The sequence below is a fragment of the Artemia sp. Qi Xiang Cuo genome, chromosome 19 (genome assembly GCF_049724085.1).
Source record: "Artemia sp. Qi Xiang Cuo chromosome 19, ASM4972408v1, whole genome shotgun sequence".
In the NCBI taxonomy this organism is placed as follows: domain Eukaryota; kingdom Metazoa; phylum Arthropoda; class Branchiopoda; order Anostraca; family Artemiidae; genus Artemia; species Artemia sp. Qi Xiang Cuo.
Window position 1 is genome coordinate 2,749,192 of NC_142812.1, and position 72,089 is coordinate 2,821,280.

Sequence of the window (72,089 nt, forward strand, 5' to 3'; positions counted from 1 at the left end):
TTGGAGGTGATCGTCTCTTACTAGGTTGCTAGCTACCGCTGCAACCCGGATTTTTTTTAACTATAAATACAAACAGGAAAAAGCCTACGGCTTTTTCTTCTTTTAAATAGTAAGAGACGAAACTCAAACAATCAAGTAGCTAACTAAGTCCAATGTATGGAGTGGTTTTTTATTTCAGTGGTCGTCTTTTAATGTAAAAATATAAATACTGTAATCTTAACTATAGTGAAGTTGCGTATGCAATTTAGTATAGGGAAGAGTTCGATCCTTATTATAGCCTATACTATAGTTAAGTGGCCTATATAATTTAGTATAGGCAAGAGGTCGTTCTTTATTATAAAAAATTTTTGTTTTGATCTGACTCCTTTGTTAGGAACTATGGGTTTTTATATTTCTTAAAATTGGACGTGATCGTCTCTTACTAGGTTGCTAGCTACCGCTGCAACCCAGATAAAAATTCGATGATCGAGCCTTTATGTAACCCGGATTTAAAATTATTATCATATCTTATATGTAACTTTTATTTTAAAAGTCTTTGATAGTCTAATGGTAAGTATGTCCTCTTGTTACCTGGAAAAGGGGGTTCGATTCCCCATCGGGGAGAACTTTTAATATGTTGAATTAAAAGCACTATCTTTTCAATTTAAAATTTAAAAAAGAAACTTGTTTATTTACATTCTAGCTAAAATAATGAAGATAATATGAATGAACCGCAGTGTTCAGTTTCTTTGGACTTGAGTTCGTTTTTTAACTATAAATACAAACAGGAAAAAGCCTACGGCTTTTTCTTCTTTTAAATAGTAAGAGACGAAACTCAAACAATCAAGTAGCTAACTAAGTCCAATGTATGGAATGGTTTGTTATTTCAGTGGTCGTCTTTTAATGTAAAAATAAAAATACTGTAATCTTAACTATAGTGAAGTTGCGTATGCAAGTTAGTATAGGGAAGAGTTCGATCTTTATTATAATTATGTTTGAAAGACTGCAGTGTGAAAAGACATCGAAAATGCAGTTATTGGTGGACAAATTTATTCTCTTTTAGAAATAATTTATTTTAGTTACAAAAGGTTTTTTAACCCAATTAATTTCCTTTAAAATGAGCTATTGAACAACCCTCTACGATGTTCCAGTGCCAAGCTATCTCTGGATACAAAAAAAAGAAAAAATAAAAAATATCCCGTTAAGGCAGAATATTGTAATAGCTGCCACTTTTCTTGATTTTCAAGCCAATATATTTCCCTTGCTGTTCAAGCCAAGGGACAGAAAGTTTCCTATACAGGGGTTTCGGACAAGGCGGTTCTAATGGTGTAATTTTGTTTTGATCTGACTCCTTATTTAGGAACTATGGGTTTTTATATTTCTTAACATTGGACGTGATCGTCTCTTAATAGGTTGCTAGCTACCGCTGCAACCCGGATTACTAACCTATATTATAGTTAAGTGGCCAATAAAATATAGCATAGGCAAGAGGTCGTTCTTTATTATAAAAAAATGCAGTTTTTGGTGGAAAAATTTATTCTCTTTTAGAAATAATTTATTTTAGTTACAAAAGGTTTTTAACCCAGTTAATTTCCTTTAAAATGAGCTATTGAACAACCCTAGCTATTGTACTAGCCTATACTATAGTTAAGTGGCCTATAAAATTTAGTATAGGTGAGAGGTCGTTCTTTACTATATTTTTGCAGATAGGAGCTTGAAACTTCTACAGTAGGGTTCTCTAATACGCTGAATCTGATACTGTGATTTTCATTAAAGTTCTATGACTTTTCGAAAATAAGGCAAATTTTCTCAGGCACGTAATTTTTGATGGGTAAGACTAAACTTAATGAAACTTATATATTTGAAATCAGCAAAAAAATCAAATTCTATTGATATATCTATTGGTATCAAAATTACAATTTTTAGAGTTTTGGGTACAATTGAGCCGGGTCGTTCCTTACCACAGTTTATATAATTAGCAGTATGATCTTTCCCTATCTCACCCATTGTAAAAACCCGGACTGAGGTGCAAGTGCTCCAGAGAACCTATAAACATAAACGACATTAGATCTTTTCACGGGTAGACAAGTCAGATCTCTCTTGAACGCGAAACTTGGCTTCAACGTTGGAACACTAATTTTGAAGATTCTAATTTTAATTAACATTGGACGTGATCGTTTCTTACTAGGTTGCTAGCTACCGCTGCAACCCGGATAAAGCTTTTATAATTTATAATTAACCACATCGATCCTTTGTGTAAGAAAAAAACACATTGTGCCCACATCGTTCTTTACTCAGGCAGTGCTAGCGCGCTGCCTTTGATAATAAACTGATTACACACAGGAAAAAGCCTACGGCTTTTTCTTCTTTTAAATAGTAAGAGACGAGTCTCAAATAATCAGGTAGCTAGCTAATTCCAAAGGTATACAATTTTTTGTTATTCCAATGATCGTTTTTTATTGTAACTAGGTTTCAGCCATCTCTACAGCCATGATACTATTGGAAATTACATAATCCCTATTTATTTTTTAGTTATGGGCATGGGCAAGGTGTCGTTCTTTATTGTAAAAGTTGATCAAATGCAGAAAGTTTAACGTAGTCTGAGCAGCTTTTTGTAAGAAGTAAATCGATAACTACCATACAATTTTCATTGGTGGGCATAAGAATGACAGGTCTATTTCCCTCTTCATACAATTTTGAGTAAAGATCTATTATTTCGTCATTTGAAGCTCTGTAGGAGTTCCTAATTTTTCTCTTGTAAAGACTATTCAAATTTTCACCAGTGCAAAACCCCTGTCTAATTTCAGCAAGTGTATTAGCATAACTCTTATCCATCTTTTGTCTCACATTTATGCTTAGTTCCTCATACTCAAATAGATGCCAGAGGTTAGAAGTACCAACTGATCCAATCCTGTTTTTTACTTCTAGTCGTCTGAGAGGCATATAAGGAGGATTACCACTTACTGGTCTTAATTGAAGAAAATCTCCCAAAAATACGCAGTTAGCATTACCCATTGGAAAATCAACTGCCAATATTTCTGATAGTCTTAAAAGAATGTATTTTAAAAGAAGGGAGGAAACCATACTAATTTCATCAATAATAAAAAGTCTTGTCTCCTTAAGTGTCTTTCTCAAAGTAAGAAGTTTTTCAGTGGAGAGAGGTGTGTATTTTGTGGTGTTTTCCTGATCAATAGCTAAACTTAAACAACTATGTTTTGTTAAACCATTTATGCTATGTGCAGCAATACCAGTAGGTGCCAAAACTACAACGGGACAATCTTCATTCTTGAACTTGTTGCAAAGTAGTCTTCTCACGACACTGTTAACCCTAGATTTTCCTGTAACCCAACATCCAGATACAATCAACTTCAAAGATGTTGCACCATTGCGCTTGGTAACTGAGTCTAAAATTTTGTCAACAACTCTCTTTTGATCAATATTGAGCGACTCATAATCATTTTTCAACCTGTCTTCGGTGTCACCATTTAAAATCTGTTTGTTTGCGTCTAACAAATCCTCCATAGCATCTGCTGCTCTGTCAATGATTCCTCTCTGAATTGCACTGGGTCATCTTCAATGTTTTCATAAATATTTTCTTCCTTCTGAATTTCTTTTGCACGTTCTCGGACCCTTTCTACAAATTCTATATCGCTTTTCCTCTTAACAACAAATTTTTCGTGGTAAGCTACCATGTTGGGATAGTTTACACTTTCAACACAGTAGGTTTCGTAGTTGCTATTTCCACTGACTATTAGTTCATTTTCATTTCTCCAAGGTTTAAACAATTTTAAAAGATCTCCATAGTAAGCATTTTTCTTCTCGTCAGTTTCAAATGGGTTTACCTTTCTGTGCTGTATGATATACGGTTTAAAAAGCCTTTTTCTGAGGTAGAAGGACCCGTCAGTTAATATCATATTATCATCAGTACCATTACGCTCCCGTTTATACCAAGACAATAACTGAAAAAGACTGATATTTTCCATATATTCCGGTCTTTTAGGGTAGATATCAATAACCCAGTGGGCAATGCACAAATCACTACTCTGTGGATCATTTTTAGCAAGCTCTTCAAGCTCCTCATACCTTCTCAGTGTCCTCTTCACCTCGCTCTTTTTCGCAAGGTCAATATATCTAAATTGCCTAGTAAATTGCCTAAATTGCCCTGACTTTTCTCAGATCTATTAGTGCAGTCCAAACATTCTTGTTGTAAGTAGGCTGACCATTGACAATGACTACAAAACTATCAGTGTTAAGAAGTTTTTCAGGCTGAATATCTGCATTTGCTTGCACATCAACAGGTAGATACACTATTCTCCCCTTAAGAGCGTCAACAAGTTCTGTTCTAGGTCTCTTCAATACAGTTACTTGCCCTAATCTGACGATCGTAATACAAGGCATTACAAATCGAATCATTGCCATTTCAAAATTATTTCAACACTATATACATTCCGGTGTACAGTCTATATGAAGGTTATTTAATACTGATCGGACTTTCTCCTGACTTTTCAACATTTTCCCAGCACAGTAATCACAGACAAAGAATGAATCTATGACATCCTCTTTCCAACCTGTACATTGAATTAGTTGTTCTCTGTCATCTTTGGGTATGTCCTGTTGTAGGTGTTCTAAAATCGTGGCCATCATTACATCAAAACCTTTCTTATTTGAAAGGGATCTTAGACTCTTCAATTGGTATTTTGTCTTTATCTGCTCACAACTGTCACAATGCATTGTGGGGTATACATCCCTGTTGTTAGCTACCTTATCAAGGCTCTCACCAAATAATTTTATTATTGTATTTTCATCCACAGAAACTCTAATATTGCTATCACCGTAAATGAAGTCTTGACTATTATTACGACAGAGTCTACTTGACACTTCTTCTATGTAATGACTTAGTTCCTTGTACGAGCCCTCGACTTTTAGTAGATTAATATGTTGTATAAGCTTACATTTTGATACTGCTTTATATACGCTATTAATGAAATAGTTCAAGACAGGAAAATGTGAAGCTAGTGCCCTTAGAGAACGCAAATAGCTGTGACATCCCTCATTTGGGCTACAGTATAACGAATGCCCATGCTTTCTTGTGTCCCTGTAATTGATTTCACAATAATCCAAGCCGCCAAGGTAGAAATTAACCAATTTGTCAGTTGAAAATTTTAATGCTATATTATTTTCAAGGATATCAAAAAGAATTTGACATAATTCAATATCCGTCGGATAGACCTTGCAGATATCAGGGTGACATTGCCAAGTAACCTGCTGCCCAATTTTTGGTTTTGAATGTTTACTCAGATTGTTATAGGTGACTTCAGCCATCATAATTCCTTGTCAGATCTAGTTTTATAGTATTTTTCAATAGTTGTCTCGTACTTTTCAGGACAGTTTGTTCTACTACACAGAGAATTTTTTGCCAAATATTCAGTAGAACTAAACGAACTGTTTAAAACACAGTTAGAAATGCTTTTTTCTTGAGTCGGTGTTCCAGGAATTTGTTCTAAATCATTAGTCTTACAAACACATTTACTAATAACCCTAACAGCTTCGTTTTCGCCATAATTGAAAAACATTGCTTTTCCTTCGCTGTTGATAGGTATGCTTGTATATATATTTTTATTGCTGCTACATAAACTGCAATTACTCATTCCAAAATTAATATACGAATTTTCTAAGAAGTACGCCTCCGTATATTCACTGTGTTGTCGAACATTTTCCATTGCATCTATAAACTGTTCCGCAGTTGCCAATCCATACCTCAGAAGCTTTTCGTTAAACTGACAACATTTCTTTTGGATATTACTATGAAGCTTTGCCAAAGAATTTCTAGCCGACTTTTCAACAGCATCCGCTCTTTCAAAGAGAATTTTAATCTGTAATTTTGAATACTTTTCGTTGTCCCGATAAAACATGCGTAAAATGTTTCTCAATTTACAAAGATCAGCCTGCATTTTTGCCATCTTCTTGTATTTCTGAATGTAATTTTTCGCTTTGTAGTTATGCGATCTTCGGTAAAACCTCGCCGAGAATTTAATTTTTTCATTATAGCTTTTGTCACCCCAGTATCTACCCATTATTCTGGTAGCAACTTTTTTCTTATGTTTGTTTCGGTAATCTTCATCATTATCATACCGTCACTTACTCTTTTGTTTGGCTGTATCAATTTTCGCATGTCTATAATCTTCATCATTGTGATAACACATCTTGCTGTTTTGTTTTGCTCTCTCAATTATTACTTCTCGATACGCCTTGTCAGTTGAATACTTTTGCTTTTTTCTTTCCAAGATGTTGTCTCTGTTTTTTTATAGTACTGTTTTTTTAAATTACGTATAATAACTCGCTTAGAAGGCATCTTATTACAAAACAAGAAATAATATTTTCATCTAATTAACACTTCTTATAACTCGTATCAGGTATCCATAACCTAACAAAAAATAAAACTAATTTTTAAATTTTCAGGTATTTTGTTAGTTTGAATGAAAATATTAAAATTATTGCTCAGATATCATAAATATTTTTGCAGTTTACATAATAACTTTAGCGATTCTAAACTTAAAAATAAAATATATATTAAAAAATGTAATTTTTTTGTCTGAAAATACATAGTCAATACCACATTGGGTAGTTAGAACCTAACCAAAAATAAAACTAATTTTAACATTTTAAGGTATTTTTCCAGCTTGTATTGAAATATTCAAACTATTGCTCGGATACCATGGACATTTTTGCAGTTTAGACAAGCTGCAAAGAACGCACAGGACTTACTTAGACTTAGGTCCTCCTACGCCTGGGGGCGCATAAGGCAGCAACAGTGGTTCGCCACGACGACCTGTCCTGAGCCTTCAACCATAGCTCCTCCAACGAGGACCTCGCCAGCTTCGCCTCCTTCATTAGCGACCTGCCAAGGGTCATTTTCGGTCTCCCTGATTTGCGGAGACCGGGGGTGTCCAACACCATGCATCGTGCGGCAGCCTTCCTTCCCCATTCGCACCATATGCCCCCAATACATCCATCGCCGCTTTCTAATAAGATCAAGGATGGGGGTATGATTTGTCATACGATATATTTCATCATTTCGTATTCTTTCTGTCCAATGTATATTTAGGATAGACCTTAGGCAATTATTAGATAATAAAAGAACGCACAGGCTGATCTTTATAAACTGAGAAAAATTTTACGAATGTTTTACCAGGATTACGAAAAATATTCAAAATTAAAGATTAAAATTATCTCTGAAAGAATAGATTTTATTGAAAAGTCAGCTAGAGATGCTTTCGCAAAACTTCATAGTAATATCCAAAAGAAATGTTGCATGTCTAGTGAAAAGCTTCCAAGGTATGGACCGGCAACTGTGGAACAGTTTACAGATGTAATGGGAAATCTTGTACATCACTTTGAATGTATGGAGGCATATATGGTACGCTCCCGTTCATACCAAGACAACAACTGAAAAAGACTGATATTTTCCATATGTTCCGGTCTTTTAGGGTAGATATCAATAACCCAGTGGGCAATGTACAAATCACTACTCTGTGGATCGTTTTTAGCAAGCTCTTCAAGCTCCTCATTACTTCTCAGTGTCCTCTTCACCTCGCTCTTTTTCGCAAGGTCAATATATCTAAATTGCCTAGAAATACTATACAATTTAGTACCAAGAAGCCTATCAGCAGCTTCGACTGCTCCAAATTGACGGGTTTTTATGGACTTCAACAAGTAGGACATAGTTCGTTGACCAAGACATTTGCATGCATTATTTACTTCCTCCCACATTGCTTCTATTTCGACACTCTCTACTTTTGTCATGTAATCGGTAATATCATACGGTAATTTAGAGCCCAAATGGTCAATATATTGAACATCAATGTTTGCTTGATTAGCAATAAGTAGCGCAGGAGAATAGTCATTTATATAACGCTCGTCATCTCTTCGAAGCAGATGATATATTCTTTTTCTTGGCTTTTTACGGTTTGTACCATGTGCCAAGCAGTCAAGGATGTCATATAATTCTGTTCGTTCCTTTGTAGGACGAGGAAAGCCAAACTTACAATGCGTAACCCATCTTCCTCTTTTTCTCTTATACTTTCTTTGACAGTATTTATTACAGCGGTGCACTTGATGGTCTTTGACCAGTTTGTGAAGAGTTGGACTAGTCAATCTATTTGGTATTTCACAAGTTATAATACTATTGATATACTGAATCACTTCAGATGCTGTTGATTTCCCAATAATATGAGCATCTTCAATCCACAACACACAGTGTACATGAGGCGCACCTCGTTTCTGATACTCGATAAGCCAGAAATGATCCTTAATTTTACCAAACAAAGGATTTGTCTTTGAACAAATTAGCTCATTAAATATAGGTGTCCATTTTTTGTCAAAGTGCATGGAAACTGCGATTGGATCTAGACACGTCAACTCTGCTGGGGTCATTTTTGATACACCAGGTAAGTTCTTATGGACAGTCAGTAAATAGTCAATAAATTCAGGAGAGTACCACTCAGCACATGAAACTGTCAGAAACAAAGTCGGTGGACCCAATTGCTCAATCATTGACTTTACTTTATAGGAAAGAGATTGAAAATACTGTTGAGATCCTCTGATTTTTGATTGAACAGAAAACAAAGTCGCTTCCATCTCTCCATCACGGGAATGAAGCCTGTCTATAAATTGACGAGCATTTTGATTTGGTTTCACAGTCCGCAACATATGACCGACGCTATTATACATGTAAGAGAATTCTTGCAATTGGAAGCTGTGAAAAAGAAAATGTTTGTCAAGACGAAACTTAGTATGTCTGCTAAGAAGCCTTGATTTAAAATATTCTGCATTCCAAATCCGAAATGGTCTTGACTTGTCACGCAAGCCATATTTGCCTTTCAGGAAAAGATTTGGAAACACTTTTAGATCAAGTTCTTCCTGAAATAAGTCTTCACTCTCACCTTTTAGTTTCTTGATTTGAAATTGGTCAGTACCAAGATCTTTCATCTGCTTAAAATCTTCAATTAAGTCTTTTGGAACCGCTGAATTGAGAGGCTGGAGAGAAAAATGTTCAACCAATGTAGATTTGATGCTTTCTGTCAGTTTCTGAAGGATTGCAGCTTCCGGTATTTCAGGTAAATTATCAACACCAACCCGTTTTTCAGCCAGACTTGCTTCAGGTATTTTATTTAAATCTTCTAGGGTGTATGCATGTATTGTTTTATAGAGACTGTTGTTCTCTATTAACCACAACAGTGCTTCATGGACTTTTCTCAGATCTATTAGTGCAGTCCAAACATTCTTGTTGTAAGTAAGCTGACCATTAACAATGACTACAAAACTATCAATGTTAAGAAGTTTTTCAGGATGAATATCTGCATTTGCTTGCACATCAACAGGTAGATATACTATTCTCCCCTTAAGAGCGTCAACAAGTTCTGTTCTAGGTCTCTTCAATGCAGTTACTTGCCCTAATCTGACGATCGTAAGACATGGCATTACAAATCGAATCATTGCCATTTCAAAATTATTTAAACACTTTATACATTCCGGTGTACAGTCTATATGAAGGCTATTTAATACTGATCGGACGTTCTCCTGACTTTTCAACATTTTCCCAGCACAGTAATCACAGACAAAGAATGAATCTATGACATCCTCTTTCCAACCTGTACATTGAATTAGTTGTTCTCTGTCATCTTTGGGTATGTCCTGTTTTATTTGTTCTAAAATCGTGGCCATCATTACATCAAAACCTTTCTTATTTGAAAGGGATCTTAGACTCTTCAATTGGTATTTTGTCTTTATCTGCTCACAACTGTCACAATGCATTGTGGGTTATACATCTCTGATGTTAGCTACCTTATCAAGACTCTCACCAAATAATTTTATTATTGTATTTTCATCCACAGAAACTCTAATATTGCTATCACCGTAAATGAAGTCTTGACTATTATTACGACAGAGTCTACTTGACACTTCTTCTATGTAATGACTTAGTTCCTTGTATGAGCCCTCGACTTTTAGTAGATTAATATGTTGTATAATCTTACATTTTGATACTGCCTTATATACGCTATTAATGAAACAGTTCAAGACAGGAAAATGTGGAGCTAGTGCCCTTAGAGAACGCAAATAGCTCTGACATCCCTCATTTGGGCTACAGTATAACGAATGCCCATGCTTTCCTGTGTCCCTGTAATTGATTTCACAATAATCCAAGCCGCCAAGGTTGAAATTAACCAATTTCTCAGTTGAAAATTTTAATGCTATATTATTTTCAAGGATATCAAAAAGAATTTGACATAATTCAATATCCGTCGGATAGAGCTTGCAGATATCAGGGTGACATTGCCAAGTAACCTGCTGCCCAATTTTTGGTTTTGAATGTTTACTCAGATTGTTATAGGTGACTTCAGCCATCATAATTTCCTTGTCAGATCTAGTTTTAGAGCATTTTTCAATAGTTGTGTCGTACTTTTCAGGACAGTTTGTTCTACTACACAGAGAATTTTTTGCCAAATATTCAGTAGAACTAAACGAACTGTTTAAAACACAGTTAGAAATGCTTTTTTCTTGAGTCGGTGTTCCAGGAATTTGTTCTAAATCATTAGTCTTACAAACACATTTACTAATAAACCTAACATGCTCGTTTTCGCCATAATTGAAAAACATTGATTTTCCTTCGCTGTTGATAGGTATGCTTGTATATATATTTTCATTGCTGCTACATAAACTGCAATTACTCCTTCCAAAATTAATATACGAATTTTCTAAGAAGTACGCCTCCGTATATTCACTGTGTTGTCGAACATTTTCCATTGCATGTATAAACTGTTCCGCAGTTGCCAATCCATACCTTGGAAGCTTTTCGTTAAACTGACAACATTTCTTTTGGATATTACTATGAGGCTTTGCCAAAGAATTTCTAGCCAACTTTTCAACAGCATCCGCTCTTTCAAAGAGAATTTCAATCTGTAATTTGAATACTTTTTTTTGTCCCGATAAAACATGCTTAAAATGTTTCTCAATTTACAAAGATCAGCCTGCATTTTTGCCATCTTCTTGTATTTCTGAATGTAATTTTTTCGTTTGTCCTTATGCGATCTTCGGTACAACCTCGCAGAGAATTTAATTTTTTCATTATAGCTTTTGTCACCCCATTATCTACCCATTATTCTGGAATCAACTTTTTTCTTATGTTTGTTTCGGTAATCTTCATCATTATCATACCGTTCCTTACTCTTTTGTTTGGCTGTATCAATTTTCGCATGTCTATAATCTTCATCATTGTGATAACACATCTTGCTGTTTTGTTTTGCTCTCTCAATTATTACTTCTCGATACGCCTTGTCAGTTGAATACCTTTGCTTTTCTCTTTCCAAGATGTTGTCTCTGTTTTTTGTATAGTACTATTTTTTTAAATTACGTATAATAACTCGCTTAGAAGGCATCTTATTACAAAATAAGAAGTAATATTTTCATCTAATTAACACTTCTTATAACTCGTATCAGGTATCCATTACCTAACAAAAAATAAAACTAATTTTAAAATTTTCAGTTATTTTGTTAGTTTGAATGAAAAGATTAAAATTATTGCTCAGATATCATAAATATTTTTGCAGTTTACATAATAACTTTAGCGATTCTAAACTGAAAAATAAAATATATATTAAAAAATGTAATTTTTTGGTCTGAAAATAGATAGTCAATCCCACATTGGGTAGTTAGAACCTAACCAAAAATAAAACTAATTTTGATATTTTAACGTATTTTTCCAGCTTGTATTGAAATATTCAAACTATTGCTCGGATACCATGGATATTTTTGCAGTTTACACAAGCTGCAAAGAACGCACAGGCAGATCTTTGTAAACTGAGAAAAATTTTACGAATGTTTTACCGGGATTACGAAAAATATTCAAAATTAAAGATTAAAATTATCTCTGAAAGAATAGATTTTGTTGTAAAGTCAGCTAGAGATGCTTTCGCAAAACTTCATAGTAATATCCAAAAGAAATGTTGCATGTTTAGTGAAAAGCTTCCAAGGTATGGACCGGCAACTGTGGAACAGTTTGCAGATTTAATGGGAAATCTTATACATCACTGTGAATACATGGAGGCATAATTGTCCTTTACTTAGTTTCAGCTTAAATTCGATGATCGAGCCTTTATGTACTACATCCAACGACTATGACGTCATTGATCAATATTGTATATACAAAATTTAGTTTTTCATGAAAAATAATTAATAAAAAAAAAATTAAGTGCAAAAGGCGCTAGATCTAGAGATTTCCTTTAAAATGAGTCATTGAACAACTCTCTACGATGTTCCAGTGCCAAGCTATCTCTGGAAACAAAAGAAAGAAAAAAATATCCCGTTTGTGCAGAATAACGTGGTTAAAGTCAATTTTCTTGATTTTCAAGCCAATATATTTTGTTTGTTATTCAAGCCAAAGGGTGGTACGTTTCCTTTATAGGGGTTTCGGACAAGGCGGTTCTAATGGTGTACTTTTTGTTTTGATCTGACTATTTTTCTAGGAGTTAGGGGTTTTTATATTTCTTAACATTGGACGTGATCGTCTCTTACTAGGTTGATAGCTACCACTGCAACCCAGATTTTCCCTTCTCGATACCCCTGATCCGTAACATACCTCTGTTTTCCTCTGTCATATTTCATTTTCTTAAATCCTGGATCACAAGACATCTTAGTAGCAATCCTTACGCGTTCTCGAGCTTTATTAAGTTCGGTGGCATTTTTATCTCTTTTAAATAAACTTTTTGGTTATTGATATTTTTGGTTATTCTTTCTTTTTTTTCCTTTCAAGTGAGACCATATTTTTTCAAGGTTTAAAATTATTAAGTCGTTCTTTATTATAATAATTTCGTAAGAAAAATGATTCTATTTAAAAATAATTTGTTTTATAACTACAAAAAGTTATTAACCCCATTAATTTGCTTTAAAATGAGCCATTAAACAACTCTCTACGGTGTTCCAGTGCCAAGCTGTCTGTAGAATTACTAACCTATACTATAATTAAGTGGCGTATAAAATTAAGTATAGGCAAGAGGTCGTTCTTTATTATAATTTTTAGTCAAAAAATTTATTCTGTTTTAGGAAAATTTTATTTTAGTTACAAAAGATTTTTAACCAATTAATTTCCTTTGAAATCACCCATTGAACAACTCTCTACGATACTCCAGTGCCAAGCTATCTGTGGAAAAGAAAGAAGAAATAAACAAAATATGCCGTTTAGGCAGAATGTTGTAGTAGCCACCACTTTTCTTGATTTTCAAGCTAATATATTTCCCTTGCTGTTCAAGCAAAGCGGTAGTGCGCTGCCTATGATTACAAACAGGAAAAAGCCTACGGATTTTTCTTCTTTGAAATAGTAAGAGACGAACCTCAAGCAATCAAGCAGCTAACTAAGTCCAATTTATGCAGCGATATGTTATTCCAATGATCGTCTTTTAATGTAATAATTTGCTTTAAAATGAGCCATTAAACAACTCTCTACGATGTTCCAGTGCCAAGCTATCTGTGGAATTACTAACCTATACTATAATTAAGTGGCGGATAAAATTTAGTATAGGCAAGAGGTCGTTCTTTATTATAATGTACTTTTTGTTTTGATCTGACTCCTCTGTTAGGAACTATGGGTTTTTATATTTCTTAACATTGGACGTGATCGTCTCTTACTAGGTTGCTAGATACCGCTGCAACCCGAATTTTTTAACATAAATTTCATTAATCGGATATTTTAATATATCCTATATGGTCTAGAGGTATGGATAGCTCTCACCCAGTAGGCATGAGTTCAATTTCCGTATGGGAAATTTTTACTTATGATGATATCTTAAGGAACATAATTAAAATTTCTTAATGTAATTAAAATAATTTGTTTTAATTACAAAAGGTTTTTAACCCCATTAATTTCCTTTAAAATGAGCCATTGAACAACTCTCTACGATGTTTCAGTGCCATGCTATCTGTTAAATTACTAACCTATACTATAATTAGGTGGCGCATAAAATTTAGTATAGGCAAGAGGTCGTTCTTAATTATTAACATATATCAGTTACTATGGGCGAGAGATTGGTCTTTACTGTAACCCTGGCGGGGAGAACTTTTAATATGTTGAATTAAAAGCACTATGTTTTCAATTTAAAAATTTAAAAAAGAAACTTGTTTATCTACATTCTAGCTAAAATAATGAAGATAATATGAATAAACCACAGGGTTCAGTTTCTTTGGACCTTAGTTCGTTTTTTAACTATAAATACAAACAGGAAAAAGTCTACGGCTTTTTCTTCTTTTAAATAGTAAGAGACTAAACTCAAACAATCAAGTAGCTAACTAAGTCCAATGTATGGAATGATTTTTTATTTCAGTGATCGTCTTTTAATGTAAATTTGGTTCCAGGAGTTTTGGTTACTATTGAGACAAGTAGCTATAATTACTATTGAGTTCATTACCATGAACTGTTTGATTGCTTCAAAATTCAAATATCTTTGAAAAGACTGCAGCATGAAAATACATCAAAAATGCAATTTTTTGACAAAATTGATACTACTTTAAAAAGTATTTTATTTTTAATTACAAAAGGCACTAGATGATGCAATTTCCTTTAAAATGAGCTATTATACAGCTCTCTATGATTTTCCAGTGCCCAGCTAGCTGAGAAGGAAAATCAAGCGGAAAGAAAAAATATCCCGTTTGTGGAGAATGACGTGGTAAAAGTCAATTTGCTTGATTTTCAAGCCAATATATTTTCTTTGTTATTCAAGCCAAAGGGCGGTAAGTTTCCTTTATAGAGGTTTCGGACAAGGCAGTTCTAATGGTGTACTTTTTGTTTTGATCTGACTCTTTTTTAGGAGTTGGGGGTTTTATATTTCTTTACATTGGAGGTGATCGTCTCTTACTAGGTTGCTAGCTACCGCTGCAACCCGGATGTTAGCCACCAGTCTCTTCAGAGGCGTGGGTTCAAATCTTACCGCTGGTATACGATTATGTTTGAAAGATTGCAGTGTGAAAAGACATCAAAAATACAGTTTTTGGTGGAAAAATTTATTTTCTTTTAGAAATAATTTATTTTAGTTACAAAAGGTTTTTAACCCAATTAATTTCATTTTAAATGAGCTATTGAACAACCCTCTACGATGTTCCAGTGCCAAGCTATCTGTGGATAAGAAAGAAAAAAGAAAAAAAAAATACCCCGTTTAGGCAGAATGTTGTAGTAGCTGCCATTTTCTTGATTTTCAAGCCAAGATATTTCCCCTGCTGTTCAAGCCAAGGTACTGAAAGTTTACTATACAGGGGTTTCAGACAAGGCGGTTCTAATGGTGTACTTTTCGTTTTGATCTGACTCCTTTGTTAGGAACTATGGGTTTTTATATTTCTTAACATTGGACGTGATCGTCTCTTACTAGGTTGCTAGCTATCGCTGCAACCCGGATAACCTTCAGGCAAACAGGATAAAGCCTATGGCTTTTTCTTAATTGGAATAGTAATTTTTCTTAATTCGGTCAAGGCGGTTCTAATGGTGTACTTTTTGTTTTGATTTGACTCCTGTTTTAGGAACTATGGGTTTTTACATTTCTTAACATTGGACTTGATCGTCTCTTACTAGGTTGCTAGCTACTGCTGAAACCCGGATTATAATAACACTGTTTGTCACTATCAATTATTACTTCTCGATACGCCTGGTCGGTTGAATACCTTTGCTTTTTTCTTTTCAAGATGCTATATCCGTTTTTTTGGTAGTACTGTTTTTTTAACTTGCGTGTAGCTTGCTTAATTGAAACCATTATGTAACCATTAGTTCAATGTTTAAGTCACGTATCAAGTATCAAGAACCTAACAAAAAATTAAACTAATTTTTAAATTTTCAGGTATTTTTCTAGTCTACATTAAAAGATTAAAACTATTGTTCAGACATCATAAATATTTTTGCAGTTTATAACTTTAGCGATTCTGAAGTAAAAACGAAAATAAAAAAAAATTATTTTTTTCAATTTTTACGTCACCTCGCTAATTAAGTCATACATGGTTATTAGTACACAATAGGTTTTAGATATTACGTCATATCACTTAATTCGTCATATATGGTTATTTTAGTGGATAATAGGTAAAATATTCGTTCTTTATTATAAAAAATACAAATCATTCAAAAATTGGGTCCTTGAAAGCCTGTCTGGCACAGCGGATAGCCTGCCTTGCTACTCCGAAGGATGCAGGTTAAAATCTTGCCAGAGGCGCAATTCTTACACATTTATCTATTTAAAGTCTAAATAAAACTTCTATTGGTTAGTACTGCATTAGATCTTCTTGACTGACATCGATCCTTTATGTAATTGGTGGAAGAATTTATCCTGTTTTTAAATAATTTATTTTAGTTACTTTAGATTTTTAGCCCAATTAATTTCCTTTAAAATGAGCTATTGAACAACCCTCTACGATGCTCCAGTGCCAAGCTATCTGTGGAATAATGTGGATAAAATCTTAATATTTCAATTACTATGGGCTAGAGTTTGTTCTTTACTATAACTACTTTAAAAAGTATTTTATTTATAAATACAAAAGTGACTAGATGTTGCAATTTCCTTTGAAATGAGCTATTATACAGCTCTCTATGATTTTCAAGTGCCCAGCTAGTTGAGGAGGAAAATCAAGCGGAAAGAAAAAAATATCCCGTTTGTGGAGAATAACGTGGTTAAAGTCAATTTTCTTGATTTTCAAGCCAATATATTTTCTTTGTTATTCAAGCCAAAGAGTGATAAGTTTCCTTAATAGGGGTTTTGGACAAGGTGGTTCTAATGGTGTAATTTTTGTTTTGATCTGACTGTTTTCTCAGGAGTTAGGGGTTTTTATATTTCTTAACATTGGACGTGATCGTCTCTTATTAGGTTGCTAGCTACCGCTGCAACCCGGATTTATAAGTCTTCAATAGTCTAATGATAAGTATGCCCACTTGTTACCTGGGATAAAGGGGGTTCGATTCCCCATCGGGGAGAACTTTTAATATGTTGAATTAAAAGCACTATCTTTTCAATTTAAAATTTAAAAAAGAAACTTGTTTATTTACATTCTAGCTAAAATAATGAAGATAATATGAATGAACCACAGTGTATAGTTTCTTTGGACTTGCGTTCGTCTTTTAACTATAAATACAAACAGGAAAAAGCCTACGGCTTTTTCTTCTTTTAAATAGTAAGAGACGAAACTCAAACAATCTTGTAGCTAACTAAGTCCAATGTATGGAATGGTTTGTTATTTCAGTGATCGTCTTTTAATGTAAAAATATAAATACTGCAATCTTAACTATAGTGAAGTTGCGTATGCAAGTTAGTATAGGGAAGAGTTCGATCTTTATTATATACCCAATTAATTTCTTTTAAAATGAGCCATTTAACAACTCTCTACGATGTTCCAGTGCCAAGCTATCTGTGGAAAAGAAAAAAAATATACGGTTTAGGCAGAATAGTGTAGTAGCTGCCACTTTTCTTGATTTTCAAGCCAATATATTTCCCTCGCCGTTCAAGCCAAATGGCAGTAAGTTTCCTTTCAAGGGGTTTCAGACAAGGTGGATCTAATGGTGTACTTTTGAATTTGATCTGACTCCTTTTTTAGGAACTATAGGTTTTTACATTTCTTAACATTGGACGTGATCGTCTCTTACTAGGTTGCTAGCTACCGCTGCAACCCGGATTCCAATGATCGTCTCTTAATGTAATTATTGTAACACTTTTCTTGATTTTCAAGCCAATATATTTCCCTTGCTGTTCAAGCCAAGGAACAGAAAGTTTCCTATACAGGGGTTTTGGACAAGGCGGTTCTAAAGGTGTAGTTTTGTTTTGATCTGACTCCTTTTTTAGGAGCTATAGGTTTTTATATTTCTTAACATTGGACGTGATTACTAGGTTGCTAGCTACCGCTGCAACCCGGATAGCTGACTCTTACCCAGTTGGCTCGTGTTCGATTCCTGGTATGGGAAATATTATGATTTACATCCGATAAAATGGTGTATCGAGTCACTTTAGGCGAAATTAAAACCATAATGATTTTAAAATTTTCAGGTATTTTTCTGGTTTGAATTAAAGAATTGAAATTATTGCTCAAGCATCACAAATATTTTTGCAGTTTAATGTTAAATAAAATGATTAAATTTAAAATTTTCAGGAATTATTCTATCTTCATTTAACAAATAAATTTTTTGTTAAAACCCACAAAAAGTTACTGCATTTTACATAATAATGGATGATTTTATAAAAAAAAACGAATTTAAAAATACAATGTATGATGAACTAAATCGGTCCTATATGTAATACTATAACATATAGTTCGTTATCACGAACTGTTTGCTTTGATGTATCTATTGGTACCGAAATTTCGTTCTTTCGAGTTTTGGTTACTATTGAGACAATCATAATTTTGTTCTTTAGAGTGTCGGTTACTGTTGAGACAAGTAGCTATTATTACTATAGAGTTCATTACCATGAACTGTTTGATTACTTCAAAATTCAAATATCTTTGAAAAGACTGCAGCATGAAAATACATCAAAAATGCAGTTTTTTTAAAAAATTGATTCTACTTTAAAAAGTATTTTATTTCTAATTACAAAAGGCACTAGATGTTGCAATTTCCTTTAAAATGAGCTATTATACAGCTCTCTATGATTTTCCAGTGCCCAGCTAGCTGAGGAGAAAAATCAAGCGGAAAGAAAAAATATCCCGTTTGTGGAGAATAACGTGGTAAAAGTCAATTTTCTTGATTTTCAAGCCAATATGTTTTCTTTGTTATTCAAGCCAAAGGGCAGTAAGTTTCCTTTATAGAGGATTTGGATAAGGCGGTTCTAATGGTGTACTTTTTGTTCTGATCTGACTCTTTTTTTAGGAGTTGGGGGGTTTTATATTTTTTAATATTGGACGTGATGGTCTCTTACTAGGTTACTAGCTATCGCTGCAACCCGGATAACCTTCAGGCAAACAGGATAAAGCCTATGGCTTTTTCTTAATTGGAATAGTAAGGGACGACCTGGCTACGATCTACAATTATAACGTCATTGATCAATCTTTAAAATAATATTAAGTAAAATATTAATATATCAAAAATTGGATCCTTGAAAGTCTGCCTGGCGCAGTGGATAGCGTGTTAGACTATCAAAGCATTAAGGTGGAATAGACATAAATGTGAAGTTTTACGGCGTTTTTGAGTTTGAAATTACTCCTGAATTCACAGTCTTCAATCTTTTGCATGTGAAATTCTTTCATGGTTGGATAGTTGAAAGAGATACAAGTGAACAAGAAAAATTTATTAAGAGAAACATATTAGAAAAACTACCCAGTAATAAGTGTTCTGACATAACTTCCACTCAACTGACTTATCAAGGCCTTGTTGATCTAACCTCCGAAGTTAAAAATGATGAATTGGCTGTTTTGTTCAGAAATAATGGCTTCAGCACCATCTATAAAACAAATGATCAATTGTTTACGCTTCTAGCTGATCAAGATTTTCTAAAAGATGATTCTAATATATGGCAAACTCTTCAAGATACATATGGCTCTAGATACCGCTGCAACCCTGATTAGTATAGAAAAGAGGTCGTTCTTTATTATACTTTTCATTAAACTGACAACATTTCTTTTGGATATTACTATGAAGCTTTGCCAAAGCTTTTCTAGCCGACTTTTAAACAGCATCCACTCTTTTAAAGAGAATTTTAATCTGTAATTTTGAATACTTTTCGTGATCCCGATAAAACATGCGTGAAATGTTTCTCAATTTACAAAGATCAGCCTGTATTTTTGCCATCTTCTTGTATTTCTGATTGTAATTTTTCCCTTTGTCCTTATGCGTTCTTCGGTACAACCTCGCAGAGAATTTAATTTTTTTATTATAGCTTTTGTCACCCCAGTATCTACCCATTATTCTGGTAGCAACTTTTTCTTATGTTTGTTTCGGTAATCTATATCGTTGTCATACCGTTCCTTACTCTTTTGTTTGGCTGTTTCAATTTTCGCATGTCTATAAACTACATCATTATAATAACGCTGTTTGTCACTATCAATTATTGCTTCTCGATACGCCTGGTTGGTTGAATACCTTTGCTTTTTTCTGTTCATGATGCTATCTTTGTTTTTTTGGTAGTACTGTTTTTTAAATTGCGTGTAGCTTGCTTGATTGAAACCATTATGTAACCATTTGTTGAATGTTTTTATGTCACGTATCAAGTATCAAGAACCTAACAAAAAATTAAACTAATTTTTAAATTTTCAGGTATTTTTCTAGTCTAAATTAAAAGATTAAAACTATTGTTCAGACACTATAAATATTTTTGCAGTTTATAACTGTAGCGATTCTGAACTAAAAACGAAAATAAAATAAAAATTATTTTTTTCAATTTTTACGTCACGTCGCTAATTAAGTCATATATGGTTATTAGTACACAATAGGTTTTAGATATTACGTCATGTCACTTATTACATCATATATGGTTATTAGTAGATAATCGGTAAAATATTCGTTCTTTATTATAATTTCTTCTTTTAAATAGTAAGAGACGAAACTCAAACAATCAAGTAGCTAACTAAGTCCAATGTATGGAATGGTTTGCTATTTCAGTGATCGTCTTTTAATGTAAAAATATAAATACTGTAATCTTAACTATAGTGAAGTTGCGTATGCAAGTTAGTATAGGGAAGAGTTTGATCTTTATTGTATTTGATTGCTTCAAAATTCAAATATCTTTGAAAAGACTGCAGTATGAAAATACATCAAAAATGCAATTTTTTTGACAAAATTGATTCTACTTTAAAAAGTATTTTATTTTTAATTACAAAAAAGACTAGATGTTGCAATTTAATTTAAAATGAGGTATTATACAGCTCTCTATGATTTTCCAGTGCCCAGCTAGTTGAGGAGGAAAATCAAGCGGAAAGAAAAAAATATCCCGTTTGTGGAGAATAACGTGGTTAAAGTCAATTTTCTTGATTTTCAAGCCAATATATTTTCTTTCTTATTCAAGCCAAAGAGTGATAAGTTTCCTTAATAGGGGTTTTGGACAAGGTGGTTCTAATGGTGTAATTTTTGTTTTGATATGACTCTTTTCTCAGGAGTTAGGGGTTTTTATATTTCTTAACATTGGATGTGATCGTCTCTTACTAGGTTGCTAGCTACCGCTGCAACCCGGATAATTTCGTAAGAAAAATGATTATATTTAAAAATAATTTGTTTTATAACTACAAAAGTTTTTAACCCCATTAATTTGCTTTAAAATGAGCCATTAAACAACTCTCTACGATGTTCCAGTGCCAAGCTATCTGTGAAATTACTAACCTATACTATAATTAAATGGCGTATAAAATTTAGTATAGCCAAGAGGTCGTTCTGTATTATAATTTTTAGTCGAAAAATTTATTCTCTTTTAGAAAAAATTTATTTTAGTTACAAAAGATTTTTAACCAATTAGTTTTTTATGAAATGAGCCATTGAACAACTCACTACGATACTCCAGTGCCAAGCTATCTGTGGAAAAGAAAGAAGAAATAAACAAAATATGCCGTTTAGGAAGAATGTTGTAGTAGCCGCCACTTTTCTTGATTTTCAAGCCAATATATTTCCCTTGCTGTTCAAGCCAAGCGCTAGCGCGCTGCCTATGATTACAAACAGGAAAAAGCCTACGGCTTTATCTTCTTTGAAATAGTAAGAGACGAACCTCAAGCAATCAAGCAGCTAACTAAGTCCAATTTATGCCGCGGTATGTTATTCCAATGATCGTCTTTTAATGTAAACTCCTTTTTTAAGAACTATGGGTTTTTATATTTCTTAACATTGGACGTGATAATCTCTTACTAGGTTGCTAGCTACCGCTGCAACCCAGATTAGACGTAATCCTCTCTTGCTGTGTTAAGTGATAAAATCTTAATATTTCAATTACTATGGGCTAGAGTTTGTTCTTTACTATAACTACTTTAAACAGTATTTTATTTATAAATACAAAAGTAACTAGATGTTGCAATTTCCTTTGAAGTGAGCTATTATACAGCTCTCTATGATTTTCCAGTACCGAGCTAGATGAGGAGAAAAATCAAGCGGAAAGAAAAAAATATCCCGTTTGTGGAGAATAACGTGGTAAAAGTCTATTTTCTTGATTTTCAAGCCAATATATTTTCTTTGTTATTCAAGCCAAAGGACGGTAAGTTTCCTTTATAGAGGATTCGGACAAGGCGGTTCTAATGGTGTACTTCTTGTTTTGATCTGACTCTTTTTTTAGGAGTTGGGGGGTTTTATATTTCTTAACATTGCAGGTGATAGTCTCTTACTAGGTTGCTAGCTACCGCTGCAACCCGGAAAACTTGCTACATCTAGTTACTTCTGTAATTAAAGATAAAATATTTTTTAATAGTTCCGGTTTGCAGCGGTAGATAGGAACCTAATTAGAAGAGATCATTCAAATAACAGACCATTGCATATATTGGACTTAGTTAGCTGCTCGATTCCTTGAAGAAAAAAATCTTATTTCTCAACTGAAACTAGAATAATTCCTGAAAATTTTAAATAAAATAATTTCATTTAACTGCAAAGTGAAAACATATTTATGGTGTCTAAACAATAATTTCCATTTTTAATTCAAACCAGAAAAAAATCTGAAAATTTAAAAATTAGTTTGGTTTTCCTTTTGCTTTAATTGACTCGCTACACCATTTTATACGCCATTAATTTTATATCATCTTAGTTCAAATTTGTTTGGCTTAACCCGTAAATTACGTATCTCTGTATTGTTGTTCTATATTTCCAATCATTACCATGAACTGTTTGATTGCTTCAAAATTCAAATATCTTTGAAAATACTGCAGTATGAAAATACATCAAAATGCAATTCTTTTTACAAAATTGATTCTACTTTAAAAAGTATTTTATTTTTAATTACAAAAGGCACTAGATGTAGCAATTTCCTTTAAAATGAGCTATTATACAGCTCTCTATGATTTGCCAGTGCCCAGCTAGCTGAGGAGAAAGATCAAGCGGAAAGAAAAAAATATCCCGTTTGTGGAGAATAACGTGGTTGAAGTCAATTTTCTTGATTTTCAAGCCAATATATTTTCTTTGTTATTCAAGCCAAAGGGCGGTAAGTTTCCTTTATAGGGGTTTCGAACAAGGCGGTTCTAATGGTGTACTTTTTGTTTTGATCTGACTCTTTTTTTAGGAGTTTGGGGGTTTTATATTTCTTAACATTGGACGTGATCGTCTCTTACTAGGTTGCTAGCTACCGCTGCAACCCGGATGAACTTTGAAAAATCAAGAGAATGTAACTGTGACAAGGTAAAGCGCAACAAAACACTACTGAAATATTCCGAATCTTGCATTTCAACGAAAGAAATTCAAAATGAACTTTGATAAATTAAGAGAATGTTTCTGTGACAAGGTAAACCATGAGGAAACACTACTGAAATATTCCAACTCTTGCATTTCAACGAAAGAAATCCAAAATGAACTTTGAAAAATCAAGAGAATGTAACTGTGACAAGGTAAACCACGACAAGACACTACTAAAATATTCCAACTCTTGAATTTAAACGAAAGAAATTCAAAATGAACTTTGAAAAAACTTCCAAAACATACATTGAAATACCACTAAAGCTAACACTGACAAGCTAAAGCCCGGCAGACTTGTCTTTCACTCTTGGATTGAATTTTTAATTTTCGTTTCAAGAGTTGTTAAATTTTGTACATTTATTTCTTCCCCTTTTTGAAATAAACCTTTTTTGTACTCCCATTTTTTGGCTATTATTGAATTATATTTATATCCAATATAATTTTTTAATGAAGGAGATGTGGTCGGAGAGGTCCATCCCGGAAATTTTTCTTCAAATTTTCAACAAAAAATTTTTCATTGTTATATTTCAATAAGCATTTTTTTGGAGCTGAAGAACAGCTGAAATAGGCAATTCTTTTTTCATAGAGTATTTTGAACATTTTTTTAATGTTGCCCCCTTTTTGTCTTCAACTTTACTGTTGCCCCCTTTTTGCCTGATGAGAATATTTTTCTTCTTTTTTTAAGTGGACTCGGGGCTTGTAATAAAACCATCCCGATAGCCCTAGTGGCTGATGACGTGCCTCGTGTTTTATGTGTTTTTTTTCTAAACACGGACTAAGGCACAGAGGGCATTGCTCTTGGCAAATAATTTTCAAATTTCTTTTGGAAACTAAGACTTCTGAATCAATTTCACTAAAAATATCTTTTGTAACTTTTAATTGAAGCAATTTATCTTCAATTCCTCAGATTATCTCTTGATCTGTTTTTATACATCTTGGATTATTTGATCTAGTTTGGAAAAGAAAAAATTCTTTTATACTTTTTCCTATATGTTTACTGAAGAATTCTTGAGCTACAGCTCTTTCAAATTTGTCTATACTAAAAAGGAGACCGTCGCTAGCCTTGTTTAGACAAGCTATTAGCACTGAAATTCATTCGGGAAACTTGTAGTTTTTTCTATTTTTTTATTTTATTTTTGATCAGAGTTTCCATGACAATTTTTTCTAAGGCTCCATAGTCGTTAATGCAATCTAAAATTGCATTAACATTTTCTTGGCCTTCTTTTTTGGCCGCTCCCTCTGCATGGGTTCTGCCAGTGAGTGGGTCTTGGGTTCCCACAGGGTTTCTTGTGGGTTGGGGTCTGGCGTCATTTTTGGCCTCTCTGTCTTTTTTGGGTACGTCAGTGTCTTTTTTGTTTTGAACTGTATCACTGGCCACTGCTTCAATATTATTTTCTTCGTCTTTTTCTTTTTTGGCAGCTTAAGCTTCATTGGGTCTGACAGCGCGTGGGCCTTGGGTTCCCATGGGGTTCCTTTCAGATTTCTCTGCTTGGGGTCTGGTGTCATTTTTGGCCTCTCTGTCTTTTTTGGGTACGTCAGTGTCTTTTATGTTTTGTGCTGTATCACCTGCCGCTGCTTCAATATTATTTTCTTTGTCTTTTTCTTTTTTGGCAGCTCCCTCTTCATTGTGTCTGACAGCGCGTGGGCCTTCGGTTCCCATGGGGTTCCTTTCGGGTTTTTCTGCTTGGGTTCTGGCGTTTGCTTTGGCCATTCTCTCTCCTTTGGTTACGTCAGTGTCTTTTTTGTTTTTTACTATATCACTGGCCACTGCTTTTTGTTTGCAGTCTTCTTCATTGGGCCTGTTCTTACTATAATCGTGACTTTCTTTCTCGACACGATGAAGGTTTCAATGAGGTGCAGATCCACATACTTTTGGAAACAGTCTTGATCATTATGTCATTTTTCATCTTCAATTTCGCGGATGGCGATGTCCCTTAATTCTATAATATAGAAATATTGGGCATTATCAGTGAGAAATGTTTCCAATTCTTCAAAAAGCATGATGTTTTTAATGCTGTTTATAATTAAATTATGTATCCATTAGTTGAATGTTTTTATGTCACGTATCAAGTATCAAGAATCTAACAAAAAGTTAAACTAATTTTTAAATTTTCAGGTATTTTTCTAGTCTAAATTAAAAGATTAAAACTATTGTTCAGACACCATAAATATTTTTGCAGTTTATAACTTTAGCGATTCTGATTTAAAAACGAAAATAAAATAAAAATTAATTTTTTCAATTTTTACGTCACGTCGCTAATTAAGTCATATATGGTTATTAGTACACAATAGGTTTTAGATATTATGTCATGTCACTTATTACGTCATATATGGTTATTAGTAGATAATCAGTAAAATATTCGTTCTTTATTATAATTTAAAATGATCCATTGAACAACTCTCTACGATATTCCAGTGCTAAGCTATCTATGGAATATAAAGTTTAAAATACAACTTCACCACGAACTGTTTGATTGCTTCAAAAACAAAAATCAAATGTCTTTGAAAAGACAGCATTATAGAAAGACATCAAAAATACAGTTTTTAGTGGAAAAATTTATCCTGTTTTAATTTGTTTTAGTTACATAAGGTTTTTAACCCAATTAATTTTCTTTAAAATGAGCCATTGAACAACTTTCTACGATGTTCCAGTGCAAAGCTATCTCTGGATAACAAGAAAGAAAAAAATATCCCGTTTAGACAGAATGTTGTAGTAGCTGCCACTTTTCTTGATTTTCAAGCCAATATATTTCCCTTTCTGTTCAAGCCAAATGACAGAAAGTTTCCTATACAGGGTTTTCGGACAAGGCGGTTCTAATGGTATACTTTTTGTTTTGATCTGACTCCTTTTTTTAGGATTTATGGGTTTTTACATTTCTTAACATTGGACGTGATCGTCTCTTACTAGGTTTCTAGCTACCGCTGCAACCCGGATGATGGAAATTAAATAATCGCTATTTATGTTTCAGTTAATATGGGCTAGGTGTCGTTCTTTATTGTATTAACAATAATTAAGTTGAGTATGCAATTTAGTATAGGCAAGAGTTCGTTCTTTATTGTAGCAACCCGGATTTTGATCTGACTGCTTTTTTAGGAGATATGGGTTTTTTTATTTCTTAACATTGGACGTGATCGTCTCTTACTAGGTTGCTAGCTACCGCTGCAACCCAGACGACTGAAGAAGAAAAAAACACATTGTGCCCACATCATTGTTTACTCAGGCAGTGCTAGCGCGCTGCCTATGATAATAAACTGACTACACACAGGAAAAAGCCTACGGCTTTTTCTTCTTTGAAATAGTATGAGACGAGTCTCAAACATTGAAGTAGCTAGCTAATTCCAATGTATGCAATTGTTTGTTATTCCAATGATCGTCTTTTAATGTAACAACTCTCTACGATGTTCCAGAGCCAAGCTATCTGTGGAAAAGAAAGAAAAAAGAAAAAAAAATATATCCCGTTTAGGCAGAATGTTGTAGTAGCTGCCACTTTTCTTGATTTTCAAGCCAATATATTTCCCCTTCTGTTCAAGCCAAGGGACTGAAAGTTTCCTATACAGGGGTTTCCGACAAGGCGGTTCTAATGGTGTACTTTTTGTTTTGATCTGACTCCTTTGTTAGGAACTATGGTTTTTTATATTTCTTTACATTGGACGTGATCGTCTCTTACTAGGTTGCTAGCTACCGCTGCAACCCAGATTCTTATGATCGTCTTTTAATATAAATCTTTAGCATAAGCTTGATTAATAAGATATTTAATACATTTTATATGGTCAACTGGTTAGGATAGCTGACTTTTACCTAGTTTGCCTGAGTTCGATTCCCAGTATGGAAAATTTTAACCTATGATGATTTCTTAAGGAAAATTTCTTATCTATATGATGATTCCTTATAATACTTCAGTTTTTATGGACTAACGTTCGTTCTTAAATGTATAGAACTTTGAATTCAGTGATCTGAGTTCAAATCTCGGTTGACAGTTCTTATGAAATGTAGCTTACTAATGCTACCATTTAGGTTTCTGCCGTAATTCTTTCTTTTCAAAATTAAATTAGTTACTATGGTCTAGAGTTATTTCTCTACCATATCGTAACAATTTATTTTATAATAATAATTATTTTTGTTAATTAAAAAAGGTTTCTATATACAGAAAGTTTCTTAATATGAGCCATTACACAGCTCTTTATTATGACCTAGAACTGTTTGATTTAATACTTCAGTTACTATGGGTTACAGTTCGTTCCTTATTTTAATGCAACCCGGACTAGGTTGCTAGCTACCGCTGCAAACCCGATAATTGAAAAACACCATTTATGATGAGCTTTATTCGTTCTTTATGTAACTACACCTGGAACCACCATATATCAGTTAGTATGGGAGAGAGATCGTTTTTTACTGTATTTCTTAAGGAACATAATTAAAATTTCTTAATTTAATAAGAATAATATGTTTTAGTTACAAAAGGTTTCTAACCCCATTAATTTCCTTTTAAACGAACCATTGAACAACTCTTTACGATGTTTCAGTACCAAGCTATCTGTTTAATTACTAACCTATACTATAATTAAGTGGTGTATAAAATTTAGTATAGGCAAGAGGTCGTTCTTTATTATAAATTTTAATATGTTGAATTAAAAGCACTATCTTTTCAATTTAAAATTTAAAAAAGAATCTTGTTTATTTACATTCTAGCTAAAATAATGAAGATAATATGAATGAATCACAGTGTTCAGTTTCTTCGGACTTTTGTTTTGTTTTCGGACTTTGAGTTTGTTTTTTAACTATAAATACAAACAGGAAAAAGCCTACGGCTTTTTCTTCTTTTAAATAGTAAGAGACGAAACTCAAACAATCAAGTAGCTGACTAAGTCCAATGTATGGAATGGTTTGTTATTTCAGTGATCGTCTTTTAATGTAAAAATATAAATACTGTAATCTTAACTATAGTGAAGTTGCGTATGCAAGTTAGTATAGGGAAGAGTTTGATCTTTATTATATCGTCTCTTACTAGGTTGCTAGCTACCGCTGCAACCCGGATGATCGTCTTTTAATGTAAAAATATAAATACTGTAATCTTTACTATAGTGAAGTTGCGTATGCAAGTTAGTATAGGGAAGAGTTTGATCTTTATTATATTTGATTGCTTCAAAATTCAAATATCTTTGAAAAGACTACAGTATGAAAATACATCAAAAATGCAATTTTTTTGACAAAATTGATTCTACTTTAAAAAGTATTTTATTTTTAATTACAAAAGTGACTAGATGTTGCAATTTCCTTTAAAATGAGCTATTATACAGCTCTCTATGATTTTCCAGTGCCCAGCTAGCTGAGGAGGAAAATCAAGCGGAAAGAAAAAAAATATCCCGTTTGTGGAGAATAACGTGGTTAAAGTCAATTTTCTTGATTTTCAAGCCAAAATTTTTTATTTATTATTCAAGCCAAAGAGTGATAAGTTTCCTTAATAGGGGTTTTGGACAAGGTGGTTCTAATGGTGTAATTTTTGTTTTGATCTTACTCTTTTCTCAGGAGTTAGGGGTTTTTATATTTCTTAACATTGGAATTGATAGTCTCTTACTAGGTTGCTAGCTACCGCTGCAACCCGGAAATAAAATACTGTAATCTTAACTATAGTGAAGTTGCGCATGCAAGTTAGTATAGGGAAGAGTTTGATCTTTATTATAATCTTTAATATGAAATATGCAGTTTTTCGTAAAAAAATTGTTTGTATTTTAAAGATAATTTTTTTTAATTACAAAAGATTTTTAACCCCATTAAGTTCCTTTAAAATGAGCCATTGAACAACTCTCTACGATGTTCCAATGCCAAGCTATCTTTGGAATTACTAACCAATACTATAATTAAGTGGGGTATAAAATTTAGTATAGGCAAAACCACTATTAGAAAACCCTAGTCCAAAAACCCTTTATAGGATTTACTATAATTAGCAAAATACACCTGATTACAAACAGTAAAAAGCCTACGGCTTTTTTTCTTTGAAATAGTAAGAGACGAACCTCAAATAATCAAGGAGCTAACTAAGTCGAATGTGTGCCATGGTTTATTATTCTAATGATCGTCTTTAATGTAAAATGGATTATTTCAGTTAGCATGGTCATGTCGTTCTTTACTGTAATTAGAATAGGCAAGAGGTCGTTCTTTATTGTAATTTATATAATATCAGAAAACCTTACTGCAGAGGTTTCGAGCTCCTGTCTACAAATATGTGGAATTTGGTAGTTTTTGGCAAAATTGCTTAATAAATCAAATATCTTTGAGAAGACTGCAATATGAAAAGACAATTGATAAAATTATCATGTGCAACATATTGTTAATTTTTAAACTTTTATTAATGACGTCATAGTTCAAGTGGCAAGCACGATCGGCCTTTAACCGAAAGGAATGTGGTTCAAGCCAACCGGGATCATTTTCTTTAATTTTGCATTCGGCTATCAATAAAATCATATCATTACTATATCATTAATTAGTATAGGTTTATTTAATATAGGAAAGAGTTCGTTCTTTATTATAATTATCATATGTCAGCAATTTCAAATGAAACTTACATACTTCCCAATTATAACGAACTGTTTCGATCTTTTATGTATTATTACAGACAGGAAAAACCCTGCGGCTTTTTCTTCTTTTGAGTAGTAAGAGACGACTCTCAAAGAATCATAATTACCACGAACTGTTTGATTAGTATAGGCTAGAGTTCGTTCTTTATTATATTTAATATAACTTCAGTTACTATGGATTAAAGCTCGTTATTTAATGTATTATTTTAGGAGTTATGGGATTTTATATTTCTTAAAATTGCAAGTGATCGTCTCTTGCTAGGTTGCTATCTACCGCTGCAACCCGGATCAGTTGACAAATAAGATTTTTTTTAAGAAATCGAGCAGCTAACTAATTCCAATATATGCGATGGCATGTTCTTTGAACGATCGTATTTTAATGTATTCCAATGATCGTCTTTTAATGTAATTTTATTCCAATGATCGTCTTTCAATGTAACTATTTCATTTTTTACTATGGGTGTGATTCTCTCTTACTAGGTTGCTAGCTACAGCCTCAACCCCTGATAGGTTGCAAGCTATTATTGCAACCCGTATTCCAGTTACTATGGGCTATAGCTCGTCCTTTAATGTAAACTTAAATGACTATGCTGAGTAAGAGTTCATTCTTTACTGTTACTTATTCCAATGTATACAATACTTTTTCATTCCAATGATCGTCTTTCAATGTAACTATTTCATTTTTTACTATCGGGCGTGATCCTCTCTTACTAGGTTGCTAGCTACCGCCTCAATCCGGATAGGTTGCAACCTACTATTTCAACCCGTATTCCAGTTACTATGGGCTATAGCTCGTCCTTTAATGTATACTGTCCCAGTTCCAAGCTATACGTTGAATTACTAACCTATACTATAATTAAGTGGTGTATAAAATTTAGTATAGGCAAGAGGTCGTTCTTTATTATAAAAAAACTGATTACAAACAGGAATAAGCCTACGGCTTTTTCTCATTTGAAATAGTAAGAGACGAACTTCAAACAGTCAAGTAGCTAACTAAGTCCAATGCATGCAATAACTTTTATTCCAATGATCATCTTTTAATGTAACATATCAGTTACTATGGGAGAGAGATCGTTCTTTACTGTAAAATATCTTTGAAAAGACTGCAGTATGAAAATACATCAAAAATGCAATTTTTTGACAAAATTGATTCTACTTTAAAAAGTATTTTATTTTTAAATACAAAAGGCACTAGATGTTGCAATTTCCTTTAAAATAAGCGATTATACAGCTCTCTATAATTTTCCAGTGCCCAACTAGCTGAGGAGGAAAATCAAGCAGAAAGAAAAAAATATCCCGTTTGTGAAGAATAACGTGATAAAAGTCAATTTTCTCGATTTTCAAGCCAATATATTTTCTTTGTTATTCAAGCCAAAGGGCGGTAAGTTTCCTTTATAGAGGTTTCAGACAAGGTGGTTCTAATGGTGTTCTTTTTGTTTTGATCTGACTCTTTTTTTAGGAGTTGGGGGGTTTTATATTTCTTAAGATTGAAGGTGATCGTCTCTTACTAGGTTGCTAGCTACCGCTGCAACCCGGATATATCATTACAAACAGGAAAAAGCCTACGGCTTTTTCTTCTTTTAAATAGTAAGAGACGAACCTCAAGTAACTACCCCTGGAACCACCATTTATCAGTTACTATGGATGAGAGATCGTTCTTTACTGTAAAAATATAAATACTGTAATCTTAACTATAGTGAAGTTGCGTATGCAAGTTAGTATAGGGAAGAGTTTGATCTTTATTATACTTTTTTCTGGAGTTATGGGTTATTTTAGTATTTACTATGGGACGTGATCGTCTCTTACTAGGTTGATAGCTACCGCTGCAACCTGGATCAGTTGTATCAGTTACTATGAGATAGACTTCGGTCCTTACTGTAAAAGGCGGTTTTAATGGTGTACTTTTTGTTTTGATTTGACTCCTCGGTTAGGAACTATGGGTTATTATATTTCTTAACATTGGACGTGATCGTCTCTTACTAGGTTGCGTGGTACCGCTGCAACCCGGATTCCCCGTCGGGGAGAACTTTTAATATGTTGAATTAAAAGCACTATCTTTTCAATGTAAAATTTAAAAAAGAAACTTGTTTATTTACACTCTAGCTAAAATAATGAAGATAATATGAATGAACCACAGTGTTCAGTTTCTTTGGACTTGAGTTCGTTTTTTAACTATAAATACAAACAGGAAAAAGCCTACGGCTTTTTCTTCTTTTAAATAGTAAGAGACGAAACTCAAACAATCAAGTAGCTACCTAAGTCCAATGTATGGAATGGTTTGTTATTTCGGTGATTTTCTTTTAATGTAAAAATATAAATACTGTAATCTTAACTATAGTGAACTTGCGTATGCAAGTTAGTATAGGGAAGAGTTTGATCTTTATTATATTCTTTGTTACTCAAGCCAAAGAGTTATAAGTTTCCTTAATAGGGTTTTGGACAAGGTGGTTCTAATGGTGTAATTTTTGTTTTGATCTGACTCTTTTCTCAGGAGTTAGGGTTTTTTATATTTTTTAACATTGGACGTGATCGTCTCTTACTAGGTTGCTAGCTACCGCTGTAACCCGGATAATGACGACATTCATTATTTATCTAGTAGGGTTTCAGACAAGGTAGTTCTAATGATGTACTTATGTTTTGATCTGACTCTATTTTTAGGAGTTTTGGGTTTTTATATTTCTTAGCATTGGACTGATCGTCTCTTGCTAGGTTGCTAGCTACTGCTGCAACCCAGATTCACATATATATTATTTATGAGAGGCAGCCTGGCCGAGTGGTCTAAGGCACTGGTGTTAGCCACCAGTCTCTTCGGAGGCGTGGGTTCAAATCTTACCGCTGGTATACGATTATGTTTGAAAGACTGCAGTGTGAAAAGACATCAAAAATGCATTTTTTGGTGGAAAAATTTATTCTCTTTTAGAAATAATTTATTCTAATTACTATATATTTTTAACCCAATTAATTTCCTTTAAAATGAGCCATTGAACAACTCTCTACGATGTTCCAGTGCCAAGCTATCTGTGGAAAAGAAAAAAAAAATATCCCGTTTAGTCAGAATGTTGTAGTAGCTGCCACTTTTCTTGATTTTCAATCCAATATATTTCCCTTGCTGTTCAAGCCAAGGGACAGAAAGTTTCCTATACAGGGGTTTCGGACAAGGTGGTTCTAATGGTGTACTTTTGAATTTGATCTGACTCTTTTTTTAAGAACTATGGGTTTTTATATTTCTTAACATTGGACGTGATCGTCTCTTACTAGGTTGCTAGCTACCGCTGCAACTCGGATTACAAACAGGCAAAAGCCTACGGCTTTTTCTTCTTTTAAATAGTAAGAGACTAGCCTCAAACAATCAAGTAGCTAACTAAATCAAATGTATGTAATTGGTTTTTATTCCAATGATCGTCTTTTAATGGAAAATTTTAATACATTGACCTTACATATAACTGTACTAGACTATACTATACGTAAGTGGCCTATAAAAATTTACTATAGGCAAGAGATCGTTCTTTACTGTACTATTGAACAACCCTCTACGATGTTCCAGTGCCAAGCTATCTCTGGAAACAAAGAAAAGAGAAAAGAGAAAAAAAATATCCCGTTTAGGCAGAATGTTATAGTAGCTGCCACTTTTCTTGATTTTCAAGCCAATATATTTCCCTTGCTGTTCAAGCCAAGGGTCAGAAAGTTTCCTATACAGGGGTTTCGGACAAGGCAGTTCTAATGGTGTACTTTTTGTTTTGATCTGACTCCTTTTTAGGAACTATGGCTTTTTATATTTCTTAACATTGGACGTGATCGTCTCTTACTAGGTTGCTAGCTACCGCTGCAACCTGGATTATAACTTTAGCGATTCTGAACTAAAAACGAAAATAAAATAAAATAAAATTTTTCAATTTTTACGTCACGTCGGTAATTAATTCATATATGGTTATTAGTACACAATAGGTTTTAGATATTACGTCATGTCACTTTTTACGTCATATATGGTTATTAGTAGATAATCGGTAAAATGTTCGTTCTTTATTATAAACTTTAGTTACAAAAGTTTTTAACCCAATTAATTTCCTTTAAAATGAGCAATTGAACAACTCTCTACGATGTTCCGGTGCCAAGCTATCTGTAGAAAGCAAGAAAGAAAAGAAAATATCCCGTTTAAGCAGAATATTGTATTAGCTGGCACTTTTCTTGATTTTCAAGCCAATATATTTCCCTTGCTGTTCAAACCAAGTGACAGAAAGTTTTCTATACGGAGGTTTCGGACAAGGTGGTTCTAATGGTGTACTTTTTGTTTTGTTCTGACTCCTGTTTTAGGAACTATGGATTTTTATATTTCTTAACATTGGACGTGATCGTCTCACTAGGTTGCTAGCTACCGCTGCAACCCAGATAATTTTTATTCCAATGATCGTCTTTTAATGTAACATATCAGTTACTTTGGCAGAGAGATCGTTCTTTACTGTACAACACGGATTATGAAGAACTATATCGGTCCTGTATTTAATTTTATGCTATATCACTACAAACAGGAAAAAGCCTACGGATTTTTCTTCTTTGAAATAGTAAGAGAAGAGCCTCAAGTAACTACCTCTGGAACCACCATACATCATTTACTATGAACGAGAGATCGTTCTTTACTATAATATTATAAAATGTTCTTTCTTTATTATAATTTAGTGTTAAAATTTATTCTCTTTTAGAAATAATTTATTTTAGTTACAAAAGATTTTTAACCCAATTAATTTCCTTTAAAATGAGCTATTGAAAAACTCTCTACGATGTTCCAGTGCCAAGCTATCTGTGGAATTACTAACCTATACTATAATTAAATAGCGTATAAAATTTAATATAGGCAAGAGGTCGTTCTTTATTACATAACTTTCACTTAACAGGCTCGGGTTCGATTCCCGGTGTGGGAAAATGTTTAACTCTATAATCTTCGAACATTCGAACCTTTTATAATTTATAATGATGTATAATATAAATACTGTAATCTTAACTATAGTGAAGTTGCGTATGCAAGTTAGTATAGAGAAGAGTTCGATCTTTATTATAAAATAATCAAGTAGCTAGCTAATTCCAAAGATATGCAATTTTTTTTTATTCCAATGATCGTTTTTTATTGTAACTAGGTTTCAGCCATCTCTACAGCCATGATACTATTGGAAATTACATAATCCCTATTTATGTTTCAGTTAAAATGGGCAAGGTGTCGTTCTTTATTGTAAAAATAATTTGTTTTAATTACTAAAAGGTTTTTAACCCCATTCATTTCCTATAAAATGAGCCGTTGAACAACTCTCTACGATGTTCCAGTTCCATGCTATCTGTTGAATTACTAACCTATACTATAATTAAGTGGCGTATAAAATTTAGTATAGGCAAAAGGTCGTTCTTTTTTATAATTCACAGTTCTGACGCTTCTTATATAGTAATTATGACGTCACGGCGTAATGATTTTATTGACGTCATGGCGCAATGATATTATTTCATGACGTCATCAGAAACAACAATATAATTTCGTGTTTTTCTATTCACGTCATAGCTCTAATATAAAACTATGATGACATTCATTATTTATGTAGTAGGGTTTCAGACAAGGTAGTTCTAATGATGTACTTTTGTTTTGATCTGACTCTATTTCTAGGAGTTTTGTTATATTTCTTAGCATTGGACTGATCGTCTCTTACTAGGTTGCTAGCTACCGCTGCAAAACTGATAAATAATTTAAAAAAATCAAATATCTTTGAAAAGACTGCAGTATGAAAAGACATCAAAAATCCAGTTATTAGTGAAAAATTTATTCTCTTTTAGAAATAATTTATTTTAGTTACAAAAGATTTTTAACCCAATTAATTTCCTTTAAAATGAGCCATTAAAAAACTCTTTACGATGTTCCAGTGCCAAGCTATCTTTGGAATTACTAACTTATACTATAATTAATTGGCGTTATAAATACTGTTGAGATTTCGAGCTCCTATCTGCAAAAATGTGGAATTTGATTTTTTTTAAGCTGAATTGCTTAATAAATCAAATATTTTTGAGAAGACTGCAATATTTAAAGATAAGTGATAAAAGTATCATATGTATCATATTGTTAATTTTACAGCTTTAATTAATGACGTCATAGTCTGAGGGGCAAGCACAATCGGCCTTTAAAGCCAGCTGGTGGCTCAAAGCCAGCCGGGATCATTTTCTTTAATTTGTAATTCAGCCATCAATAAAATTATATCATTACTGCATCATTAACTAGTATAGGCTTATGTAGTATAGGCAATAGTTCGTTCTTTATTATAAATTATCATATCTTATATGCAAGTTTTATTTTATAAGTCTTCGATAGTCTTATGGTAAGTATGCCCACTTGTTACTTTGGAGAAGGGGTTTCGATTCCCCGTCGGGGAGAATTTTTAATATGTTGAATTAAAAGCACTATCTTTTCAATTTAAAATTTTTTAAATTTAAAATTTCAATTTAAAATTTAATAAAGCCTATGACTTTTTCTTCTTTTAAATAGTAAGAGACGAAACTCAAACAATCAAGTAGCTAACTAAGTCCAATGTATGGAATGGTTTGTTATTTCAGTGATCGTCTTTTAATGTAACTGGTATACGATTATGTTTGAAAGACTGCAGTGTGAAAAGACATCGAAAATACAGTTTTTGTTGGAAAAATTTATTCTCTTTTAGAAATAATTTATTTTAGTTACAAAAGGTTTTTAACCCAATTAATTTCCTTTAAAATGAGCTATTGAACAATCCTCTACGATGTTCCAGTGCCAAGCTGTCTCTGGATACAAAAAAAGAAAAGAGAAAAAATATCCCGTTTGGGGAGAATAACGCAGTTAAAGTCAATTTTCTTGATTTTCAAGCCAATATATTTCCCTTGCTGTTCAAGCCAAGGGACAGAAAGTTTCCTATACAGGGGTTTCGGACAAGGCGGTTCTAATGGTGTACTTTTTGTTTTGATCTGACTCCTTTTTAGGAACTATGGTTTTTCATATTTCTTAACATTGGACGTGATCGTCTCTTACTAGGTTGCTAGCTACCGCTGCAACCCGGATGCTTCTCTATAAAGTTTTTCATTTTGATAACGCTCCTTGATCTTTTGTTTGGCTGTCTCAATTTTTACTTCTCGATACACCTGGACGGTTAAATACCTTTGCTTTTGGTTTTTCTTATATTTGATGCGGTATCTTCATCATTGTGATAACTCTCCTTGAACTTTTGTTTAGCTGTCTCAATTTTTGCATGTCTATAATCTTCATCATTGAGATAACACATCTTGCTGTTTCGTTTTGCTCTCTCAATTATTGCTTCTCGATACGCCTGGTCGGTTGAATACCTTTGCTTTTTTCTTTTCAAGTTACTATCTCTGTTGTTTGTGTAGTACTGTTTTTTCATTACAAACAGGAAAAAGCTTACAGCTTTTTCTTTTTGAAATAGTAAGAGACGAACCTCAAACGATCAAGTAGCTAACTAAGTCCAATGCATGCAATAACTTTTTATTCCAATGATCGTCTTTTAATGTAACATATCATTTACTATGGGAGACAGATCGTTCTTTACTGTAATTCAAGCCAAGGGACAGAAATTTTACTATGCAGGGGTTTCGGACAAGGCGGTTCTAATGGTGTACTTTTTGTTTTGATCTGACTCTTTTTTTAAGAACTATGGGTTTTTATATTTCTTAACATTGGACGTGATCTTCTCTTACTAGGTTGCTAGCTACCGCTGCAACCCGGACTAAGCTGATTAATTTTATCTAATTTTTCTTCTGCTTCTTCATCTAGGCGTTGAGCTTCAGAAGTCCAATGAGAAACGTCTTGATTCTTTAATAACAATTGCTGTTTCAAGTCACTTTCAGAAGATTTCAGATCGACATACTGGGATGTTATCACTTCTAAATCATCTTGCAATTTTTGTACTTTCACATTATATCCAGCCACCTTTTCTTCTTCCAATGGTTTCATCTCTATCATCATTTTAGAATTAAGTTCCTTTTCAGCTTCATAAAGTGATTTCATATCATCCAACTCGGCTTTGATGTCAGCATACAGAACTTGTTTATTAGACAAATTAGTCAATGTATCTTTAAGATCAACATTTAAATTATCAATAATTGTTTGATATTTAACCATATCAGCAGTAGACATTTCTGATTTCGCTGTTAATTCATCGATTTTTAGCTTAGCAGCATCTAAATCTGATTGTAGATTAACCTCGGAGGAATACCGAGTCACTATTTCAGAAGCTTGATCTGCATATTTCGCTAAAGTATCGGCTAATTTCTTTTCGACATTGACTAATTTTTTATTAGCAACATCAGCTGCTACTTTATATGCACTCATCTCCTCTGCCTGTTTAACAATCGTTCTATTTAAAACTTCGATTTGCATTTTCAGCGAAATTGCCGATTCTTCGACGGCAGGTTCAAGTTGTTTTGGAGCCTCGGTTTGTTTTAATGGAACTTTGTTCTTTTTATTACCTTTCTTGTTTTGAAGGTGACTTGTATTTGGACTGGTCGGACTAGTCGGTACCTCCGGTTGCTGAGCAAGGGTGTCAGTTTTTGTAAGTGCTTCCATTTTTTTCCCTTCTTTAAGGCTAGCTATAAGCGACAAATATTCTTCTTTTTGAATTTCAAAAGCTACAACGAGAGCACGACTCTGTTCTTTTTCTAAGTTTATTTGGGTATTGATTTTCTCCTTTTCGTCAATAATCTTTTTAAAGTCCTCATCTACTTGGGCTTTAGCTTTCTCGATACTATCTCTGTTGTTTGTGTAGTACTGTTTTTTTAACTTACGTATAGCTTGCTTTGATCTAACCATTATCTAATTATGAATGAGAACATTTACAGTTCTGACGCTTCTTATATAGTAATTATGACGTCACGAAGTAATGATTTTATTTCATGACGTCATGGCGCAATGGTATTATTTCATGACGTCTTCAGAAACCACAATATAAGGTCGTGTTTTTCTATTCACGTCATAGCTCTAATATAAAACTATGACGAATTTCATTATTTATCTAGTAGAGTTTCAGACAAGGTAGTTCTAATGATGTACTTTTGTTTTGATCTGACTCTATTTTAGGTGTTTTGGGTTTTTATATTTCTTAGCATTGGACTGATCTCTTACTAGGCTGCTAGCTACTGCTGCAACCCAGATTCACATATATATTATTTATGAGAGGCAGCCTGGCCAAGTGGTCCAAGGCACTGGTGTTAGCCACCAGTCTCTTCGGAGGTGTGGGTTCAAATCTTACCGCTGGTATACGATTATGTTTGAAAGACTGCAGTGTGAAAAGACATCAAAAATGCAATTTTTGGTGGAAAAATTTATTCTCTTTTTGAAATAATTTATTTTAGTTACTATAGATTTTTAACCCAAATAATTTCCTTTAAAATGAGCCATTGAAACACTCTCTACGATGTTCCAGTGCCAAGCTATCTCTGGAAAAGAAGAAAAGAGAAAAGAAAAATATCCCGTTTAGGCAGAATGTTGTAATAGCTGCCACTTTTCTTGATATTCAAGCCAATATATTTCCCTTGCTGTTTCAAGCCAAGGGACAGAAAGTTTCCTATACAGGGGTTTCGGACAAGGCGGTTCTAATGGTGTACTTTTGAATTTGATCTGACTCCTTTGTTAGGAACTATGGGTTTTTATATTTCTTAACATTGGACGTGATCGTCTCTTACTAGGTTGCTAGCTACCGCTGCAACCCGGATAAATAAAATTGTTTATTTAAAATTTTCAGGAATTAATCTAGTTTCAGTTGACAAATCAGCTTTTTTTATAAAACTCTAAAAGAATTAGATTTTTTACTAAAACCTAAAAGAATTACTGCATTTTACATAAATATATATGCATGCTTTTTATAATGTTAAAATACTATTTCTATTTTTGTTTGCAATAGGATGTTAATAACATTAGCTACTATAGGTATATCTGATGATTCGATGAATCCGATGATTAATAATGTTATATATAAAAAAAACGTATTGACAAACACCATTTATAATGAACTACATTGGTCCTTTATGTAAATACAATAATAAATTTGAACTGAGATGAAAAAAAATTTCTTCCAGGAGACAAAAAGCAAAACTAATTTTAGAATTTTCATGTATTTTTGTTGTTTAAATTAAAAAATTACTATTACTGATTAGGTATCATAAATATTTTTGCAGTTTACATAATAATTTTAGCGATTAAGCCAAAAAGAAAATTTTGGTTCCAGGAGTTTCGGTTACTATTGAGACAAGTAGCTATTATTACTATAGAGTTCATTACATGGACTGTTTTATTGCTTCAAAATTCAAATATCTTTGAAAAGACTGCAGTATGAAAATACATCAAAAATGCAATTTTTTTGACAAAATTGATTCTACTTTAAAAAGTATTTTATTTTTAAATACAAAAGTGACTAGATGTTGCAATTTCCTTTAAAATGAGCTATTATACAGCTCTCTATGATTTTCCAGTGCCCAGCTAGCTGAGCAGAAAAAAAAGCGGAAAGAAAAAAATATCTCGTTTGTGGAGAATAACGTGGTAAAAGTCAATTTTCTTGATTTTCAAGCCAATATATTTTCTTTGTTATTCAAGCCAAAGGGCGGTAAGTTTCCTTTATAGAGGATTCGGACAAGGCGGTTCTAATGGTGTACTTTTTGTTTTGATCTGACTCTTTTTTTAGGAGTTGGGGGGTTTTATATTTCTTGACATTGGAGGTGATCGTCTCTTACTAGGTTGCTAGCTACCGCTGCAACCCGGATTATGTACAAAAATCAAATATCTTTGAAAACACTGCAGCATGATAAGACATCAAAAATGCAGTTTTTGGTGGAAAAATTTATTCTATTTTAGAAATAATTTATTTTAGTTACTAAGTATTTTTAATCCAATTAATTTCCTTTAAAATGAGCTATTGAACAACTCTCTACGATGTTCCAGTGCCAATCTATCTCTGGAAAAGAAGAAAAAAGAAAAAAAATATATGCCGTTTGTGGAGAATAACGTGGTTAAAGTCAATTTTCTTGATTTTCAAGCCAATATATTTCCCTTGCTGTTCATGCCAAATGACAGAAATTATCTTACACAGGGGTTTCAGACAAGGCGGTTCTAATGATGTACTTTTTGTTTTGATCTGACTCTTTTTTTAAGAACTATGGGTTTTTATATTTCTTAACATTGGACGTGATCGTCTCTTACTAGGTTGCTAGCTACCGCTGCAACCCGGATTTGTTGAAAAGTCAGCTAGAGATGCTTTCGCAAAACTTCATAGTAATATTCAAAAGAAATGTTGCATGTTTAGTGAAAAGCTTCCAAGGTATGGACCGGCAACTGTGGAACAGTTCACAGATGTAATGGGAAATATTATACATCACTGTGAATATATGGAGGCCTAATTGTCCTTTACTTAGTTTCAGCTTAAATTCTATGATCGAGCCTTTATGTAACACTGGTGTTAGCCACCAGTCTCTTCGGAGGTGTGGGTTCAAATCTTACCGCTGGTATACGATTATGTTTGATAGACTGCAGTTTGAAAAGACATCGAAAATGCAGGTTTTGGTAAAAAATTTATTCTCTTTTAGAAATAATTTATTTTCGTTACTATAGATTTGTAACCCAATTAATTTCCTTTAAAATGAGCTATTGAACAACTCTCTACGATGTTCCAGTGCCATGCTATCTCTCGAAACAAAAAAAAATATCCCCTTTAGGCAGAATGTTGTAGTAGCTGTCACTTTTCTTGATTTTCAAGCCAATATATTTGCCTTGCTGTTCAAGCCAAGGGACAGAAAGTTAACTATACAGGGGGTTTCGGATAAGGTGGTTTTAATGGTGTACTTTTTGTTTTGATCTGACTCCTTTTTTAGGAGTTACGGGTTTTTATATTTCTTAACATTGGACGTGATCGTCTCTTACTAGGTTGCTAGCTATACGAGGGTTTTGGATAAGGCGGTTCTAATGGTGTACTTTTTGTTTTGATCTGACTCCTTTTTTAGAAGCTATGGGTTTTTATATTTCTTAACATTGGACGTGATCGTCTCTTACTAGGTTGCAGCACTATCGATGAAACTTACATAATCCCCATTTATAATTAACCAGACCGCTTCCTTATTTAATTTTCTTAGTAAGTTAACCATTTTTTTATCATGTTTTAGATGTAACATATTCATCATGAGTATCCAATAGTACAATGGTAAACATAACCGCTTGTCACGAGGGCTATCGGGGTTCGATTCCCCGTTGTAGGGAATTTTTAATTTGTTGACTTTAAATATAACTTTACAAGCCTTAAATATAACTTTACTATAGTTAAGCGACCTATACCAGTTAGTATAGGCAAGAGTTGGATCCTTATTATAAAAATGACAGAAAGTTTCCTATATAGGGGTTTCGGACAAGGCGGTTTTAATGGTGTACTTTTTGTTTTGATCGTACTCCTTTTTCAGGAATTATGGGTTTTTACATTTCTTAACATTGGACTTGATCGTCTCTTACTAGGTTGCTAGCTACCACTGCAACCCGGATAATATAATCAAATATCTTTGAAAAGACTGCAGCATGAAAAGACATCAAAAATGCAGTTTTTGGTGGAAAAATTTATTCTCTTTTAGGAATAATTTATTTTAGTTACTAATGATTTTTAACCCAATTAATTTCCTTTAAAATGAGCTATTAAACAAATCTCTACGATGTTCCAGTGCCAAGCTATCTCTGGATACAAAAGAAAAAAAAATATCCCGTTTAGGCAGAATATTGTAGTAGCTGCAACTTTTCTTGATTTTCAAGTTAATATATTTCCCTTGCTGTTCAAGCTAAGGGACAGAAAGTTTACTATACAGGGGTTTCGGATAAGGCGCTTCTAATAGTGTACTTTTTGTTTTGATTCCTGATTCTTAAGATGATCTGATTCCTTTTTTAGGAGCTATGGGTTTTTATATTTCTTAACATTGGACGTGATCGTCTCTTACTAGGTTGCTAGCTACCACTGCAACCCGGATTAGTGACTCCAGATACACTCCCTACTGGTCTGATTTGAATATTGCATAGGAACGGATACAGCTGCAACCCTGATAACAAACAGGAAAAAGCCTACGGCTTTTTCTTCTTTGAAATAGTAAGAGACGAGCAACCCGGATGCAACCCGGATTGACAACCCTGATTTAGGAATTATGTGTTTTTATATTTCTTAACATTAGACGTGATCGTTTCTTACTAGGTTGCTAGCTACCGCTGCAACCCGGTTGCCTTTGCAAGTTAATGTAGGCAAGAGTTCGTTCTTTATTGTAAAATTACTTTAAAAAGTTTTTTATTTTAATTACAAAAGTGACTAGATGTTGCAATTTTCTTTAAAATGAGCTATTATACAGCTCTCTATGATTTTCCAGTGCCCAGCTAGCTGAGGAGAAAAATCAAGCGGAAAGAAAACAATATCCCGTTTGTGGAGAATAACGTGGCTAAAGTCAATTTTCTTGATTTTCAAGCCAATATAGTTTCTTTGTTATTCAAGCCAAAGGGCGGTAAGTTTTCTTTATAGGGGTTTTGGACAAGGCGGTTCTAATGGTTTACTTTTTGTTTTGATCTGACTCTTTTTTTAGGAGTTGGGGGGTTTTATATTTCTTAACATTGGAGATGATCGTCTCTTACTAGGTTGCTAGCTACCGCTGCAACCCGGATACAATATAAATACTGTATTCTTAACTATAGTGAAGTTGCGTATGCAAGTTAGTCTAGGAAAGAGTTTGATCTTTATAATATTTGATTGCTTCAAAATTCAAATATCTTTGAAAAGACTGCAGTATTAAAATACATCAAAAATGCAATTTTTTGACAAAATTGATTCTACTTTAAAAAGTATTTTATTTTTAATTAAAAAAGTGACTAGATGTTGCAATTTCCTTTAAAATGAGCTATTATACAGCTCTCTATGATTTTCCAGTGCCCAGCTAGTTGAGGAGAAAAATCAAGCGGAAAGAATAAAATATCCCGTTTGTGGAGAATAACGTGGTTACAGTTATTTTTCTTGATTTTCAAGCCAATATATTTTCTTTGTTATTCAAGCCAAAGAGTGATAAGTTTCCTTAATAGGGGTTTTGGACAAGGTGGTTCTAATGGTGTAATTTTTGTTTTCATCTGACTCTTTTCTCAGGAGTTAGGGGTTTTTATATTTCTTAACATTGGACGTGATCGTCTCTTACTAGTTTGCTAGCTACCGCTGCAACCCGGATGATGTATCTTAACATTGGACGTGATCGTCTCTTACTAGGTCGCTAGCTACCACTGCAACTCGGAAATATTTGATGAAACTTACATATTCTGCATTTACGATGAACCCTTTTGATCCTTTTATGTACTTGTAGCTACCCCTGGCGCCACCGTATATCAGTTACTATTGGCGAGAGATCGTTCTTTACTGTAAACTATATACGATGTTCCAGTGCCAAGCTATCTCTGGAAACAAAGAAAAGAGAAAAAAATATCCTGTTTAGGCAGAATGTTGTAGTAGCTGCCACTTTTCTTGATTTTTTATTACTGATTTTTTAACTTGCGTGTAGCTTGCTTTGATCTAACCATTATGTATTCATGAATGAGACCATTTACAGTTTTGACGTTTCTTATATAGTAATTATGACGTCACTGCATCAAAAATACAGTTTTTATTGGAAAAATTTATTCTCTTTTAGAAATAATTTATTTTAGTTACTATAGATTTTTAACCCAATTAATCTCCTTTAAAATGAGCTATTGAACAACCCTCTACGATATTCCAGTGCCAAGCTATCTCTGGATACAAAAAAAGAAAAGAGAAAAAATATCCCGTTTGGGGAGAATAACGTGGTTAAAGTCAATTTTCTTGATTTTCAAGCCAATATATTTCCCTTGCTGTTCAAGCCAAGGGAAAGAAAGTTTACTATACAAGGGTTTCGGACAAGGCGGTTCTAATGGTGTACTTTTTGTTTTGGGAGCTATGGGTTTTTATATTTCTTAACATTGGACGTGATCGTCTCTTACTAGGTTGCTAGCTACCGCTGCAACCCGGACAACCCGGATTGCCTATACATGTTACTATAGGTAAGAGTTCGTTCTTTATTATTCTATGGGTTACTGTTCGTTACTTACTGTAATCAAAATGAGCCATTGAACAACTCTCTACAATGTTCCAGTGCCATGCTATCTGTTCAAATACTAACCTATACTATAATTAAGTGGCGTATAAAATTTAGTATAGGTAAGAGGTCGTTCTTTATTATAATCAAGGCAAAGAGTGATAAGTTTCTTTAATAGGGGTTTTGGACAAGGTGGTTCTAATGATTTAATTTTTGTTTTGATGTGACTCTTTTCTCAGGAGTTAGGGGTTTTTATATTTCTTAACATTGGACGTGATCGTCTCTTACTAGGTTGCTAGCTACCGCAGCAACCCGGATTCTTTATTGTAATTATGTAACTCGGATTAAAAAATTATTATCATATCTTATATGTAACTTTTGTTTTATAAGTCTTCGATAGTCTAATGGTAAGTATGCCCACTTGTTACCTGGAAGAAGGGGGTTCGATTCCCCGTCGGGGAGAACGTTTAATATGTTGAATTAAAAGCACTATCTTTTCAATTTAAAATTTAAAACAGAAACTTGTTTATTTACATTCTAGCAAAAATAATGAAGATAATATGAATGAACCACAGTGTTCAGTTTCTTTGGACTTGAGTTCGTTTTTTAACTATAAATACAAACAGGAAAAAGCCTACGGCTTTTTCTTCTTTTAAATAGTAAGAGACGAAATTCAAACAATAAAGTAGCTAACTAAGTCCAATGTATGGAATGGTTTGTTATTTCAGTGATCGTCTTTTAATGCAAATTCAAGCCAATATATTTCCCTTGCTATTCAAGCCAAGGGACAGAAAGTTTACTATACAGGGGTTTCGGAAAAGGCGTTTCTAATGGTGTACTTTTTATTTTGATCTGACTCCTTTGTTAGGAACTATGGGTTTTTATATTTCTTAACATTGGACGTGATCGTCTCTTACTAGGTTGCTAGCTACCGCTGCAACCCTGATTGGAATAGTAAGAGACGACCTGGCTACAAATTATGATTATAACATCATTGATCAATCTTTAACATGAAATGTTCTTTACTGTAATGGTTTGTTCTTTACTAGGTTTCAGCCATCTCTACGGCCATGATACTGATGGAAATTACATAATATATGTTTATGTTTCAGTTAACATGGGCTAGGTCTCATTCTTTATTGTAAAATTACTCAAACATTCTAAATATTTTTGCAGTTTCCAGGGTTTTGCACTTTTTTATCATACCTTTTGCATTGTAATAATATAAATACTGTAATCTTAACTATAGTGAAATTGCCTATGCAACTTAGTATAGGGAAGAGTTCGATCTTTATTATAACTATTTTTAGGAGTTTTGTTATATTTCTTAGCATGTGACTGATCGTCTCTTACTAGGTTGCTAGCTACTGCTGCAACCCAAATTCACATATATATTTATTTATGAGAGGCAGCCTGGCCGAGTGGTCCAAGACACTGGTGTTAGCCATCAGTCTCTTTGGAGGCGTGGGTTCAAATCTTACCGCTGGTATACGATTATGTTTGAAAGACTGCAGTGTGAAAAGACATCAAAAATGCAGTTTTTGGTGGAAAAATTTATTCTCTTTTAGAAATAATTTATTTTAGTTACTATAGATTTTTAACCCAATTAATTACCTTTAAAATGAGCTATTGAACAACCCTCTACGATGTTCCAGTGCAAGCTATCTGTGGAAAAGAAAAAAAAAGAAAAAAAGAAAAAAATATCCCGTTTGGGGAGAATAACGTGGTTAAAGTCAATTTTCTTGATTTTCAAGCCAATATATTTCCCTTGCTGTTCAAGCCAAGGGACAGAAAGTTTCCTATACAGGTCTCTTACTAGGTTGCTAGCTACCGCTGCAACCCGGATTATATATCTTAACATTGGACGTGATCGTCTCTTACTAGGTCGGTAGCTACCACTGCAACTCGGATAGCTGACTAAGTCCAATGTATGCAATGGTTTGTTATTGTAATGATCTTCTTTTAATGTAATTTCATAAGAAAAATGAATCTATTTTAAAAATAATTTATTTTAATTACAAAAGGTTTTTAACCCCGTTAATTTCCTTTAAAATGAGCCATTAAACAACTCTCTAAGATGTTTCAGTGCCAAGCTATCTGTGGAAATACTAACCTATACTATAATTAAGTGGTGTATAAAATTTAGTATAGACAGGAGGTCGTTCTTTATTATAACTTACAAACACATATACTAACAACCCTAACAGGCTCGTTTTCGCCATAATTGAAAAACATTGCTTGTCCTTCGCTGTTGATAGGTATGCTTTTATATATATTTTTATTGCTGCTACATAAACTTCAATTGCTCCTTCCAAAATTAATATACGAACTTTCTAAGAAGTACGCCTCTGTATATTTACTGTGTTGTCGAACATTTTCCATTGCATCTATAAACTGTTCCGCAGTTGCCAATCCATACCTTGGAAGCTTTTCATTAAACTGACAACATTTGTTTTGAATATTGCTATAAGCTTTGCCAAAGCATTTCTAGCCGACTTTTCAAAAGCATCCGCTCTTTCAAAGAGAATTTTAATCTGTAATTTTGAATACTTTTCGTGATCCCGATAAAACATGCGTAAAATGTTTCTCAATTTACAAAGATCAGCCTGCATTGCGCCATCTTCTTGTATTTCTGAATGTAATTTTTCCCTTTGTCATTATGCGTTCTTCGGTACAACCTCGCAGAGAATTTAATTTTTTCATTATAGCTTTTGTCAACCCAGTATCTACCCATTATTCCGGTAGCAACTTTTTTCTTATGTTTGTTTCGGTAATCTATATCGTTATCACACCGTTCCTTGCTCTTTTGTTTGGCTGTCTCAAGTTTCCCTTCTCGATACCCCTGATCCGTAACATACCTCTGTTTTCCTCTGTCATATTTCATTTTCTTAAATTCTGGATCACAAGACATCTTAGTATTAATCCTTACGCGTTCTCGAGCTTTATTGCGTTCGGTGGCATTTTTATATCTTTTAAATAAACTTTTCTTATATTTCAGGATGTTAGCTTTATTTTTTGTGTAGTAAAGTTTTTTATTAGTAGAAATTTGGATTGCTCTATTTGATATTTTTTTTCGTTATTCTTTCTGTTTTCCTTTCAAGCGAGACCGTATTTTTTCAAGGTTTAAAATTATTAAGTTCACAATACCCCGTGTCGAGTATCTAAAACCTAGCATTAAAAAAACTAATTTTTAAATTTTCAGGTATTTATCTTGTTTGAATTACAAAATTAGTATTATTGGTTAGACACCATAAATATTTTTGCAGTTTACATAATAAGTTTAGCGATTCTGGACTGAAAACTAAAATAATTGCAATTAAAACACAATAATATGGAGATACGTACTTTACGGGTTACAAACCAAAAAAAGTTTGGTTCCAGAATACACTAACAACTTTGAACTGAGATTAAAAAATTTTTCTTCCAGGAGACATAAAAGTAAAACTAATTATAAAATTTTCATGTATTTTTGTTGTTTAAATTAAGAAATTACTATTACTGATTAGGCATCATAAATATTTTTGCAGTTTACATAATAATTTTAGCGATTAACCCAAAAAGAAAATTTTGGTTCCAGGAGTTTCGGTTACTATTGAGACAAGTAGCTATTATTACTATAGAGTTCATTACCATGAACTGTTTGATTGCTTCAAAATTCAAATCTCTTTGAAAAGACTGCAGCATGAAAATACATCAAAAATGCAATATTTTTTGACAAAATTGATTCTACTTTAAAAAGTATTTTATTTTTAATTACAAAAGGCACTAGATGTTGCAATTTTCTTTAAAATGAGCTATTATACAGCTCTCTATGATTTTCCAGTGCCCAGCTAGCCGAGGAGGAAAATCAAACGGAAAGAAAAAAATATCCCGTTTGTGGAGAATAACGCGGTTAAAGTCAATTTTCTTGATTTTCAAACCAATATATTTTCTTTGTTATTCAAGCCAAAGGGCGCTAAATTTCCTTTATAGAGGATTCGGACAAGGCGGTTCTAATGGTGTACTTTTTGTTTTGATCTGACTCTTTTTTTAGGAGTCGGGGGTTTTATATTTCTTAACATTGGAGGTGATCGTCTCTTACTAGGTTGCTAGCTACCGCTGCAACCCGGATGCTCTATTTTGATATTGTTTTTGGTTATTCTTTCTTTTTTTCCTTTCAAGTGAGACTATATTTTTTCAAGGTTTAAAATTTTTAAGTACACAATACCCCTCGTCGAGTATCTAAAACCTAGCATAAAAAAACTAATTTTTAAATTTTTAGGTATTTATCTTGTTTAAAATACAAAATTAGTATTATTGGTTAGACACCATAAATATTTTTGTAGTTGACATAATAAGTTTAGTGATTGTGGACTGAAAACTAAAATAATTGCAATTATAAGACAATAATATGGAGATACGTACTTTACGGGTTACAAACCAAAAAAAGTTTGGTTCCAGGTTACAATAATAACTTTGAACTGAGATGAAAAAAATTTTTCTTCCAGGAGACAAAAAGTAAAACTAATTATAAAATTTTCATGTATTTTTGTTGTTTAAATTAAGAACTTACTATTACTGATTAGGCATCATAAATATTTTTGCAGTTTACATAATAATTTTAGCGATTAAGCCAAAAAAAAAATTTTGGTTCCAGGAGTTTCGGTTACTGTTGAGACAAGTAGCTATTATTACTACAGAGTTCATTACCATGAACTGTTTGATTGCTTCAAAATTCAAATATCTTTGAAAAGACTGCAGTATGAAAATACATCAAAAATGCAATTTTTTTGAAAAAATTGATTCCACTTTAAAAAGTATTTTATTTTTAATTACAAAAGGCACTAGATGTTGCAATTGCCTTTAAAAAGAGCTATTATACAGCTCTCTATGATTTTCCAGTGCCCAGCTAGCTGAGCAGGAAAATCAAGCGGAAAGAAAAAATATCCCGTTTGTGGAGAATAACGTGGTAAAAGTCAATTTTCTTGATTTTCAAGCCAATATATTTTCTTTGTTATTCAAGCCAAAAGGGCGGTAAGTTTCCTTTATAGAGGATTCGGACAAGGCGGTTCTAATGGTGTACTTTTTGTTTTGATCTGAATCTTTTTTTTAGGAGTTGGGGGGGTTTTATATTTCTTAACATTGGAGGTGATCGTCTCTTACTAGGTTGCTAGCTACCGCTGCAACCCGGATGATCGTCTCTTACTAGGTTGCTAGCTACCACTGCAACCCGGAAAATATAAATACTGTAATCTTAACTATAGTGAAGTTGCGTATGCAAGTTAGTATAGGGAAGAGTTTGATCTTTATTATATTTGATTGCTTCAAAATTCAAATATCTTTGAAAAGACTGCAGTATGAAAATACATCAAAAATGCAATTTTTTTGAAAAAATTAATTCTACTTTAAAAAGTATTTTATTTTTAATTACAAAAGTGACTAGATGTTGCAATTTCCTTTAAAATGAGCTATTATACAGCTCTCTATGATTTTCCTGTGTCCAGCTAGTTGAGGAGGAAAATCAAGCGGAAAGAAAAAAATATCCCGTTTGTGGAGAATAACGTGGTTAAAGTCAATTTTCTTGATTTTCAAGCCAATATATTTTCTTTGTTATTCAAGCCAAAGAGTGTTAAGTTTCCTTAATAGGGGTTTTGGACAAGCTGGTTCTAATGATGTAATTTTTGTTTTGATCTGACTCTTTTTTCAGGAGTTAGGGGTTTTTATATTTTTTAACATCGGACGTGATTGTCTCTTACAAGGTTGCTAGCTACCGCTGCAACCCGGATCCCGATAAAACATGCGTAAAATGTTTCTCAATTTACAAAGCTCAGCCTACATTTTTGGCATCTTCTTGTATTTCTGAATGTAATTTTTCCCTTTGTCCTTATGCGTTCTTCGGTACAACCTCGCAGAAAATTTAATTTTTTCATTATAGCTTTTGTCACCCCAGTATCTACCCATTATTCTGGTAGCAACTTTTTCTTATGTTTGTTTCGGTAATCTATATCGTTATCATACCGTTCCTTGCTCTTTTGTTTGGCTGTCTCAATTTTCGCATGTCTATAAACTATATCATTATAATAACGCTGTTTGTCACTATCAATTATTTCTTCTCGATACGCCTGGTCGGTTGAATACCTTTGCTTTTTTCTTTTCAAGATGATATCTCTTTTTTTTGGTAGTACTCTTTTTTTAACTTGCGTGTAGCTTGCTTGATTGAAACCATTATGTAACCATTAGTTGAATTTTTTTATGTCACGTATCAAGTATCAAGAACCTAACAAAAAATTAAACTAATTTTTAAATTTTCAAGTATTTTTCTAGTTTAAATTAAAAGATTAAAACTACAGTTCAGACATCATAAATATTTTTGCAGTTTATAATCTTAGCGATTCTGAACTAAAAACAAAAATAAAAATAAAAATTAATTTTTTCAATTTTTACGTCATGTCGCTAATTAAGTCATATATGGTTATTAGTACACAATAGGTTTTAGATATTACGTCATGTCACTTATTACGTCATATATGGTTATTAGTAGATAATCGGTAAGATATTCGTTCTTTATTATAATTTAAAATGATCCATTGAACAAATCTCTACGATGTTCCAGTGCTAAGCTATCTATGGAATATAAAGTTTAAAATACAACCTTACCACGAACTGTTTGATTGCTTCAAAAATAAAAATCAAATGTCTTTGAAAAGACAGCAGTATGGAAAGACATCAAAAATACAGTTTTTAGTGGAAAAATTTATCCTGTTTTAATTTGTTTTAGTTACAAAAGGTTTTTAACCCAATTAATTTCCTTTAAAATGAGCCATTGAACAACTATATACGATGTTCCAAAAAAATAAGTACAAATAGCACTAGATCTAGAGATTTTCTTTGAAATGAGCCATTGAACGACTTTCTACGATGTTCCAGTGCAAGGCTATCTCTGGATAACAAGAAAGAAAAAAATATCCCGTTTAGGCAGAATGTTGTAGTAGCTGCCACTTTTCTTGATTTTCAAGCCAATATATTTCCCTGGCTGTTCAAGCCAAATGACAGAAATTTTCCTATACAGGGGTTTCGCACAAGGCGGTTCTAATGGTGTGCTTTTTGTTTTGATCTGACTCATTTTTTAGGAACTATGGGTTTTAAATTTCTTAACATTGGACGTGATCGTCTCTTACTAGGTTGCTAGCTACCGCTGCAACCCGGATGTATGCAGTTGTATTTTATTCCAATGATCGTCTTTTTTTGTAATTTACTGTAAACATTCATCAATCTTTAATATGAAATGTGCAGTTTTTCATAAGAAACTGATTCTATTTTAAAAATAATTTGTTTTAATTACAAAAGGTTTTTAACCCCGATAGTTTCCTTGAAAATGAGCTATTGAACAACTCTCTAAGAGGTTATAGTGCCAAGCTATCTGTGGAATTACTAACCTATACTATAATTAAGTGGCGTATAAAATTTAGTATAGGCAAGAGGTCGTTCTTTATTATAACCTTTCCTGAATTTCAAGCCCATATATTTCCCTTTTTGTTCAAGCCAAAAAAATTTAAGTTTCCTATATAAGGTTTCGAACAAGGTGGTTCTAACGGTGTACTTTTGATTTTGATCTGATTCTATTTTTAGGAGTTATGGGTTATTATATTTCTTAACATTGGACGTTATCATCTCTTACTAGGTTGTTAGCTACCTTTACAGCCCAGATTACGGGTTAAAATTCATTCTTTAATATAACTTGAAAATAAAAAAAATGTCTGCAACCCCGATATTCTGCATATACGGCATCTTTTTTTCTTCTTTTCCTCAGATAGTGGGGCACTAGTATATCTTAGATAGCTGTTTAATTCCAGTGCAGGGCTGTCTCAGGAGGAAAAGAAAAAGCACTGCCAATTATAAACTTGACTGATCCTCACACAACATTTAACATAAAAATCATTAATCAGATATTTTGATTTATGCTATATGGTTTAATGGTTAGGGTAGTTGCCTCTCATTCAGTTGGCCCGTGTTCAATTGACGGTATGGAAATTTTTACATATGATGAATTCAAATTTTTACCTATAATGAATTCTTAAGGAAAAAACTAAAATTTATTTGTGTTATAATATCTTATCTAAAGATAAATATGTGTTACATCATCCTCTATATAATGATTCCTTTTAATACTTCAGTAACTATGGGCTACAGTTCATTCTTTAATGTAACAATTTTACATAGGCCCTAGTTATAATTATGATTTTTGTACAAAAATCAAATATTTTTGAAAACACTGCAGTATGAAAGACATCAAAAATGCAGTTTTTAGTGGAAAAAATTTATTATCTTTTAGAAATAATATATTTTAGTTACAAATGATTTTTAATCCAATTAATTTCATTTAAAATGAGCTATTGAACAGCTCTCTACAATGTTCCAGTGCCAAGTTATCTGTGGAATTGAAAAAAAAAAAATTTCTTTTATAGGGTTTTCGAACAAGGCTAGCTTCGAACAAGGATTGCTAGCTACCGCTGCAACCCGGATTTGCATAGGCAAGAGCTCGTTCTTTATTGTAATTTAAATACAAAATTACTTTAAAATGAGCCATTGAACCACTCTCTACGCTGTTCAAGTGCCAAGCTATCTGTGGAATTACTAACCTTAAGTATAAATAAGTGGCGTATAAAATTTAGTATAGGCAAGAGGTCGTTCTTTATTGTAAAATAATCAGACAGCTAACTAGGTTTATAATTTGTTCTTTTACATAAACGTCATTTATCGGATATTTTAATAAGTCCTATATGGTCTAGAGGTTGGGATAGCTCTCCCCCAGTTGGCTTGAGTTCAAATTTTGTATAAGAAATTTTAACTTATGATAATTTCTTAAGAAACATAATTAAAATTTCTCAAGGTACTAAAAACGATTTATTTTAATTAGAAGAAGTTTTAACCCCATGAATTTCCTTTAAAATAAGCCATTGAACAATTCTCTACGATGTTCTAGTACCAATCTATCTGTTGAATTACTAACCTATACTATAAATAAGTGGCGTATAAAATTTAGTATAGGCAAGAGGTCGTTCTTTATTATAACAAAATCTTAACTATAATCAAGTAGCGTATAAAATTTAGTATAGGCAAGAGGTCGTTCTTTATTATAATTTTTATGCTATATCATTACAAACAGGAAAAAGCCTACGGCTTGTTCTTCTTTGAAATAGTAAGAGACGATCCCCAAGCAATCCAGTAGCTATCCAAGTCCAATGTATGCAGTGGTATGTTATTCCAAGGATCGTATTTTAATGTAATTTTCTTTATTTTCAAGCCAATATATTTCCCTTGCTGTTCAAGCCAAGGGACTGAAAGTTTAATATAAAGGGGTTTCGGGCAAGGCAGTTTTAATGGTGTACTTTTTGTTTTGATCTGACTCCTTTTTTAGGAACTATGAGTTTTTATATTTCATAACATTGGACGTGATCGTCTCTTACTAGGTTGCAAGCTACCGCTGCAACCAGGATAATTGTGACAGAAAGTTTCCTATACAGGGGTTTCAGACATGGCGGCTCTAATGGTGTACTTTTGGTTTTGATCTAACCTTTTTCTTAGGAGTTATGGGTTTTTATATATCTTAACATTGGACGTGATCGTCTCTTACTAGGTTGCTAGCTACCGCTGCAACCCGGATATACATGATATAATGTTTAGTCAAATAATAGTGTAAGCCTTTGGTAGCTCAGTTGGTAGAGTCGTCGGACGGCAAACGGACGTATGTCGCTGGTTCAAATCCAGGCCGAAGCAATTTTTATCACCTTTGTTTTCAACTATACTCTGTCTCGTGTTTTAAAAAACCACAGAAAATCAGGCAACTAAGCTATTCAATTATATGCTGTTTTGGGTTATTTACTAATTTTCAGATAGATCCTTTATGTATTATTAACTTTCACTTAACAGGCTCGGGTTCGATTCCCGGGGTGGGAAAATTTTTAACTCTATAATCTTCGAACATTTGAACCTTTTATAATTTATAATGATGCATAATATAAATACTGTAATCTTAACTATAGTGAAGTTGCGTATGCAAGTTAGTATAGGGAAGAGTTCGATCTTTATTATAATTACTAGGTTGCTAGCTACCGCTGCAACCCGGACTAGTTTTCAGCCATCTCTAAAGCCATGATACTGAGGGAAATTACATAATCCCTATTTATGTTTCAGTTAATATGGGCTAGGTGTCGTTCTTTATTGTAACTGTTGAAGTACTAACCTATACTATAATTAAGTGGCGTATAAAATTTAGTATAGGCAAGAGGTCGTTCTTTATTATAACAACCCGGATATCATAAAACAATTAATTAGCTTTTTACACATATCTCATATGGTCTAGTGGTTTAGGATAGTTGGCTTTCAACCAATTGGCTTGGTTTCGAATCCCGGTGTGGGAATTATTTTTAAAACAAAATCAGGTGAAATTAATTAGCTAATTTGACAAGACATAGGTAACTAAGGGCAAGAGTTCGTTCTTTACTATAAAACAGGCTCGGGTTCGATTCCCGGTGTGGGAAAATTTTTAACTCTATAATCTTCGAATATTTGAACCTTTTATAATTTATAATGATGTATAATATAAATACTGTAATCTTAACTATATTAACTATAGTGAAGTTGCGTATGCAAGTTAGTATAGGGAAGAGTTCGATCTTTATTATAAACATTGTGCCCACATTGTTCTTTACTCAGGCAGTGCTAGCGCGCTGCCTATGATAATCAACTGATTACACACAGGAAAAAGCCTACGGCTTTTTCTTCTTTTAAATAGTAAGAGACGAGTCTCAAATAATCAAGTAGTCAGCTAATTCCAAAGGTATGCAATTTTTGTTATTCCAATGATCGTTTTTTATTGTAAATAGGTTTCAGCCATCTCTACAGCCATGATACTATTGGAAATTACATAATCCCTATTTATGTTTAAGTTAACATGGGCAAGGTGTCGTTCTTTATTGTATATTATAAATCTTTACCATAATTCCTTATGTAACCTAATTGACAACTACCATTGATGATGAACTATATCGGTCCTTTATGTAAGTTGCTAGCTACCGCTGCAACCCGGATAATAAACTGAATCCCGTAAAAATAAAAAAATATCCCGTTTGTGGAGAATAACGTGGTTAAAGTCAATTTTCTTGATTTTAAAGCCAATATATTTCCCTTGCTGTTAAAGCCAAAGGGCGGTAAGTTTCCTTTCAAGGGGTTTCGGACAAGGCGGTTCTAATGGTGTACTTTTTGTTTTGATCTGATTCCTTTTTTAAGAACTATGGGTTTTTACATTTCTTAACATTGGACATGATCGTCTTTTATTAGGTTACTAGCTACCGCTGCAACCTGGATTACTGTAAAACTATCAAAACACTTTTTAAGTCTGATGAAGACTTAACTGATGTGACAAAAGTAAGGTTGCAAGTCGACGATTTTTTTTAGCCTTATTATAATTGGTATGGTGAAATAATAATATGTATGTGGTTCTTAAATCATACTTCTTTATGGCCCCATTTGGTCTAGTCGCTAGGATAGTTAACTTTCACTTAAGAGGACCGGGTTCGTTTCCAGGTGTGGGAAAATTTTTAACTCTATAATCATCAAACATTCGAACCTTTTATAATTTATAATGATGTATAATATAAATACTGTAATCTTAACTATAGTGAAGTTGCGTATGCAAGTTAGTATAAGGAAGAGTTCGATCTTTATTATAATTCTTGATTTTCAAGCCAATATATTTTCTTTGTTATTCAAGCCAAAGGGCGGTAAGTTTCCCTTATAGGAATTTCGGACAAGGCGATTCTAATGGTGTACTTTTTGTTTTGATCTGACTCTTTTCTTAGGAGTTATGGGTTTTTATATTTCTTAAAATTGGACGTGATCGTCTCTTACTAGGTTGCTAGCTACCGCTGCAACCCGGATTATGTAATACTAACTACATCCAACGACTATGACGTCATTGATCAATATTTTATATAAAAAACGAAGTTTTTCGTAAAAAATAATTAATTGAAAAAAAAATAAGTGCAAAAGAGGCTAGATCTAGAGATTTTCTTTAAAATGAGCCATTGAACAACTCTCTACGATGTTCCAGTGCCAAGCTATCTGTGGAAAAGAAGAAAGAAAAAAATATCCCGTTTAGGCAGAATGTTGTAGTAGCTGCTACTTTCCTTGATTTTCAACCCAATATATTTCCCTTGCTGTTAAAGCCAAGGGACAGAAAGTTTCCTATACAGGGGTTTCGGACAAGGCGCTTCTAATGGTGTACTTTTTGTTTTGATCTGAATCCTTTTTTAGGAACTATGGGTTTTTATATTTCTTAACATTGGACGTGATCGTCTCTTGCTAGGTTGCTATCTACCGCTGCAACCCGGATATTTCTATACAGGGGTTTCGGACAAGGTGGTTCTAATGGTGTACTTTTTGCTTTGATCTGACTCCTTTTTTAGGAGTTAGGGGTTTTTATATTTCTTAACATTGGGCGTGATTGTCTCTTACTAGGTTGCTAGCTACCGCTGCAACCCGGAAATAGTTACTATGTGCCGTGGTTTGTTCTTTACTAGATTTCAGCTATATCCGATGAAATTTATGCTATAAGAGATCATAAAACAATTAATTACCTTTCTATATATATCTCATATGGTCTAGTGGTTTAGGATAGTTGGCTTTCAATTAATTGGCTTGGGTTCAAATCCCGGTACGGGAATTATTTTTAAACAAAATTAGATGAAATTAATTAGCTAATTTGACAAGACATAGTAGGTAACTAAGGGCAAGAGTTCGTTCTTTACTATAACAACCAGGATGAAGTCAGTTGCAACTTGGAATTCGTTTTATGCTATATCATTACAAACAGGAAAAAGCCTACGGCTTTTTCTTTTTTGAAATAGTAAGAGACGAACCACAAGTAACTACCCCTGGAACCACCATATATCAGTTACTATGCATGAGCGATCGTTCTTTACTGTAAATTTCGCCATAATTGAAAAACATTGCTTTTCCTTCGGTGTTGATAGGTATGCTTGTATATATATTTTTATTGCTGCTACATAAACTGCAATTGCTCCTTCCAAAATTAATATACGAACTTTCTAAGAAGTACGCCTCTGTATATTCACTGTGTTGTCGAACATTTTTCATTGTATCTATAAACTGTTCCGCAGTTGCCAGTCCATACCTTGGAAGCTTTTCATTAAACTGACAACATTTCTTTTGGATATTGCTATGAAGCTTTGCCAAAGCATTTCTAGCCGACTTTTCAACAGCATCCGCTCTTTCAAAGAGAATTTTAATCTGTAATTTTGAATACTTTTCGTGATCCCGATAAAACATGCGTAAAATGTTTCTCAATTTACAAAGATCAGCCTGCATTTTTGCCATCTTCTTGTATTTCTGAATGTAATTTTTCCCTTTGTCCTTATGCTTTCTTCGGTACAACCTCGCAGAGAATTTAATTTTTTCATTATAGATTTTGTCACCCCAGTATCTACCCATTATTCTGGTAGCAACTTTTTTCTTATGTTTGTTTCGGTAATCTATATCGTTATCATACCGTTCCTTGCTCTTTTGTTTGGCTGTCTCAATTTTCCCTTCTCGATACCCCTGATCCGTAACATACCTCTGTTTTGCTGTGTCATATTTCATTTTCTTAAATTCTGGATCACAAGACATCTTAGTAGCAATCCTTACGCGTTCTCGAGCTTTATTGCGTTCGGTGGCATTTTTATCTCTTTTAAATAAACTTTTCCTATATTTCAGGATGTTAGCTTTATTTTTTGTGTAGTAAAGTTTTCTATTAGTAGAAATTTGGACTGCTCTATTTTGATAGTTTTTTTTGATTATTCTTTCTTTTTTTCCACTCGCGTGAGACCATATTTTTTCAAGGTTTAAAATTATTAAGTACACAATACCCCGTGTCGAGTATCTAAAACCTAGCATAAAAAAAACTAATTTTTAAATTTTCAGGTATTTATCTTGTTTGAATTACAAAATTAGTATTATTGGTTAGACACCATAAATATTTTTGCAGTTTAGATAATAAGTTTAGCGATTCTGGACTGAAAACTAAAATAATTATAAGACAATAATATTATAAGACAATATAAGACAATAATATGGAGATACGTACTTTACGGGTTACAAACCAAAAAAAGTTTGGTTCCAGGATACAATAATAACTTTGAACTGAGATGAAAAAAAAATTTTCTTCCAGGAGACAAAAAGTAAAACTAATTATAAAATTTTCATGTATTCTTGTTGTTTAAATTAAGAAATTACTATTACTGATTAGGCATCATAGATATTTTTGCAGTTTACATAATAATTTTAGTGATTAAGCCAAAAAAGAAAATTTTGGTTCCAGGAGTTTTGGTTACTATTGAGACAAGTAGCTATTATTACTATAGAGTTCATTACCATGAACTGTTTGATTGCTTCAAAATTCAAATATCTTTGAAAAGACTGCAGCATGAAAATACATCAAAAATGCAGTTTTTTTGACAAAATTGATTGTACTTTAAAAAGTATTTTATTTTTAATTACAAAAGTGACTAGATGTTGCAATTTTCTTTAAAATGAGCTATTATACAGCTCTCTATGATTTTCCAGTGCCCAGCTAGCTGAGAAGAAAAATCAAGCGGAAAGAAAAAATATCCCGTTTGTGGAGAATAACGTGGTAAAAGTCAATTTTCTTGATTTTCAAGCCAATATATTTTCTTTGTTATTCAAGCCAAAGGGCGGTAAGTTTCCTTAATAGGGGTTTCGGACAAGGTTGTTTCGGAAATATTCAAGATTTTCGTGTATTGAGAAGTATATTAAATTGCTTAAAGAGAGTAAAATTGGTAACTGCAAAAACATTTATATATATATTTTGACAAGGAATTAAAACAATCTTAAAACCCTAAAATCGAAAACCAAAAGTTTGAAGCTTAGTAGAAATCGTTGTTAGAAATTGGACTTGCTGTAATAATCAAATTTTTATGAATAAATTCAGTATGAAAAGTCATTAAAGTGCCTAAAGAACAAAAAACTTGTAATTGCAAAAATATTCTTATATATTTTAACAAGGCATTACAACAATTCTGAAACTTTAGAATAGAAAACCTAAAGTCTGCAGCTTAGTAAAAATCATTTTTAGAAATCGGACTTGCTGTAATAATCAAATATTTCTGAATAGATTCAGTACTAAAAGACATTAAATTAACTAAAGAACAAAAAACTGGTAATTGAAAAAGTTTTTTTATATGTTTTAACAAGGCATTACAACAATTCTAAAACCTCTGAAAAGAAAATCAAAAGTTTGAAGCTTAGTAGACATTGTAGTAAGAAATCGGACTTACTTTAATAATCGAATATTTTTGAATAAACCGCAGTATGAAAAGACATTGAATTGTAGAAAAGCAAACGTTTATTAGAAATCGTTGCTAGAAATCGGACTTGCTGTATTAATCATATGTTTGATTAGACTCCAGTATAGAAAAAAGCATTTAATTGCTTGAAGAGCAAAAAAACTGGTAAATGAAATTTTTTATATACTTTAACAAGGGATTACAGCAATTCAGAAACTTTGAAAAAGAAAGCCAAAGTTTGAAGCTTAGTAGAAATCATTGTTAGAAATCGGAAATGCTGTAAAAATGAAATTTCTTTGGAGAGTTTGCAGTGTAAATAAATTTAATGGAGTAAAGAGCAAAAAATGGTAATTGCAAAAATATTTGTATATATTTTAAGAATGGATTACAACAATTCAAAACCTTAAAAAAGAAAACGAAAAGTTTGAAGCTTAGCAAAAATTGTTGTTAGAAATCGGACTTGCTTTGATAATCAACTATTTTTGAAAAGACACAGTATTGAAAGATATTACATTGGGGAAAGAACTAAAAGCTTGTAATTGCAAAAATATTTGTATATATTTTAACAAGAGATTACAACAGTTTATAAACCTAAACAAAAGTTTGGAGCATAGTAGATATTGTTGTTAGAAATCGGACTTGCTTTAATAATCAAATATCTTTGAAAAGACTACAGTATGGAAAGACACCAAATTGTCTGCGGTTAGAAGACAAGTCCACAGCTAACTAAGTCCAATGTATGCAATGGCTTGATTTTCTAATGATCGTCCGTTAATATAAACTATGGATTTAAAGTTCGTTCTTTAATGTAAACCAAGGGACAGAAAGTTTTCTATACAGGGGTTTCGGACAAGGCGGTTCTAATGGTGTACTTTTTGTTTTGATCTGACTCGTTTTTTAGGAACTATGGGTTTTTATATTTCATAACATTGGACGTGATCGTCTCTTACTAGGTTGCTAGCCACCGCTGCATCCCGGAAAATTTTCAGGAATTATTCCAGTTTCAGTTAACAAATAAATTTTGATAAAATGAAACCGTATTGACAAACACCATTTATGATAAATTATATTGGTCCTTTATGTAAACTTTACTAACCTATACTATAGTTAAGTGGCCTATAAAATTTAGTATAGGCAATAGTTCGTTCTTTATTATAATATCGGACAAGGCGGTTCTAATGGTGTACTTTTTGTTTTGACCTGACTCCTTTGTTAGGAACTATGGGTTTTTATATTTCTTAACATTGGACGTGATCGTCTCTTACTAGGTTGCTAGCTACCGCTGCAACCCGGATTATCATCAGACGTCAGTAACATACTCAGATTTTTATCTGCGTATCTTATTTGTATATTTGTTTCGTATTATGAACCTAATGGAGACAGAATATTGCTCTGATATGGAGTATTTGCTAATTGTTACTCTAACAGAACCAAATATGGCTCTAGAATTGACCCAAATAAAGCATATGATGATTTATTTTACTATGAGCTAGAACTCGTTCTTAATTATTAACAAGAGTTTGTTCTTTATTATATTATTTGAACACTTTATACATTCCGGTGTACAGTCTATATGAAGGTTATTTAATACTGATCGGACATTCTCCTGACTTTTCAACATTTTCCCAGCACAGTAATCACAGACAAAGAATGAATCTATGACATCCTCTTTCCAACCTGTACATTGAATTAGTTCTTCTCTGTCATCTTTGGGTATGTCCTGTTGTAGGTGTTCTAAAATCGTGGCCATCATTACATCAAAACCTTTCTTATTTGAAAGGGATCTTAGACTCTTCAATTGGTATTTTGTCTTTATCTGCTCACAACTGTCACAATGCATTGTGGGGTATACATCCCTAATGTTAGCTACCTTATCAAGGCTCTCACCAAATAATTTTATTATTGTATTTTCATCCACAGAAACTCTAATATTGCCATCACCGTAAATGAAGTCTTGACTATTATTACGACAGAGTCTACTTGACACTTCTTCTATGTGATGACTTAGTTCCTTGTACGAGCCCTCGACTTTTAGTAGATTAATATGTTGTATAATCTTACATTTTGATACTGCCTTATATACGCTATTAATGAAACAGTTCAAGACAGGAAAATGTGGAGCTAGTGCCCTTAGAGAACGCAAATAGCTCTGACATCCCTCATTTGGGCTACAGTATAACGAATGCCCATGCTTTCTTGTGTCCCTGTAATTGATTTCACAATAATCCAAGCCGCCAAGGTAGAAATTAACCACTTTGTCAGTTGAAAATTTTAATGCTATATTGTTTTCAAGGATATCAAAAAGAATTTGACATAATTCAATATCCGTCGGATAGAGCTTGCAGATATCAGGGTGACATTGCCAAGTAACCTGCTGCCCAATTTTTGGTTTTGAATTTTTACTCAGATTGTTATAGGTGACTTCAGCCATCATAATTTCCTTGTCAGATCTAGTTTTAGAGCATTTTTCAATAGTTGTCTCGTACTTTTCAGGACAGTGTGTTCTACTACACAGAGAATTTTTTGCCAAATATTCAGTAGAACTAAACGAACTGTTTAAAACACAGTTAGAAATGCTTTTTTCTTGAGTCGGTGTTCCAGGAATTTGTTCTAAATCATTAGTCTTACAAACACATTTACTAATAACCCTAACAGGCTCGTTTTCGCCATAATTGAAAAACATTGCTTTTCCTTCGCTGTTGATAGGTATGCTTGTATATATATTTTTATTGCTGCTACATAAACTGCAATTGCTCCTTCCAAAATTAATATACGAATTTTCTAAGAAGTACGCCTCCGTATATTCACTGTGTTGTCGAACATTTTCCATTGCATCTATAAACTGTTCCGCAGTTGCCAATCCATACCTTGGAAGCTTTTCGTTAAACTGACAACATTTCTTTTGGATATTGCCATGAAGCTTTGCCAAAGCATTTCTAGCCGACTTTTCAACAGCATCCGCTCTTTCAAAGAGAATTTTAATCTGTAATTTCGAATACTTTTCGTGATCCCGATAAAACATGCGTAAAATGTTTCTCAATTTACAAAGATCAGCCTGCATTTTTGCCATCTTCTTGTATTTCTGAATGTAATTTTTCCCTTTGTCCTTATGCGTTCTTCGGTACAACCTCGCAGAGAATTTAATTTTTTCATTATAGCTTTTGTCACCCCAGTATCTACCCATTATTCTGGTAGCAACTTTTTTCTTATGTTTGTTTCGGTAATCTATATCGTTATCATACCGTTCCTTGCTCTTTTGTTTCGCTGTCTCAATTTTCCCTTCTCGATACCCCTGATCCGTAAGATACCTCTGTTTTGCTCTGTCATATTTCATTTTCTTAAATCCTGGATCACAAGACATCTTAGTAGCAATCCTTACGCGTGCTCGAGCTTTATTGCGTTTGGTGGCATTTTTATCTCTTTTAAATAAACTTTTCTTATATTTCAGGATGTTAGCTTTATTTTTTGTGTAGTAAAGTTTTCTATTAGTAGAAATTTGGATTGTTCTATTTTGATATTGTTTTTGGTTATTCTTTCTTTTTTCCACTCGCGTGAGACCATATTTTTTCAAGATTTAAAATTATTAAGCACACAAAATCCCGTGTCGAGTATCTAAAACCTAGCATAAAACAAAACTAATTTTAAAATTTTCAGGTATTTATCTTGTTTGAATTACAAAATTAGTATTATTGGTTAGACACCATAAATATTTTTGCAGTTTAAATAATAAGTTTAGTGATTCTGGACTGAAAACTAAAATAATTGCAATTATGAGACAATAATATGGAGATATGTACTTTACGGGTTACAGGATACAATAATAAATTTGAACTGAGATGAAAAAAAAATTTCTTCCAGGAGACAAAAAGCAAAACTAATTTTAGAATTTTCATGTATTTTTGTTGTTTAAATTAAAAAATTACTATTACTGATTAGGCATCATAAATATTTTTGCAGTTTACATAATAATTTTAGCGATTAAGCCAAAAAAGAAAATTTTGGTTCCAGGAGTTTCGGTTACTATTGAGACAAGTAGCTATTATTACTATAGAGTTCATTACATGGACTGTTTTATTGCTTCAAAATTCAAATATCTTTGAAAAGACTGCAGTATGAAAATACATCAAAAATGCAATTTTTTTGACAAAATTGATTCTACTTTAAAAAGTATTTTATTTTTAAATACAAAAGTGACTAGATGTTGCAATTTCCTTTAAAATGAGCTATTATACAGCTCTCTATGATTTTCCAGTGCCCAGCTAGCTGAGCAGAAAGAAAAAGCGGAAAGAAAAAAATATCCCGTTTGTGGAGAATAACGTGGTAAAAGTCAATTTTCTTGATTTTCAAGCCAATATATTTTCTTTGTTATTCAAGCCAAAGGGAGGTAAGTTTCCTTTATAGAGGATTCGGACAAGGCGGTTCTAATGGTGTACTTTTTGTTTTGATCTGACTCTTTTTTTAGGAGTTGGGGGGTTTTATATTTCTTGACATTGGAGGTGATCGTCTCTTACTAGGTTGCTAGCTACCGCTGCAACCCGGATAGGGGATTCGAACAAGGCGGTTCTAATGGTGTACTTTTTGTTTTGATCTGACTCTGTTTTTAGGAGTTAGGAGTTTTTATATTTCTTAACATTGGACGTGATCGTCTCTTACTAGTTTATAATTTAAAATGATCCATTGAACAACTCTCTACGATGTTCCAGTGCTAAGCTATCTATGGAATATAAATTTTCAAATACAATCTTACCACGAACTGTTTGATTGCTTCAAAAACAAAAATCAAATGTCTTTGAAAAGACAGCAGTATGGAAAGACATCAAAAATACAGTTTTTAGTGGAAAAATTTATCCTGTTTTAATTTGTTTTAGTTACAAAAGGTTTTTAACTCCCAATTAATTTCCTTTAAAATGAGCCATTGAACAACTTTCTACGATGTTCCAGTGCAAAGCTATCTCTGGATAACAAGAAAGAAAAAAATATCCCGTTTAGGCAGAATGTTGTAGTAGCTGCCACTTTTCTTGATTGTCAAGCCAATATATTTCCCTTGCTGTTCAAGCCAAATGACAGAAAGTTTCCTATACAGGGGTTTCGGACAAGGCGGTTCTAATGGTGTACTTTTTGTTTTGATCTGACTCCTTTTTTAGGAACTATGGGTTTTTACATTTCTTAACATTGGACGTGATCGTCTCTTACTAGGTTGCTAGCTATAGCTGCAACCCGGATTAATTTTCAAGAGAACAAGTTGCTTTATTCAACAAATGGCTTCAATCTTAAAGGCAAAGTCGGTATGATAATATGGTACCCTCTTTATAGAGTGAATTTTAATAACTACCACATGAGATCCTCTTGACTAACAACATTTATGATCGATCCTTATGTCCCACTATACAAGTTTGTATAGGCAAGAGTTCGTTCTTTATTGTACCTTACTGTATTACAAACAGGAAAAAGCCAATGGCTTTTTCATAATTTGAATAGTAAGAGACGACCTGGCTACAACCTACGATTATAACATCATTGATCAATCTTTAATATTAACTCTTACTAGGTTGCTAGCTACAGCTGCAACCCTGATTGTAATCTTATTTTAGTTACTATGGGCTGGAAGTTTGTTCTTTACTGTAAAAATTCATCATCTATATAATGATTTCTTATAATGTTAATGTAATTTTATTTCTAGCTCTTTAAAATGAGTTTGACAAGAATTATATTTACCAAAAAAATCCCTTTGCAAGAATAAGAGAATGAATAAAGATTAAGTAGTGTATGGGGATCGATCTCACGACTCCAGACAGAGCTAATTCTCTTACAACGCCATACCTAATTCAGTAAAGCCAAGAGGTCGTTCTATATTATAAAAATTCAAATATCTTTGAAAAGACTGCAGTATGAAAATACGTCAAAAATTCAATTTTTTTGACAAAATTGATTCTACTTTAAGAAGTATTTTATTTTTAATACAAAAGGCACTAGATGTAGCAATTTCCTTTAAAATGAGCTATTATACAGCTCTCTATGATATTTTCCAGTGCCCAGCTAGCTGAGGAGAAAGATCAAGCGGAAAGAAAAAAATATCCTGTTTGTGGAGAATAACGTGGTTAAAGTCAATTTTCTTGATTTTCAAGCCAATATATTTTCTTTGTTATTCAAGACAAAGGGCGGTAAGTTTCCTTTATAGAGGATTCGGACAAGGCGGTTCTAATGGTGTAATTTTTGTTTTGATCTGACTCTTTGATTAGGATTTGGGGGGTTTTATATTTCTTAACATTGGAGGTGATCGTCTCTTACTAGGTTGCTAGCTACCGCTGCAACTGTCGTCTCTTACTAGGTTTCTAGCTACCACTGCAACCCAGATCATTAAAAACAGGAAAAAGCCTACGGCTTTTTCTTCTTTGAAATAGTAAGAGACGATCCTAAAGCAATCAAGTAGCTATCTAAGTCCAATGTATGCTGTGGTATGTTATTCCAATGATCGTCTTTTAATGTAATTTTCTTGATTTTCAAGCAAATATATTTCCCTTGCTGTTCAAGCCAAGGGACTGAAAGTTTTCTATACAGGGGTTTCGGACAAGGCGGTTCTAATGGTGTTCTTTTTGTTTTAATCTGATTCCTGTTTTAGGAACTATGAGTTTTTATATTTCGTAACATTGTACGTGATCGTGTCTTACTAGGTTGCTAGCTACCGCTGCAACCCAGACTAGGTTGCTAGCTACCGCTGCAACCCGGATAATTGACAAACACCATTTATGATGAGCTACATTCGTCCTTTAAGTAACTATACCTGGAACCACCATATATCAGTTAGTATGGGAGAGAAATCGTTCTTTACAGTAAATTTTCTATTCACGTCATAGCTCTAATATAAAGCTATGACGACATTCATTATTTATCTAGTAGGGTTTCAGACAAGGTAGTTCAAATGATGTACTTTTGTTTTGATCTTACTCTATTTTTAGGAGTTTTGGGTTTTTATATTTCTTAGCATGGGACTGATCGTCTCTTACTAGGTTGCTAGCTACTGCTGCAACCCAAATTATAAGAGGCAGCCTGGCCGAGTGGTCCAAGACACTGGTGTTAGCCACCAGTCTCTTCGGAGGCGTGGGTTCAAATCTTACCGCTGGTATACGATTATGTTTGAAAGACTGCAGTGTGAAAAGACATCAAAAATGCAGTTTTTGGTGGAAAAATTTATTCTCTTTTAGAAATAGTTTATTTTAGTTACTAATGATTTTTAACCCAATTAATTTCCTTTAAAATGAGTTATTGAACAAACCTCTACGATATTCCAGTGCCAAGCTATCTGTGGAAAAGAAAAAAGAAAAAAGAAAAAAATATTCTGTTTGTGGAGAATACAGTGGTAAAAGTCTATTTTCTTGATTTTCAAGCCAATATATTTTCTTTGTTATTCAAGCCAAAGGGCGGTAAGTTTTTTTTATAGAGGATTCGGACAAGGCGGTTCTAATGGTGTACTTTTTGTTTTGATCTGACTCTTTTTTTAAGAGTTGGGGGGTTTTATATTTCTTAACATTGGAGGTGATCGTCTCTTACTAGGTTGCTAGCTACCGCTGCAACCCGGATTTATGTAACCCGGATTAAAAAATTATCATCATATCTTATATGTAACTTTTATTTTATAAGTCTTCGATAGTCTAATGGTAAGTATGCCTACTTGTTACCTGGGAGAAGGAGGTTCGATTCCCCGTCAGGGAGAACTTTTAATATGTTGAATTAAAGCACTATGTTTTCAATTTAAAATTAAAAAAAAAAACTTGTTTATTTACATTCTTGCTAAAATAATGAAGATAATATCAATGAACCACAGTGTTCAGTTTCTTTGGACTTGAGTTCGTTTTTTAACTATAAATACAAACAGGAAAAAGCCTACGGCTTTTTCTTCTTTTAAATAGTAAGAGACGAAACTCAAACAATCAAGTAGCTAACTAAGTCCAATGTATGGAATGGTTTGTTATTTCTGTGATCGTCTTTTAATGTAATCACTGTGTTGTTGAACATTTTCCATTGCATCTATAAACTGTTCCGCAGTTGCCAATCCATACCTTGGAAGCTTTTCGTTAAACTGACAACATTTCTTTTGGATTTTACTAAGAAGCTTTGCCAAAGAATTTCTAGCCGACTTTTCAACAGCATCCACTCTTTCAAAGAGAATTTTAATCTGTAATTTTGAATACTTTTCGTGATCCCGATAAAACATGCGTAAAATATTTCTCAATTTACAAAGATCAGCCTGCATTTTTGCGATCTTCTTGTATTTCTGAATGTAATTTTTCCCTTTGTCCTTATGCGTTTTTCGGTACAACCTCGCAGAGAATTTAATTTTTTCATTATAGCTTTTGTCACCCCAGTATCTACCCATTATTCTGGTAGCAACTTTTTTCTTATGTTTGTTTCGGTAATCTTCATCATTATCATACCGTTCCTTACTCTTTTGTTTGGCTGTCTCAATTTTCGCATGTCTATAATCTTCATCATTGTGATAACACATTTTGCTGTTTTGTTTTGCTCTCTCAATTATTACTTCTCGATACGCCTTGTCAGTTGAATACCTTTGCTTTTTTCTTTCCAAGATGTTGTGTCTGTTTTTTGTATAGTACTGTTTTTTAAATTACGTATAATTACTCGCTTAAAAGGCATCTTATTACAAAATAAGAAATAATATTTTCATCTAATTAACACTTCTTATAACTCGTATCAGGTATCCATAACCTAACAAAAAATAAAACTAATTTTTAAATTTTCAGGTATTTTGTTAGTTTGAATGAAAAAATTAAAATTATTGCTCAGATATCATAAATATTTTTGCAGTTTACATAATAACTTTAGCGATTCTAAACTGAAAAATAAAATATATATTAAAAAATGTAATTTTTTGGTCTGAAAATACATAGTTAATCCCACATCGGGTAGTTAGAACCTAACCAAAAATAAAACTAATTTTAACATTTTAAGGTATTTCTCCAGCTTGTATTGAAATATTCAAACTATTTCTCGGTACCATGGATATTTTTGCAGTTTACACAAGCTGTAATTATCTGCAGTTTACACAAGCTATTAAAATTATCTCTGAAAGAATAGATTTTGTTGAAAAGTCAGATAGAGATGCTTTCGCAAAACTTCATAGTAATATCCAAAAGAAATGTTGCAAGTTTAGTGAAAAGCTTCCAAGGTATGAACCGACAACTGTGGAACAGTTTTCAGATGTAATGGGAAATCTTATACATCACTGTGAATATATGGAGGCATAATTGTTCTTTACTTAGTTTCAGCTTAGATTCGATGATCGAGCCTTTATGTACTACATCCAACAACTATGACGTCATTGATCAAAATATTGTACATACAAAATTAAGTTTTTCGTGAAAAATAATTAATAAAAAAAATTAAGTGCAAAAGCCGCTAGATCTATAGATTTCCTTTAAAATTAGCCATTGAACAACTCTCTACGATGTTCCAGTGCCAAGCTATCTCTGGAATCAAAAGAAAGAAAAAAATATCCCGTTTGTGCAGAATAACGTGGTTAAAGTCAATTTTTCTTATTTTCTAGCCAATATATTTTCTTTGTTATTCAAGCCAAAGGGTGGTAAGTTTCCTTTATAGGGTTTCGGACAAGGCGGTTCTAATGGTGTAATTTTTGTTTTGATGTGACTATTTTTTTTAGGAGTTAGGGGCTTTTATATTTCTTAACATTGGACGTGATCGTCTCTTACTAGGTTGCTAGCTACCGCTGCAACCCGGATTATTTCATGACGTCTTCAGAAACAACAATATAATTTCGTGTTTTTTTATTCACGTCATAGCTCTAATATAAAACTTTGATGACGTTCATTATTTATCTAGTAGGGTTTCAAGGTAGTTCTAATGATGTACTTTTGTTTTGATCTGACTCTATTTTTAGGAGTTTTCTTATATTTCTTAGCATTGGACTGATCGTCTCTTACTAGGTTGCTAGCTACTGCTGCAACCCAAATTCACATATATATGTATGTATGAGAGGCAGCCTGGCCGAGTGGTCCAAGGCACTGGTGTTAGCCACCAGTCTCTTCGGAGGCGTGGGTTCAAATCTTACCGCTGGTATACGATTATGTTTGAAAGACTGCAGTGTGAAAAGACATCGAAAATGCAGTTTTTGGTGGAAAAAATTATTCTCTTTTAGAAATAATTTATTTTAGTTACAAAAGGTTTTAAACCCAATTAATTTCCTTTAAAATGATCTATTGAACAACCCTCTACGATGTTCCAGTGCCAAGCTATCTCTGGAGACAAAAAAAAAGAGAAAAAAAGAAAAAAATATCCCGTTTAGGCTGAATATTGTAATGGCTGCCACTTTTCTTGATTTTCAAGCCAATATATTTCCCTTGCTGTTCAAGCCAAGGGACAGAAAGTTTCCTATACAGGGGTTTCGGACAAGGCGGTTCTAATTGTGTACTTTTTATTTTGATCTGACTCCTTTTTTAGGAACTATGGGTTTTTATATTTCTTAACATTGGACGTGATCGTCTCTTACTAGGTTGCTAGCTACCGCTGCAACCCGGACTAGCAAAACATTTTTTAAATCTGATGAAGATTTAACTGATGTGTCAAAAGTAAGTTTGTAAGTCGACGATTTTGTTTTGGCCTTATTATAATTGGTATGGTGAAATAATAATATGTATATGGTTCTTAAATCATACTTTTTTACGGTCCCATATGGTCTAGTGGCTAGGATAGTTAACTTTCACTTAACAGGCCCGGGTTCGATCCCCGGTGTGGAAAAATTTTTTACTCTATAATCTTCGAACGTTCGAACCTTTTATAATTTATAATGATGTATAATATAAATACTGTAATCTTAACTATAGTGAAGTTGCCTATGCAAGTTAGTATAGGGAAGAGTTCGATCTTTATTATAAACTAATTAACACTTCTTATAACTCGTACCAGGTATCCATAACCTAACAAAAAATAAAACTAATTTTTAAATTTTCAGGTATTTTGTTAGTTTGAATGAAAAAATTAAAATTATTGCTCAGATATCATAAATATTTTTGCAGTTTACATAATAACTTTAGCGATTCTAAACTGAAAAATAAAATATACATTAAAAATGTAATTTTTTGGTCTGAAAATACATAGTCAATCCCACATCGGGTAGTTAGAACCTAACCAAAAATAAAACTAATTTTAACATTTTAAGGTATTTTTCCAGCTTGTATTGAAATATATATATTTTTGCAGTTTACGCAAGCTGCAAAGAACGCACAGGCTGATCTTTGTAAACTAAGAAAAATTTTACGAATGTTTTACCGGGATTACGAAAAATATTCAAAATTAAAGATTAAAATTATCTCTGAAAGAAAAGATTTTGTTGAAAAGTCAGCTAGAGATGCTTTCGCAAAACTTCATAGTAATATCCAAAAGAAATGTTGCATGTTTAGTGAAAAGCTTCCAAGGTATGGACCGGCAACTGTGAACAGTTTACAGATGTAATGGGAAATCTTATACATCACTGTGAATATATGGAGGCATAATTGTCCTTTACTTAGTTTCAGCTTAAATTCGATGATCGAGCCTTTATGTACTACATCCAACGACTATGACGTCATTGATCAATATTGTATATACAAAATTAAGTTTTTCGTGAAAAATAATTAATAAAAAAAATTAAGTGCAAAATGCGCTAGATCTAGAGATTTCCTTTAAAATGAGCCATTAAACAACTCTCTACG